This window comes from Helianthus annuus, chromosome 11 (genome assembly GCF_002127325.2).
Source record: "Helianthus annuus cultivar XRQ/B chromosome 11, HanXRQr2.0-SUNRISE, whole genome shotgun sequence".
Taxonomy (NCBI): domain Eukaryota; kingdom Viridiplantae; phylum Streptophyta; class Magnoliopsida; order Asterales; family Asteraceae; genus Helianthus; species Helianthus annuus.
Genome location: NC_035443.2, coordinates 172,758,021 through 172,829,653, shown reverse-complemented (window position 1 = coordinate 172,829,653; position 71,633 = coordinate 172,758,021). Strand labels below are relative to the sequence as shown.

At 37.1% G+C, this 71,633-nt stretch overlaps 2 protein-coding genes and 1 long non-coding RNA gene across 14 annotated transcripts; 1 reads left to right on the top strand and 2 right to left on the bottom strand.

Annotated features, from left to right (window-relative positions):
* Window positions 1-25,689: 25,689 nt before the first annotated feature.
* Window positions 25,690-26,802, bottom strand: LOC110888783. The gene is made up of 2 exons (XM_022136291.1): window positions 26,307-26,802; window positions 25,690-26,213 (listed from the first exon to the last, which is right to left on the bottom strand). The coding sequence occupies exons 1-2, from the start codon at window positions 26,800-26,802 to the stop codon at window positions 25,690-25,692; spliced, it is 1,020 nt and encodes a 339-aa protein (XP_021991983.1).
* A 1,435-nt stretch (window positions 26,803-28,237) lies between these two features.
* On the bottom strand, window positions 28,238-32,676 carry LOC110891092. Of its 6 annotated transcripts, XR_004872960.1 has the most exons (6): window positions 32,581-32,676; window positions 32,079-32,142; window positions 31,891-31,929; window positions 31,506-31,638; window positions 29,624-31,290; window positions 28,261-28,914 (listed from the first exon to the last, which is right to left on the bottom strand). It is a non-coding gene; the product is annotated as an uncharacterized LOC110891092 (long non-coding RNA). The 6 variants fall into 6 exon arrangements; XR_004872962.1 differs by having other exon boundaries at window positions 28,238-28,491; window positions 28,766-28,914; window positions 31,891-32,676; XR_004872959.1 differs by having other exon boundaries at window positions 32,079-32,676.
* Window positions 32,677-34,009: 1,333 nt separating this feature from the next.
* On the top strand, window positions 34,010-35,504 carry LOC110887331. 7 transcript variants are annotated; one of them, XM_022135036.2, is made up of 6 exons: window positions 34,010-34,358; window positions 34,493-34,573; window positions 34,693-34,739; window positions 34,886-34,939; window positions 35,071-35,217; window positions 35,306-35,504. In XM_022135036.2, exons 1-5 carry the CDS (start codon window positions 34,312-34,314, stop codon window positions 35,136-35,138), a joined length of 297 nt encoding a protein of 98 aa, XP_021990728.1. In that variant the 5' UTR covers window positions 34,010-34,311; the 3' UTR covers window positions 35,139-35,217; window positions 35,306-35,504. The 7 variants fall into 7 exon arrangements, with proteins under 7 accessions (XP_021990728.1, XP_021990724.1, XP_021990729.1 ...); XM_022135032.2 differs by having other exon boundaries at window positions 34,840-34,929; XM_022135037.2 differs by having other exon boundaries at window positions 34,657-34,739; window positions 34,886-34,929.
* The last annotated feature ends 36,129 nt before the right edge of the window (window positions 35,505-71,633 follow it).

Sequence of the window (71,633 nt, the reverse complement as noted above, 5' to 3'; positions counted from 1 at the left end):
TCTGGCGAGAAGGCACGTTGGATACATAATGTCGGGTCTTGATGCGGTGAGATACATTAAGGATCCAATCATAGCACGATAAAGTGAAGAGTCCACAGCTTCCCCTTTTTCATCCGGAGTAATCCCGTGATTCTGCGGAAGAGGAGTAGAAATTGGCTTCGAATCGGACATCTGGAACCGGCTCAAGATGTCTCTGACGTACTTGGTTTGATGGATAAAAATTCCAGATTCGGACTGATTAACTTGCAAACTCAAGAAGAACGACATTTCACCCATCGCACTCATCTCGAATCGATCTTGCATCACCTTCTCAAATTCCTTGCATAACGTATCATCGGTAGAACCAAAGATAATGTCATCGACGTATACCTGTACCAACAGAAGATCTTCACCTTTTTCCTTGATGAAGAGGGTACAATCGATCAAACCCCGTCTAAACCCGTTGTTCAGCAGGTAGGTAGACAGTGTCTCATACCAGGCTCGGGGTGCTTGATGAAGACCATATAACACCTTGTTAAGCAGCAAAACTCTGTCAGGATGTAATGGATCTTCAAACCCCGGTGGTTGCTCGACATATACTTCCTCTTCGACTACCCCGTGAAGAAATGCACTTTTAACATCCATCTGGTACACCTTGAATTTCTTGAAGGATGCGTAGGCTAGAAAGATTCTAATAGCCTCCAGACGGGCAACAGGTGCGTACACTTCATTGTAGTCAATACCTTCTATCTGACTGAAGCCTTGAACAACTAACCTTGCTTTGTTTCGGACAACAATCCCACGGTCGTCCTTTTTGCACTTAAACACCCAACGAGTTCCGATCTTCTTGTAGTGGTCGGGCCTATCAACCAATTTCCATACGCCCAACTTCTCGAACTGCTGAAGTTCTTCTTGCATGGCTTCCACCCAGGAATCATCTTTCAACGCCTCCTTCCAAGATCTAGGCTCTTCTTGGCTAACATAGCAGGCGAAAGACCAATCATTTTGTTGTCCCGATTCTCGTATCTCAGCATACAAGCCTGCATTTTCATTATTTCTGATTTGATTCCTTGTCCTTACACCACTGAGAACATCACCTATAATATTCTGCTGAGGATGAATGTTATGAATTCGGGTTTCAGAAACTGGAGGAATTTCAACATTTGTCCTCAAGTTATTGATATTTAAATTCCCGATATCATTCTGAAGCTGTTGAGTTGTAGAAGATGATGCATTTTCTTCTTGGACAATTGGCGCAGACACTGGATCCGTTGCTTCTGAAGTACCTTGAACCGGACGCGGTGCTTCACCATCATTTGCATCAACATACTCCTCATCTTCCGATGACAAATTGTAGTCGACAGCATCATTAAACACCTCATTTGAAACGAGATTGTTGACAGAAGAAGCTGCTTGTGAGTCAACAATGATTGGGCGAGCTAACTGAGAGCCAGTCGCATTCTCGCTTTCAGACAACATTTGAGCAATTGCATTGTCATCATCAAATGTCGGCAGATTAAATGAGTCGAAAAGACCATCATAATCGAACATCCATGGATCTCCAGAAGGCTTCGGTGGATTAGAATATCTTTGAACTCTTACTTCACCCCATTCTTCAATCTTCTTGGTAGTCAGGTTCCATACTCGCAGATTAGGAGTAGCATACCCAAGGAAGTAACCTTCGATAGCTTTGGCACCAAACTTCCCGTCAGGCTCAATCATGGTACATGGTGCACCAAAAGGTTCTAGATATTCCAAGTCAGGAGTCTTCTTGTGTAGGAGTTCGAAGCACGTTTTGCCATGTCTTTTCACTGTGAGAACCCTATTTAACGTGTAGCAAGCCGAGGCAAAAGCTTCAGTCCAGAATCGAACTGGAAGCTGAGACTCAACCAACATGGTTCTTGCAGTCTCAATTAAGGTTCTGTTCTTTCTTTCAGCGACTCCGTTTTGTTGCGGTGTGTACCGAGAGCTGTATTCATGAAGGATTCCTTTTGCAGTGCAAAATTCATCCATAACCCTGTTTTTGAACTCGGTTCCGTTGTCGCTTCGAATTCGCCTCACCTTTAGATTATAAAGATTTTCCAACAAGGTGATCAAATTCTTTAGAATTTCTGGAGTCTCGCTCTTGTGAACCATGAAGTCAACCCATGAAAATCTTGAATAGTCATCAGTGACTACCAAGCAGAAAACCTCCCCGTGCACACTCTTGTGTTTGACTGGGCCGAAAAGGTCCATATGCAGACGTTCGAGTGGCATGTTTACAGTGTTAACCTTCTTCAATGGATGTGATTTCTTGATCTGCTTCCCTTTCTGACACGGCACACAGACATCTTGAAGTTGAAAATTCTTCACATTGACACCTCTCACCAGATTGTTTTTGACAAGGTGATTCATTTTTCTGAGGTGAATATGACCCATCCGTCTGTGCCAAGAGATCGTCTCCTTTTCAGTGGCTTTTGAAATAAAGCAAGTAACTTGTTTGGACTTAGTTATTGCTTGGCTCATATCGAGGACATACAAATCATTAACTCTTGGTGGTGATAAGAGAATCCATTCTTCGGGAATCTTGAATCCTGGCTTCAGCACATAACAACCGGCATCATCAAAATGCACGGTGAACTTCTTGTCGCAGATCTGAGAAACACTCAGGAGATTGTGATCCAGCTGTTGCACATAATTGGTTTTGTCGAAACTCACAACTCCATTTGAGATCATTCCCTCACCGGTGATATACCCTCCTTTGTCTCCAGCAAACGCAACATATCCTCCTCTTATACTTCGCACATCGAAAAGAAGACGATAGTCGTCCGTCATGTACCTGGAAGCCCCACTATCAACAATCCAATGACTATTAATAGTTCCTCCTGGAGCCGCCTGCACATGCAACTAACTTATCAGTTTGAGAGGGGGACCCAAGCCTTTGTGGACTTGGGTCGTCCTTGATCATCAAGGAAGGTGATTTCAATCACTTGATGATTAGGAAAAAGAACCTGTGGTGCTCCCCCTGATTGAATTACCTGCTTTTGCTTCTAAGCTGTTTGTCTTTTACCAGTATTTGAATTTATTGTTTTAGCATTTACTGGTTTTACAGTTTCAGGTTTTGCTTGTACAGGTTTTTCTTCTTTGACCTCTGATTTTAAGGCCTTTTCAATTACCTTTTGATTCTTTTGCTTTAACTTCTTTTCCCTTTCTTTCAAGATACGTGGGTCTTGTTTCGGGGAAACTGGTCGTTTTTGGTAATTGATTTCTTGGGGAGCACTCGTTTTTGACTTCAGCTTTTGCAGGTATGGGCAATATCTTACAATATGCCCAACTGTGCCACATTCAAAACATGTTCTCCGCTCTACAAACTTCGGAGAAACATGTTGATGACCAGACGGAGAACCAGACAATGAACTTTGTGATCTAGACGTGCTTGGACCTAAATCACATCCGTTGGTGTGTTGGGTGTAATTATTCTGATCATTTCGTTTTAAAATTCTAACTTGTTTTACAAAATCAACGTTAGATTTATCCTGAAATGTTTCAAGTTTGTCTGAACCAGTGGATCCAACAAAGTTCATTTTTGGTTCTTGTTTCTTAACAGGAGCTCTTTTGTTTTACACCTTTTGTTGTTGAACCTTAGGTTGCTCAACCCTTGATTGTTGAATTTTAGGTTGTGCAGCCTTAGGTTGAGTAGCCTTAGACTGTTCAACTTTAGGTTGTTTAACCTTTGGTTGTTCAGTCTTAGGCTGCTGAACTTTAGGTGCTTGAACATTCTTGTTCTGAGCCTTCTTTCCCTGTACCTTACCCTTTCCGGAGTTGACTTGTTGTTTTCGCTCAATTGGTAGTTTTTGGTTTCCGTATTGTTTTCTAATCTGTTCACACGGAATTGGATCACATTGAGTGACTGTAACTTTGCCACTTTTGTTCCCCAGAAACTTATCAGTGCATCCTTCAAAAATTTGCTCAATTAAATCTTGATTTACATTTTTAATTGGAAAATCTTTGTTAGAGTAGATTTTGCTATCTCCTTTGAGCGTGTACAACAAATTATTCCCTTCAAGGCTAGATACAATGGACTCCATTGCTTTTGACGTTTCAGTCTTACTCGGTTTCACTGGTGGATCACACAGGATGTGATTCTCGATTGGAATATCTGTTGTAACCGAGTTAGACTGTTGTTTCACAATTTCTTCAGATTCATCGTCCGAAGAATCAGCATCCTCAATAATGGGAGGACTCTGTTCCTTAACACATGATGAATCTGTCACATTCTCAGATTCTGATTGACCCAAGGATGATGTACCAGTTGTGAACCCGAGGCCTGCTGCAAAGTCATCTAGACCGAGTGGCACAGTAGGTTCAAAACGGGGCATATCCTCGTCATCAGGCAATTTGGAGTAATTGTGATTCATTGGGGGAGGGCATGATTTGAATCCAATACATTTTGTATCCCCCTTTTTCTTTTGAACATCAATGATGTGATCCAAAACATAGCGGGAATTGGAATAGCTTTCCAGTTTTTGCTTAATTGTCTCATATTCACAACGAGCTGTTGCTAACTCTACCATTTGCTTTTCAATTGTGTCAATAAGATTATTGTTAGCATGTTGTTTTCGCAAAACAGCCTTTTGTAATTCTGAAACATCATGTCTTAGTGACGCAATTGTTGCTTTAAATTCCTTTTCATTTCTGGTTAAAAACAAGTTAGCTTCGGTTGCTTTAGAAAGATCTACAATCAATTCTTGATTGTGTTTGTGTGTGATTTCAAACTGACTTTCCTTTTCTGCATATTTTAAACACTTTGCACATTCAATAGGAACAGAAATAGAGTCAGAATTAGTATCACATACCTGAGAAGTCTGACCTTCTACGTGAGCCATAAAGGCTGTATGAAAAGAAAAAGATCCATCTTCAGAGAAAAACTGAGCAAGCTTCTCGGAAGTTCCAGCAGATTTCTGGCAGAGAATAGATCTCCTCTTGCATAATGCTTCAGCTTCAGCCAAAAGCTCATCAACTTCCAAATCTAAAGCATCACTTGATAAATCACCAGCATCAAGTGATTCTCCATCCATGCTCCCACTATAACCCGAACTATCTTCATCTTCTGAAGATTCACCAGCAGACACGGGTTCTATTACCTTCTCAATCACTTTAGCATAACATGCTGTTCCACCATTTCCTCCTTCTCCAAGCTGAAGGTTCCAGTTGCAGATTTCATCAGCTTGAACGACCAATCCTCTGTGGGGATTAGTGTTTGTGGATCCAGATGCATTTCCTCCAACAGGAACTATTGATCTGACAGAATTGTTGTTCTATTGCTGTTGTGGCTGTCCTTGATTCCTGAAGGGATTCTGATTTCCTTGCTTAGGTGGCTTCTGACACTCCCGCTTGAAGTGACCCTTTTCACCACAATTTAAGCAAGTGACAGCATTCTTATCAAAACCATACTTGGTGTTGTTGTTGCTTTCCAAGTTGGTTCTCCCTGTCCTTTCCATAAACTCCTTTGCTCTTCGAATTGCACGAGCAAGAGCCCATTTGATATCCATCATTTCAAACTCTTCTTTATCCACTTGCTGATAATCTTCATTGGTTAGATTGATATTCCCAATCTGACCTGCGACTAATCCACAATAAGCACTAACCAAGGTATTCAACATCTCCATATGCTCCTTGGCTATTTCGACAGTAACTTTGGAAAAGTAGGAAGTGTCTAATCTGACTGTGTTCGGATTGGAAGTGGCTTGAAAGTTTGAAGAGCTTCCATAAAACCCTTGCTGTTGCGGTTGTTGCTGCTGAGCTCTGCTTGGGTCTAAGAAAGGCGGTGGTGTGAATTGCTGAGCTGTCGGTTGCGCATACTGTTGTTGAGAAGAAGAATCTGGTCTTGAATACATCATCGTGTATGCTGAAGGATCAAACTGATTTGTTGTGGAAGGTCCGGTGTTTGAGATGAAAGCTGTTTGAAGCTACGCGTGTTGAGAGGCTGGTTTTTCTCCACTGATACCTCCTGCAATCCCATAGTACATCTCTGGATTTTGAGGAGTTAGTGTTCTTTTTGCCTTAAGCTTTTCTTCTACATCCTTGTTCTCCAATTTTTGAATTAACTCATAAACGGTGATTGTGTCTAGAACACCATTTTCTTTGAGAATTTCAAGAAAACTGCTCCACTTTGCTGGTAAGCTATCAGCAAATCTCTTCACCATTTCTTGTGGAGTGGCAGTGACTCTAAAAGCAAACATCTCGCTCAACAAGTGATGGAACCTTGTAGATAACTCTGCCAAAGTCTCATTCTCCATACACGTGAATCCTTCAAACTCTTTCTTCAGTAATTCTTGCTTGATCTTTCTAGATTGAGCATTTCCTTCACATCGTAACGTGAGCATATCCCACAAGCTTTTAGTAGTTGTGCAGTAAACAAACTGGTGGTAAATGTCTCTGTGAAGAGCTTATGTGAGAATCATGAATGCTTTCTTTTCTAACTCAAATTTCTTCTTATCATCATCAGACATAGTGCTGTAAGTTTCTGGATTAGATCCTGCAACTTCCAACTCATTGTCAAATGCGGTGAAAAAGCACATCCATAGATCTTGACCTTGCCCCTGAACATAAGTTCTCAGCCTTTCTTTCCACCATCCCCAATCATTGATGTGATTTAGCTTTGGCGGTTTTGTGCTTGTACCAGTTTCACTGTCGTTTTGCATCATTGCTTGAATGCTGCTGCTTTGATTTGTGACCAATGCCCATTGATTTGCAGTTATCATTGCAGCTTGAGGTGGGGCAATAGCCTGCATCCATGCAGTTTTGTTGAAATCTGACGCAGATTGCGTGGCTGATGATTGCGTAGCTGATGATTGTGGAGTCAAGGTTGTTTGAGTCCACGCGGTTAGATCCCACTGACCATTTGTTCCCATTTTATAACAATTAATATATTAAGTGAAAATTGATTTAAAATTTGAAAAACAAGTTTTTTTTTTTTTTTAAATTTAATTTTCACAAACTATGTTAATATCTTGAATGAGAACAGACAGCCGAAAGATCCTTGATCGAAAGACCTGAAAAACACAAACTTGTTAAACTCAAACAGACTAGGATCGAAAGATCAATACTTGTTCGAAGGATCAACAGTGTTCGAAAGATCACTGTTGAATTTCGAACAATGATTTCGAAAGATTCTCCAAAACGAAGGATCCTTATCTTTCGAATAAGAACTGTAGATCGAACAATATATCCTTCGAAAAGATTCCTTGGATCGAAAGATAAGTCACAGACTTCGAAGGATGTTCGAAGGATGATTATCTGTCGAACCTCCTTTGATCGAAAGATAATCTTTCGACTTCGAAGGATATCCTTCGATCTGTACGAACACAGCAGACAAAAGGTGACAGGTTGGTGAAAAGGTGATTGGTTGGTGAAGAACTTTCGGCAGAAGGTATGTTCAGTCCATACTTTCTACCAACTTAGATTTGACCAATAAAATATTGCCTAAAAAAGAAAGTTCTTATCCAGAAAACCGGTCACCGGAGTCAGCCGGAATTTGGCCGGAAAATTACCAAACTTCTTAAAAACAAGTTTTTAAGTTACCCAACCCGTCCTTGAACACACCCGGTTAGTTTAGAACACGTTTTTACGTCTAGAAATGCAAGAAAAACACTAAAAACGGGTGCTAAACCATGTGAGTTTTATCCAAACACTCCAAAGTCTTGTATAAACTCGGTTTTTAACAAGGAAAAGAGCCACGGCTCTGATACCACTTGTAGGTCCCCCGGAGGTCGAGGTTAAACCTTATCCTTGTTATGTTTAACACCCTAGCAAGTGCGGAATCCAAGCTAGAGTGCAAACCGGTAGTTTATATGAGAACACAAGCTACAAAGAGAAAGATAGACACACGAGATATCAAAGTTTTCTCTTGTATTTCAGTGGACACGGTTACAGCCCTTGACCAAACTGAAAATGCTCTCTACAAGACTTAGTTCACTCACACACACACTTTCTATCTTTCTGTCTAACTGTCTAACTGTGAAGTGAACCCATTACAAGACTATATATACTCATAACAGATTGTCTGGTCGAAGGATCAGAAAGACTGATCGAAGGATCATCTATCGACCAGACACCTACCGAAGGATCCACATATACCTCGAAGGATGGTATATCCTTCGAGGTCCATCTACATCTATCGAAGGTTATCCTTCGAGCTCATCGAAGGATATAAACAATCCTTCGATGACTCATCCTTCGACACAAACAACTTACAAACCATGTGTTAACTGTTTGGCCAAGTCAAACCAGGAGGATGGTTGACTTGGTCAAACTTACATCAAAACACATATACAAACCAACAAAAGACGTAAACAAGACTAACAAAAGACATCGTTTTATATCATTACAAAATACAGACAAAGTACAGACACAAGTGCACCAACAGAATTGTGTTACGGATGTTTAGGAACAAGTTTCAAGTGAAACGGATGCAAAACGAGCAAGTTATGCAAATTTTAGTTTTGAAATGGAAGGCTGATCTGGGCGTCACCGTAGCTTACGGTGCCCACCGTAAGCTACGGTGGGAGCTGGGGCTTTATTTCTGCCGTAAGGCAGTATAAGGCTGCCGTATGACTTTTGGGGGCCACCGTAAGCTACGGTGGTCACCGTAGCTTACGGTGGAGGTCAGGTGCAAATGTAAAGTTTGTGGATTTTTTTGTTTTTCCTTCGAATTCGGACCCCGTGGAACCATTCCAAGCCTTGTTAAGTTTTTATAATGTTCCTTAACCCTACCAACTGGCTTGGTAAGTTACGGATGAGTATGAAACTCATTTTTAAGAACCGAAACATACCCGATAGATATTATGAAAGTGTTTAAGATGTGCAAATGAGATCGGGGTATGTAAGCGAGTTTGCGGGGTAATGAATTAAGTACGTGGGTATGTATGTATGTATGTATGTATGTATGTATGTATGTATGTATGTATGTATGTATGTATGTATGTATGTATGTATGTAAGTATGTATGTATGTATTTATGTATAGATTTCACTAGTGAATGTATGTACGTGTAAAGTTATGTTTCGTTTTAAGTATGGGTGTAAGTATGTAGACATGTACGTAGGTAGGTATGTATGTAGGTAACGGTGTAGGAGCGTATGTGGGTAGACATACATGAGTGTAAGTATTATGTATTTAAGAGTGAAGGTGCATACGCGTGTAGGTGTGAACGTACATATGCGGATGCTAGTATGCATGTATAACCATATGCCAGAAGGTAAGTACGTATGCTCATATGATTTCAATATGATTGTGTATTGATGCAAATAATGGTGTACCTTGAGAATGAAAAATAATGCAGGTACAATGTTGAAGTCTCTCCGGAGAGTGACTACTCAGACATAAATGCCTAAGTATAAAAGAATAACGGAATAGAAAGTAAAAGTGTATGAATCTTGTTACGTTCATATTGTGTACTAATGCTTGAAATTGTATGGTAAGTGTAGGTCCTACAAGTCACCGAGGATCATTGAGGAGAGGAGATCGAAGACGAGTCACAAGTTAGATTGTACGGGAATACTTGATTATGTAAAATGATAGTTATAAGTTATGCTTTTATTTTGTAAATATGTACAAAAGATACTTTTATTGTAAGAAGGTATCTTATAATGAACTTGCAAGTAGGTCAAAAACGTTTTTATTGAAAGAAATTTTATAGTACGAATTTCCGCTGCGTCTTTTCAGTTAAAGCGTGTTAGGGTGTTACAAGTTGGTATCAGAGCCCTGGTTTGAGAGAATCAAGTAGAAGGAGGTAAATACTTGAACTCAAACCGGTGTGCTCTCGTGACTAAGGACCCGTACAATCTAAGACTCGATCAAGATCTAAGGATAGAAGCCAAGGTAAGTATGTGTTTAAGTATGTATTTGAAGATAACTAACAGTATGTTATGTGTAAGGTCAGCATGACTGCTTGGAAGGGATGATTTGTAAATGCGGTCTAGCGCCGGCACCAAGGTATGTAATATGACATATTGAGCGAGGTACGTAGATCTAGCTTATGGGAGCATGAAATGGTATAATTAAGCAAGAGAAAGAAAATTTTAAATGAAATATAATAATAATATGGTAAGGAAGTTTTGGAAATGTTACACGTGCCGAAACTTAATTCTGCGGACATAAGGTGGCGATTACGCGAAGACACGAAATTAGTATGTGGATTGTGTACCTGGCCAGTACACAAGAAACGTATGCCGTTCGTGAGACCGTGGTAATTGTTACAGGTATGTCCGTTAGAATTAGGTTGTAGGTAGACGTGGGGGTGAAGAGAAATGTAAGACTTTCAGAAATGAAAGTATGAATGATGTGTTAGAATCCGCGAGACGGATTCGAAACACGAAAGGAATGAAGTATGAATGACCTGTATGAATCCGCGGGACGGATTCAACACGTGTAAGAAATGAAAGATATGAATGGAATGTGTAAATCCGCAAGACGGATTCAAGGAATGAAATGCAGGAATGATATGCTTGAATCTGCGAGACGGATTCAAATCATAGAAGGAAGAAAGTGTATGAATGGTAGGTTAGAAACCGCTGGACGGATTCAAAATATAGAAGCAGTAAAAGGTATGGATGTTACATTTGAATCCGCAAGACGGATTTAAAACATATAAAATATAAAATTTAACCACATCAGAATTGTGTCAATAATTGACCGTAGTTATGTCAAACGAGTTCTATGAGTAAATGCAAAGTAAACGAACAAAAGAATGATCGTAATGGACACACACAAACTTAAGTTTTAAAATGAAAGAAAGAAGTTTTAAATCTGTTATGTGTTAAATGTGTTAGTAATCGATTCGTAGGAGTCATAATTTAGGGCGGGCTACGACCCGGACAATGATTTAAGTATGAATGAGAAGGGTAAGCTTGGTCATGAGCACCGAAATAACGTAATGAATGATTTTGCAAGTAAACATGAATGGAAAGAAGTACGAACGTGTACCTCGATGCATATACGATAAATAAGAAATGTTAGCTGACCTTAAAAGATCAAATTATGAAGGTTGGCGAAATAAGTAACTAGAATGAAAAAGTTTCTTGTGAGAAATGAAATATACTAACTGTTAAATTTCTTAATGATAATGTTAGAATCTTTGAGGTGATGAAACTAACAGAATTGGTAGAAGGATGCGTACGAGTGGAGGCACATTACATGGATGAATGGAATCTAGCCTGGTACGGCTAGTACTCGTGAAGAATGTGGATAGATCTGAATTACGGATCGTTGAAGTATGGAATGAAATCGAGGTAAGTAAAGTGTTTAATTTATGACGGATAAGTATGAAATAGTAAATTGAAATCGCCCAGCAAATTGAATGGTGAAAGGAGTATGGTATAGTATGGAATGGTTGATTCCTTATAGTTAACATAAGGAGAGAACCATGTCATTGAGAATTACGTTTTATAAGTTATGAGCGAAACTTTTGGGTATGGGTTAAACTCTCGTACGAAGAACCTGTATCATGCGCTTGTGTAGGCAACTTTAGTGATGCATGAATTGAGAAGAATAGTAATATAGGACAAATGAAGTAAGTTGAAGGTAAAGTATGAGAAATATGGACTTATTAGTAAAGAATGGTGTTGAGATTATGTCAAATTTCTAGTTTTTGAACATGATTGTCAACTATAAAATTTTGTATATGTTAGTATGAGTGAATTGACGATACATGTGCATATATGTAATTAGTTGATCATGTACTTATGTACATGTGTGTCTTTCACCATGATTATGAAACAAAAATGGTATCATTAGTATGGCCGACTAGGTTCAGATGAGTATATGATCATATGACGAAAGTATCTAGGTAAGATGGTTGACTTTCTGAAAGTCAACAATGTATGAATAGCACGACTAGGTCTTTGGATTCACTCTCAAGAGTAGAAACGACAAGTATCGTTAAGAAATACTAACCTTGATGCTCGACTTGTTGGCCATGTTCATTTGAACAAGACATTGTAGAAAAGATACGCATGGCATAAATAACAATAGTAACCATGAAAATAATGCTTAGTCTTCGTGTAAGTATGGACAAGCGAGTTTAAGGGGGGTGATTTTGGTTGTAATAATAAGTCTTCGGATGATTATAACACGCGCATAATAATATATCAACCCCTCTTGAAGAGCTAAAAGGTAATCAGCAATAATGATAGCAATGGAAATGTTTAGGATGGCTCATAGTGAACAAAATGAAAGATAACATATGATGTATAAGTAGTATGAAATGAATCGAATTATCCCGGTTAGTAAATGTATGAATGTAATATGGATAAGTAGGAAGCTAGAAACGAGTTGTGACCTTAGGTCTATACGAGTGATAATTGTATACATTTGGAAAAAGGTTCACCGAATGAAATGTTAGTGATAGTATGTACTAGAAACTGGCAATATAAAATGAAAGACACTAATAAGAGCTCTGGATCAGACCCTGACTCTCGTGTGATTATGAAAGTTAATTACTAATCTAAGAAGATCACAATGCGTACGATCATAATTATTCATGGTTAAGACTTTTGCAAGGACCCCGAATGAATTATGTTGTAATGTGCCCATTAAATGAGTACGTTAGAAAGGTAAGAGAAGGAACGAGAAAGGTTTCGGGGACGAAACCTTCTTTAAGGGGGGTAGATTTGTAACATCCCAAAACCCGAATGTTTATAATTGCCATGTGTTCTTATATGACTTAGCACGAAATGAATAACTAGGTTATTTAACCTAGTTAAGTGTGTGTGTGGTTAGAAGTACTAAATGACTAAAGTTGTACCCATTTATGCTTTAGTGGCTAACACAAGGGACTAAAGGTGGGTTAATAAGAAAGTTGAGTTAATATATGTAAAATAAACACACAAATACACACACACGTACGTGTGTTCGAGAAGGAGCCAGGAACTCCTTGAAGGTTCATAAACGCTAATCATGAAGATCACCAAATTGAGGGGTTAATTGTAGCTCAAATTCAAGAAGGAACATGGACTAATGATCACCTAAGTATTTCCTACATCAAGTAAGTCGAATTTTGCAATTTGGTGATGTTTGATTTAGTGGGTTTAGTATAATTCGTGAATGTAATGATGAATCTAGTATGAATGATGGTTGCCATAGTTGTGTAGACATCAAGATACGTTGAATTTTGAGTATGAACATGGATTTAAGCAAAACCCACTTGCATGTCAAGGAATGACTAGAAATTTTGAGGTTTCTACTTGTTAATTGGTTGTTGTTGATGATCTTGTTATGACTAATTGATGTCACAATCATATGTTCCTAGTTAGGACGAAATATTGTTATGAACTTGATTGATTGTGAATAAGTTATGTGAAGAATTAGTAGGAATCACGCTTTAAAAGCTTGTACATAATGTTTTGTTAGTAGTACACCCGCCAAGTGTTCGATGAAATGCCTAAGAGAGCAAAATTGTGAAATTGTATGAAGGTTATGGGTAATTATGTATAGAAGGTGCTTATGGTGTGGCCGTTAGCAAAATAATAAGTTAAGTATGCTTAAGGTGGAGTCATTATGAGAATTCGGATTTGAATGTATGGTTTGGTAAAATTATGCATTAGGAACTTGTACCTTATGTTCCAATGATGTGATGCTCGCCATGTACTTATGCGCTTGATTTATGGTGATTAAGAGCAAATGTGTACGAATGTGAGATGCGTAGTTTATTGATAAGTGATAATGTTGGAATTATGTCGTGTACATATGTAAGATGATAATTTGATTGTGTGAATGTTGAACAATGCGGTTGTCGAATGTAGAGTTATGAAAGCATAAGTATGTGTAAATTGGTTGTGTATATTGTGTATATGACTAGGTGATCATGTAGTTGTATGTGTTATACAAAATTATGTATGAAACTAATATGATGTCATTAATATGATCTAAGTGGTTGACAAATCATGTCGTATGCGTGCTAGTGAAAGTCAATGTAGATAAGAGTTGGAAAAATGTATGTTAATATGAATGAGTATGAATACTAACATTATTATGGCATGACGGCATGAAAGAATAGGAACCACACTAGCATGGACCAAGCATGGAAGGCTAACGGGTCAAGATGAGGCAAGGAAGCGGTTATGAACACGGATGCACAAGGTAAGTGACTTCGACTCACTTCTTAGTATACATAAGGATTTTCTTGTTTGTAAATGAGGAGAAGCTATGTACGGTATGAAATGATTGAAAGTATTAAGATAAGTATTGATATAGATAGTCGAAGGTAGTTTGTGGGACCAAACGGGTCAAGTAAATAAGAATAAGTAAGGTATCGGTAATAATACGGGTAATGATTAAGGACCCGGGGAAGGAGTCTTAGTCTAATATGTAAGGAATTGTATTACGGATGTTTAGGAACAAGTTTCAAGTGAAACGGATGCAAAACGAGCAAGTTATGCAAATTTTAGTTTTGAAATGGAAGGCTGATCTGGGCGTCACCGTAGCTTACGGTGCCCACCGTAAGCTACGGTGGGAGCTGGGGCTTTATTTCTGCCGTAAGGCAGTATAAGGCTGCCGTATGACATTTGGGGGCCACCGTAAGCTACGGTGGTCACCGTAGCTTACGGTGGAGGTCAGGTGCAAATGTAAAGTTTGTGGATTTTTTTGTTTTTCCTTCGAATTCGGACCCCGTGGAACCATTCCAAGCCTTGTTAAGTTTTTATAATGTTCCTTAACCCTACCAACTGGCTTGGTAAGTTACGGATGAGTATGAAACTCATTTTTAAGAACCGAAACATACCCGATAGATATTATGAAAGTGTTTAAGATGTGCAAATGAGATCGGGTATGTAAGCGAGTTTGCGGGGTAATGAATTAAGTACGTGGGTATGTATGTATGTATATAAGTATGTATGTATGTATTTATGTATAGATTTCACTAGTGAATGTATGTACGTGTAAAGTTATGTTTCGTTTTAAGTGTGGGTGTAAGTATGTAGATATGTACGTAGGTAGGTATGTATGTAGGTAACGGTGTAGGAGCGTATGTGGGTAGACATACATGAGTGTAAGTATTATGTATTTAAGAGTGAAGGTGCATACGCGTGTAGGTGTGAACGTACATATGCGGATGCTAGTATGCATGTATAACCATATGCCAGAAGGTAAGTACGTATGCTCATATGATTTCAATATGATTGTGTATTGATGCAAATAATGGTGTACCTTGAGAATGAAAAATAATGCAGGTACATTGTTGAAGTCTCTCCGGAGAGTGAATACTCAGACAGAAATGCCTAAGTATAAAAGAATAACGGAATAGAAAGTAAAAGTGTATGAATCTTGTTACATTCGTATTGTGTACTAATGGTTGAAATTGTATGGTAAGTGTAGGTCGTACAAGTCACCGAGGATCATTGAGGAGAGGAGAGGAGATCGAAGACGAGTCACAAGTTAGATTGTACGGTAATACTTGATTATGTAAAATGATAGTTATAAGTTATGCTTTTATTTTGTAAATATGTACAAAAGATACTTTTATTGTAAGAAGGTATCTTATAATGAACTTGCAAGTAGGTCAAAAACGTTTTTATTGAAAGAAATTTTATAGTACGAATTTCCACTGCGTCTTTTCAGTTAAAGCGTGTTAGGGTGTTACAAAAAATACAATTGATTACTCGGTCGAATAACCGGTCCGTTAAAGTTGAGCTTCCTGATGCAACTTTCACAGTGGTACCAATGTCCTACTACTACAATCCTTCCAACGCCTGATTCCGATACAACTCTCGATGTTGATGAGTGAAAGAGTTAACATTCTGATTCAGATTCAGGAAGCAGATGTTTATGAGTGAAAGAGTTAACATTCTGATTCAGATTCAGGAAACAGATGTTTATTAGTGTTTTGAGAAACTAACAAGGTAAACCTGAATTTTCAAAATTTTAGATAACTCGCCATGGACTCAGACTCATACTACTAGCAGAAGAACCCGACACGTCTTCTGTGATGATTCGAAACATTCACGAACCACAATGGACTCAGACTCATACTACTAGCAGAAGAACCCGGCACGTCTTCTGTGATGATTCGAAACATTCCAAATCACTAGCAGAAGAACCCGGCACGTCTTCTGTGATGATTCGAAACATTCCGAATCACTGCCGTTTTTTCTCTTCCGGTTACCAGGCCTATCATCTCCGTCTACAACACAAGTTGTCATTCATAACAACTAAGCGTCTGGAGAAGAGTATGTTGATATAGGATAGTTGATGTAATTTTACAAGCATTTTATCGTGTGTTGTAATTTTAATGAAGCAACACAAGTTCATCACCGGTTTCTACAACACAAGTTCATCAGCGGTTTCTACAGCACAAGTTCGTCACCGGTTTCTATAGCACAAGTTCATCACCGGTTTCTATAACACAAGTTCATCACCGGTTTCTACAGCACAAGTTCATCACCGGTTTCTACAGCACAAGCACATACACAAGCAGAAGAACCCGATACGCCCGGTGATTGTTGATACATGGAAAAACAAGGACCATTCACCTCTTTCAACCTACCAAAACACCAAAATCCGTACCGGTGATTGTTTATCCATACTATTCTTCATAGCCATATTCCCACTCACAAGTTGTTGATACTGAGCTTCCTGATACATATCGTTCGTAAGAAACTTTTCGTGCACTGAACTTTCAGTTGTGTACTCTTCAATCTTCTTGAGTATTTTTCTAACTTTATGCTTGCATCCACCACAGTGAATATTAACTTTGAGTGAAAGAGTTTGGAAACCGGACGGTAAAAACGAAGTAACTGTTGGAATTTGTGGATTCCGGTTGGTTCAGAAACTTAACAAGAGAAGCAACTAAAAAAATACAATTGATTTATCTTCATGTTACGGAGAATGTTCTAGAAATTGAAGGAAAAGGAAAAGATTTGTTGAAATCAAATTCAACAGAGATAACTTAATACAATCGGTCAAATCACACACTATATAAAGATTACAGAGGTTTTTACCATATGTATACGGGCCGTATACGGTTTATACGGCCGTATACTCTCGGTAAAAATTTTTTTTACCGATCGTATACAATGTATACGAACGATGTATACGGGTCGTATATTGTTATACGGCCCGTATACTATGGGTAAAAAATGGTAAAAATTGGTTTATTCTCTTTAATCTATTAGAACGATCCTTGTTTTGAGAACATGATTCTGATTTAAACAATGGAATTTGTGGATCAACAGAAATAACTGAAAATAACTCGCCATTCTCTTGCACCTGTGTCCGTCACATGATAGAAGACGTGTCGGGTTCTGCTAGAAGAGTATAAGTATTCTTGGTTCAATACAAATTCATCACCGGTTTCTACGGCACAAGCACATACGCAATGAAGTATTAAAAGATGTTAGTTTCTTGACAGTATGGTTTCTCGACAAATGAAGTATTATCTGACATCATCTGTTCATCATTGTGTGAGATTAGCCAAACGAGGATGAAAGATACTCAAACCATCTGATCCCGTTGTTGCAAACTCCTTTAATGTGAGATTCTTCAAGTTTGCACATTTTGAGAAAATACCAATGTGTTTGTCAGCTTCGTCAACACACAAAGTGACATATTGACGTGGAAAAACAAGGACCAGATGTCGATTGTTGAAAGTTTGAACTGATTATTTGTTATCAGGTGAGTTCCAAGCATTTTATCATGTGTTGTAATTTTAATGAAGCAATGAAGATTGAATATGCACTAGGGTTTTTTCTCTTTCGGTTACCAGACCTATCATTTCCGTCTACGTTTGGTTTCCTCAACGAAGAACCATCAGCAATTATCTGCCCTTTTTCCTTTGGTTTCTGGTTGATTTTGAGGGTGAGGGTTTTGCATTGATTCCTGCGCTCCAATCATCTGCTTCCTGAATTGAATCTGAATCTGAAAGTTAACTAGACCCCTCAAGTTGTCATTCGTAACAACTAAGCGTCTGGAGAAGAGTATGTTGATATAGGAGAGCTGAACCCGACACGTCTTCTGTGATGATTTGAAACATTCCGAATAACTAGCAGAACCCGATCCACTTACATTCGAATAACGCTGAGAATCCACAACGCTTATGGCCAGATTCTTTCCTTCAATCTTGGCAAAATCAATGTCTGCTTGTTTTATTATCACGAAAGTACTGAACAACCGAGATAGACACAATAACAACGGTCTATTTGCTTCGTCCACTAGAACTATTTGTGTATGCATTCTTTTGGTAGTTAACAACGCTAATTAGAAAAAAATCTGTAAAATTAATCATATCGAATGCTATAACAGGATGGATGTGACACACACAAATAGATAAGCTGTCACAGTAGTCAAGACTGTTTGTCGGGTTTCCAATGCTCACACAGGGTGATAAACAACGCTGATACGAACATATGTGTTTCGAAATAGGCTTTGTTCTTGGTTTAATGAAGTTAAACGTAACATCTACTTATATTCAGATTTAAACAATGCCCGCCTCAACTGAGATAACGGACATCCATCAAGCTCAAAAAGAAAACTTGTGTTTCCCATAGTCACAAAAGATTGCGGTTTGTATTTCGCATAGCCACCGTTTCCGTAGTAAAAAACGGTTGCGGTTTGTATTTCGCATAGCCACTGTTTCCGTTGTAAAAAACGGTTGGGTTTGCACATTCAATCTTTAATACTTCATTAAAATACCACTAGTAGAAGAACCCGACACGTCTTCATGTTACGGAGAATGTTCTACAAATTGAAGGAAAAGGAAAAGATTTGTTGAAATCGAATTTGACAACTATGACAGCTTATTAAAAGTAGCAATCACCTCCAATCATTTCCTGGTCAAATCACACACTATAAAGTTTAAAGTTATCGTGCGTTGTAGTTTGGAAAGATGACCGAACAGAGATCTGAATAACAAACTGTGGAGAACTTGTTTGTGTCGGGTTCTTCTGCTAGTTACTTGATCAACGGATTGATCGGTAACGTTACTCTACTTGTGCTCCGATTTAAGCGGCGTGTTCCGATCAACGTTGTTTAAAGGTGATGAAGAGTTTAGAAACCCTAGAATGATGGTGCTTTTACGGGAAAAAACGTGATAATTGAAAAACATCAATCTATACGGCCCGTATACAATTATACGGCACGTATACATTTGCTAAACATCAAAAACCTCAGAAGTAAATCCATTGAGCCGTATACTTTTTATAAATCGTATACACTTGTATACGGCTCGTATAACTATATACGGGCCGTATATAATAAAACGAAAAAACATTCTCTGCGCATTTTCCTATTCAAAAACATTCTATACGGGCCGTATATTTTGTATACGGCCCGTATACATTAGGGATGTGAAAATAAGATCTAGGGGGTGTGGGAATAAGGGGAGCCTTATGAATACACAATTGGTATTAAGTTTTACTTACATTTGACTGTTTTTTGCTCACTTTATTTTTGATATATTTCCAAAAATGTATGAACACTGAACATCTAAAAAATATTATTTTTATTCTTTTTTAGATATGGGAGGACACTTGTTGTTGATCTAGCTTGTGAAGCAAAAGAGGGCACACCTAGTGGCCAATACACATGACAACATACCTAACACCAATAATATCAACATACATATGCTTTTTAACAAAATCCACCTTTTTAGTTTTTATTTCTATCATTTTCAAGTCCTTTTATTTTCAATTTTTGAAACAAGTGATTCATATATGATTTGAGTTGTCCACTTTGATTTTAAACCTTTGGGGACCATTTTGATTTTTATATCTCATGTGTTTCAAACTTCCACTTCGCTTATAACTTATTTGTTTTCTTTAAATAACTAGTTTTAAAATTCTAATTGTTTATTATTCAAGGGTTCAACTACATTATTATATCAAAAACTCGATTCCATCGGTGCTATTTTCAACCATGAAGTATAAAAAGTAAGATGTGTTGAAGTGTGTTTAGTTGCATGAAACTTTAAACACTACAACTCTCCATACCCATGGTTCTTCTTTAAGTGACTTTAGACACATGGCAACTTTCTTATTTTTGTTCTCCAAGCAGCCCCGGTCTACTCTAGCCAACTTTTCTATGTATTGTACACTAAAATAGTAAAATCCCTAAAGCAACCACTTAGTGGAAAAGGAAGTTTTCGAGCGATGACAACAAGAGCTTTTCTTTGTAAAAAAAAAAAGACGGGTCAAAAGTTATAAAAAAATGGAAAATCTAATATTACATAATAACTTCAATATTAAAAAAAATCCAACATTGTTTTCCAAATCTTTTCTCTTCGTAAATTTGATTCATGTCCTCAAAGGTTTTAGATTGTTCAAGCATAAACAATATGTTAGAACGAGTGTTACGGGAGAGCCACACAAATTATAAATGTGCCGAGGATTTCCTCCGTACTTCTCTTAATATTCAATTTCGCTTTTATTTTCCAATATTCACCCATCATATAATTTGCTTTTTTCTAATACCTTTTAATATTTAACTTTTTAAATTCCGAATACATAATATTTTTTACTTTTTTTTTTATATTGAGTTGTATTCGAAATAAAACATCTTATTATATTTACAAGACTAAAAAATAGTTTATTTTGAAAATAACCCGCTTTTCAATATATCCTTTAACAAAATTATGTAGTTTGATACAGCGGCAAATGTAAAATAAAATATTAAAAATATAGTAATCGAACATTGAGTTTGCTTCTCCTAGTAAAAAATACTTTTTGCTTCTCCTATTAAAAAAACTTTTTTGTGTATGTAAATTTTTGACAAACTAAATATAGTTAAATTAGTTCTTTTATGTTTGTTTGTTTCTTATAATTATCTTAGTTAAATTAATTCTTTAAATATATACGTGCTTCTAAACAAATTTAACTTAACAAAATAGTTTAAAAAATAGATATCATATATTAGGGTATGCGGAGTGGATGCGGTAAACCTCGGCAAAGTGAGTTTACCGATTGGTAAACACCGCCGCCAACATAGTTTACCACTCTCAAGTTTACCAATTCGGTGGTTGAATGCCGATGCGGTGAAGTGAGTTTGTGTGTGTGGTGGGGTGGGGTCCATCCATCTCTCAACCAATCACAGTTTTTCCTTTTTTTTTTCTAAAAAAGTTTACCACTTTATCAAATGTCCAAACCATTGCCAACACTTTTCACCAAAGTTTAAACACTTTTGCCTGATTGACATGGCGCGCTCTGATTGGTCGGTTTTTTAGTTTACCACTCCAAAGTGTTTAACCACTCCCTACACCCTTATACCCTATCAGTTGGTGATTTGATTTGAAGTTTATCAAGATATATAATGCAAATTTTTATTGTTTGACTTGAACTAGATTGATTACTAATCACAAATTTGAAAATACACAAGTCAAAGTTGCTGATTTTTATTAATTGAAAGTGACAAATGCACATCTCAAGCTATAAAAATGACAAATACCTCGTCGTCTATGTCAAAGTTCCAATCATAGCGAACCATTTTTTCTTTTCAATAAATGTTAAGAGATTCCTTTTCTTCGTGCTTCGTAAACGAATCAAACATTCTGCGAATAGTTTATGAATCGTTTAGTGGAAAGTTTGTTTATGTTCCTTCGATTAGCTTAACGAATGAACACGGACAAAAAATTTCGTCTGATTATCTTAGCGAACGAACACGAACAAAGGTCTCGTTCGTTCGACTGTGTTCGTGAACGTTCGGTAATATGTTCGGTTACGTACGTTCATGTTCGTTCAGTTAATTTTGTTTGATTATATTAAAAAATTTATAATAAATTTTTTATCTAAACATATTGAAGACCTAAACCCCTATTTTATTCTAAGGTAGCTAAAATTTGGAGATTAAAAACAACTTTTGGGATAATTATGTCTAAGTTAGTTAAACTTTGAATAATTATGTCTAAATTAGTTAAATTTGATTCATTGTTTGGTGGTTGTAGTAGACTTCTTTTGTTAAGGTTAAGAATGTTTTTATTTTCTATTTTCAAGTTAAATATTTGTTTACATTCGTTTGCGTCTTAGACCGGTGTTCATGAACTGTTGGCAAACAACTGAATTTTCTTAACGAACGATCACGAACATAAACTTATGTTCAGCATGTCTTTTTGTGAACAGTTCGCAAACATGTTAATTTCCCTAACGAACGAATACGAACATGGCATTGTTCGTGTTCGTTTGGTTCAATTACAACTATATGTATAGATGTTGAAATTTTTACTAAACGAGGTACGTTTTCATATATTATAAAGTTGATCATATGTTTGTCAACTAGAAACTTTCACTAAGTTTGTTTTGGAAGATAGTCACTCTGTACACTTAAACGTCACTTTTTAATAAAATTGGCAATCGTTTATCAGTTTGAAAAGCTTCACTAAGTCGCCATAGATATTTTGTTGAATTAGGGATGGTAAAAAAACTCAAGCATGACAAATATACCTGAAACATTTGGGCTGCGTATTGGGATGAGTATTCGGGTATAGGACCGAAAAAAATCATGGGTATAGAATTAGGTTCTACACGCTCCGATCGCCTGAAACCATATACCCGATTTTTTAAAATTTTACTTTTTTTTTTGTTCGCTTAACCATGTATAATAATACTCTTTCTTTTGAGATGTATATTTGTATGTTATTATATTTATACGAAATAAGGAATTATCATTATGAGCTTTATATCATCATGATATTTTAGATATTTCAAGTATTTTATGGTGACAATATTATGCATGTATCATGTATGTTGTATTTTAATTTATTGTAGATTTTAAAACATAGAATTATATGAAAATTTTAAATGAAAGAGAAAAATATACTTGTAAATCCTAATGAGTATTTAAAAAAAATATACTTGGAAATCCTAATGAGTACTTAAAAACAAATATACTTGGAAATCCTAATGAGTACTTAAAAAAATGGGGTATACGTATACCTGATACCTGCAAACGTGCTAAATACCTGATAGGTAATTACGCGACATATACCAGACGAATAGTACGCCAGATATGGAATATGATTTTACATTCAGGTATAAGACTGAGATTGAACATAGCCAAGTCACCTAGCCCATTGTTAGGGGCGAAGGATAGTTAATACCCGGGGTGCACCCGCCCCCCAATGTTTCGGTTAGAGGTATAAAATTTTCGATTTTTCATCCAAAATTTTTAAAATTATAAAGGATCGTCCCCGCAATTATTTTGTCTAAATATTTATATAATATATAAATTGGGTCACATGACTCTCCCCCCCTCCCCCCCCCCCCCCCCCTCTCACGAAAATTTTGGTCAAGCTCTGCCACTGCTCATTGCCATCGCTACGTAGAATTAAGTCATTAACTATGAGTTGGTCGACTTTGGCAATTTTCATTTAGAAAGGAAAAAAAAAGCCCACTTTCCACAAGTTGATCATCTTCCAACAAGTCGATTATTAAACGGTGATATTATTTCGATCAAGTAAAAACGGAGTTTGAAGAATTGAATTTGAAGGCTTATGTGAGATCATATAGAGAGTGATTTGTGTTTATGAAATTTGAGATTTTTACAATTACACTTGAATGATTTGAAAGGACATTAGTTTAAAAATCATTTTGTCACAACAAAGTTAATAATATCCAAAATACCGCCACAACAAAGTTAATGAAATCCATAAATACCGCTTCTGATTATTGATAATTGACCTTTAATTTTATTTTTTGATAACTGACTATTATTATTATTATTTTTTTTTTTTTTGGGAACGGCTAGCAACAATTATTCCATCAAATCAAGAGACGATGCTTATCCAAAAGAATCAAAGGAGAGACTTAACTCGACACATGCTTACCAACTACTACATATAAGATTAAAAAAAAAAAAAAAAAAAAACCCAAGCTGTTAAAAGAAACATCGAAGAAAGTTAAACATCTACTCCTTATCGTCGTTAGGTAGTCAAAATACTTTATATCAAAATGTTTATATCCAAACGTGGCAACGTCGTATATGATACCAAGAAATATGTCTAGGTTCCTGTAAAAAGATACATATTTTCATGAGAAGTGTAAGAAGACATAGAATTGACATGTAGATATCATGTTTTGGACTTAAACATGATGTTTTAGGTTGTTTTGGCAAGAAAAACACCAAACACAACAATTTAAGACACAATGCTATGAATTCTAAGCTTAAAACTTAAAACATTATGCCAAGAACGTTAAGTAGTGTGTTTCAAGTATTAAGCAATATCTTTTAGTTGTGTTTTGAATTTCATGCCTATAAGGCTAGTGGATGTGGTGTCGGCGGAGGGACATCGAGCCCTGTCCTGGCCCGTCCACACTGCCCCCACCTGCTTTGTCCCCGTCTCTCACATCCTCCCCTTGACGACTTCGACGGCCCTCACTCTTTTTATCTCACATACACACACACATTCATACATACATATGTATATATAAAAGGGCTCATCCCCACACCTTAGGCCCATCCCCCACACCCGCTGACGTGGACGCCTATGTGGCGGATCATCCTCATGAGAATACCCTCCTCCACACCCATTAGCTTAAACAACCCAAAATATCATAACTAAGTTCAAAACATAATGTCTACATGTCAATTCCTATGTCTTCTCACACTTCTCACGAAAAATGTCATTTTTACATGAACCTCACTCTCAAATAATATTTTATTTTGAAACCAAGTTCCTCATCATGGACATCTTCTCCACACCCAAGCTTCATGCCATAGAGGCGACGTGTTCAAAGCCAACGATTTTTGCTACATAGGACCATGTCGTGAGTTTTTATCCCACACCATATACCCTTACTAACAAAACATACTCACTCGAAAGGTCTATCTATATTGAACGTTTTGATACACTTGAGTTGAGAAAGTCAATACATGTATGCAACTATAAAGAATATCCATAAATATATAGAACATCAAATACAACAACAACAACCATACCCAGTAAATCCTACAAATAGCAAAGCTACGTCTAGGGAGGGTGAGGTGTAGACAGACCTTGCCTCTATCCCTAGGGATAAAGAGGCTGCTTCCAGAGAGACCCCCAGCTCCAAAACAAACAGTATACCAAAACATCAAGTCAAAGAATATAGAAAAATAGAACATCAAATGTAATCAACTAAGACTAAAGGGAGTGGGGCATCCTTTTGAGAGGGCGTCTTGCGACACGTGGCGCCACGTCAGATTAGAGGATTTTGAGCAAAAAAGGGGGAGTGGGGCAACTTTGCTGGGTAGGGCGTCTTGCGACACGTGGCACCCATTTAATTTTGATTTTTTTTATGTTAAAAATATAAAGTGTTATATTTTTTATAAAATTATTGATACTCATTAAATAAAATAACCAACATACAACTTATTCATTAAAAAACATACAAGAATACACATCTACTACTCATCGTCACTAACGTACTCGTTTAGGTCGAGGTCGACTACATCGTCATTATCTTCATCCTCGTTAACGAGTTCCGCCTCGTATCCTGGTTGTTTGTTGTCCCATAGGTGATTGATCAAGTCATACATAAGCATGTTGTGTGTTTCTCAATTCTTTATATCCATTATGTTCTCGATTCGTGTCTCCGATGATATTTCTTGTGTCCAATACTCCGGGAACAATGAAGGGTCATTCTCATTGTAATCTTGGCAAATGGCTTTGTATTCGTCTTCCAATATCATGTTATGCAAAATAATGCATGTGTAAATGACGTCATGCATTTTTTCCTTTGTCCAGTATCTTGCTAGATAATTGATGACGTGCCATCACTTTCGAAGAACTCCAAACGCTCGCTCGATATCTTTTCTTGCTGATTCTTGTTTTCTCTTGAAATATTTTCTTTTAAGATCAATAGGATCGGTGAACGTCTTTACGAACGTTGCGTACTCCGGATAGATACCGTCAGTTAAATAATATCCGCGTTTGTAGTAATTATCGCTCGCATAAAACGCTGAACTTGGTGCCAACCCGTTTATAATCTCTTCAAGAACCGGCAAAGACTCAAACACGTTGATGTCGTTGTGAGAACCTTGTTGACCAAAATATGCATTCCATATCCAAAGATCATAAGATGCAACCGCCTGCAATATTAACGACGGTTTGCCAATGTCGCCTCTAGTATGTGTACCACGCCAAGCGGTAGGGCATTGTTCCCACTTCCAGTGCATGCAGTCGATGCTACCGATCATACCGGGGAAACCGTGAACGTGCTCATGCACGTCGTACATCCTTTGGAGATCACTCCAAGTCGGACGTCGTAAATAAGCCGGCCCATACAACTCAATCACACCTATATAAATTTAAATATGTATACGAACATATAAAAAAATTGACGCTAAAGTTAAATATATAAAAAATTGAAAACAAAATTTAGTAAATATACCTTTACAAAAGTGTGTAAGTGAGTCTCGCGCAGTCTTGGCAGACATTCTCAGGTACTCGTCAAACGAATCAACGCTTGTGCCATATGCAAGTTGTCGGATGGCCGCATTACACTTTTGTAATGGAGTAAAGCCAAGATACCCACGAGCGTCGTACTTTTGTTTGAAATAATCATAATCTTCCTCCATGTCGTTTGTAATACGGGTAAATAGACGTTTACTCATGCGAAACCGACATCTAAATATCTTCGCGTCATATACCGGCTCCTCCCCGAAATAGTCTTGCATGAGCCGTTGTTGTCCTGCGGCACGATCCCGCATAATATGAGTTCTTTTTCTAATCGGCTGGTCATCCGTTTCATTGTCCTCGCTAGCAACTTGAACCATTAAATTGATCGTTGTCATTACCGCCTCGTTGATGGCTTCTTCAAATTCAAAAGAACTAGATGAAGTTGTATCGTCGTCGGACGAGGATGACGAAGGGACGTTGAACTCCATTTGTGGTTCCAAAAAAACAAAATGGCTGTGTTGAAAGAATGTATATACATAGGTGATTTGGTTAAAAAAAAACCAATAATTGGTCAAACTAGCCGTTGGAGGGGGGGGGGGATTCTTGAGATTTTGTGCATGCTCAACGGTCAAATATTGATTTGTGTGAGGAACTTGGCGACGAGCAGAGGATGCCCAAAGGGGGGACGCCCCATGGAACGCCGATGGGGTGCGGTGTGCGGGGCGGCCTTAGGCGGCTTGGGTAGGGAGACGCCCCACTCCCCATAGTCTAATAGATCAAGTAATCTGTCTTCAGGATTATTAGGTTATTCATCAAAGTTTGTACTCCAATATTTTTTAGTCAATTGTTTATTTAAATTATGTGAAAGAAACCATAATTCATTCGTAACCAATAAAAGTTATAAACGTCGTAATATTACTTTTTGAGTAAAGTTTCATATTCGAACACACTACAAAACTCATTCAATTTTATTCAAACCTGAAACAACATAAATGTATTGCTTTGTTACATGTCAAATTTTAAACCTCATAACTTACTCACATGAAGTTCATATGTTATATATTCTAGTGTTTTGTAATAATAAACTCTCTCCATACCAACACTACTAGAAAAGTGAGTATCTCGACATACTAGATCCCTGCTCGGTAATTTCTCTGTAAACATGGTATCACTAACGGATATACCTTTCGTTGAGTGATTTACGACGGACATGTCTAACACCGAATGCCATTTGTTTTATAGTGAAATGTTTAAACTAGACCTAAGAAAAATACGAATTTAAATGTTATTTATTTTGGTCTTCTATGTAGGGGTTTTGATATCATTGTTTTATTATCTTGATGTGGACAAATTAATTTAGGGTTTTTTAGTTAGTAATCATATGGTTTTTGACTTGTGTTAGATGCATGTTCTAAGTTTGATTTAGTATTAATTAGGTAGAATTTAGTATGGTTGACTCTATCAGCTTCTATAGATGCGTTTTAGTTTCATTCAGATTTTTCTAATGTTATAACTAGCCTAAGATCCCGCGAGCTTCGCGGGTGGCTTAACACAAACATATAATATGTACTGGCAATGAGATGAACTTTGTAATGAAAGAACTTTTCGATATAAACGTATAAAAATATGATTTTTCTCACTTAGGTAAATATGTTTTGATTCATTTTTTATAGGTATTGAGATGTTATTGTACAAATGATTTTATAGCAATTTTTAGAACCCGGATAGATTTCATTTTTTTAATTATTTTTTTATAACTTTGGTTTTTTGATATATATTTTCTTAAATAATGCATTTTTAACCAGTTTTGACCCTAACGTATATTGTGCAGAACACATATTGACATGGACCTATTTTGAGCAAAACCCGTTTTGACTGACCCGGACCTATTTTGACCTTAACATATATTGAGCAGAACACATATAATCAATAATCAATGAAATAAATCATAGTAAAGCTATTTATGATTAACACATAACTAAATCATACAAAAAGTAATTTATTCGGTACACATGCTAATTGACAAATACTCTTTGCTACAAAGTAATCACTGGTAAGATTGAGTGGTGGAGTTCTTTGCTCCCATACACATATCGGAGCTTGCAGTTTTGGTATCGTCACGCATGCAATTTATACCAAATACATATTCTCGTACCTCATTTAAGCCTTGGATTTATCTACACAAATTAAACAAACGGTTGAGATGCCTTTTATAAGCAACGATGGCACTAAAGTTGGTACTATAGATAATAGTAAAACCTATGTTATATTTCATTCATAATTACAACTTGAGTTGTCATGCATAATGATGATAATGTCATGAATAAGAATCATCACTTCCCGATCTAATAAAAGAAGAAACTAAGTTATATTCACTTTTTTTGCAGTCCACATCTTATCCAAATTGTCAGAATCACAAAAACATACAACAGGTAATCAATCACCACATACTTAGCACTTTCTCCAATCTCCACATTAGATGATGTTAAAACTCAACCGGTGCTTTCATCTTGTTGTTTAATATAAGTTAGTTGGTCTCTAACTCGTGCGTTACAGCGGGGATCCAGTGTACCGATAACAGTGTAGGTTCGGCCGACAACCTAATACAAAAAAAGCGTCAACCATATATTTCAAAACATATATGATTATAAAAATCAAAATCGCCATATGATATCAACCAAATAGAAAATATGATGGCAAAAAAGATCTACGCAACTGCAATGTATTGCACACTTCTTGCTGAAGAGATCTAAGGAGCCAAAAAACACAGATCTTGCGTTATTTCTATCATGCAATATAAATAATAGGAATATCAGACGATTACCTTTACAGAATTCACATCTTACTGACTGATGTAATTAAGCAATATTAGGCGCAGAAAATCGAATATGAAGCATTCTACACCCATTCACATCTATAAACACAAACGATGACATAAGTTGCCTATTTTGATTCCTTACATAACCGTTCGATCAACCCGTTTTTCACATCTAGTTTTTACAGCTAATAATACAAAGTGTATATGTTAACAAAAGCAATTTATACAACAGTGGTAATAGCAACATGATAAGTCTTTTACAAATAAGAAAGCAACTTAGTAAAAGAAAACCTTTTGGCCTAGATGGCAATAATGAACTAAAGTAAATACAATCCTAAACCTTATATGTTACAAACAATGCACCTTATAAAGATAATGGATTAAGAGTCTATCTTAATGTCATGAGTTCACTTAATAAACGTAACAAAACAGTTTATGTTATAAATTGTTCATTAACAAAGACACGTTTTTTGTGAGATTAAAAAAATTACCTTAGCATATAAGATCGATAGTACACTGAGTGGATGTTGACTCGGAATGATCTCCGCTAAACAACCCGCACTTCAAACTGGAAAAACAAATAACAGTCTTCGTATATCAAACCGTGAGAAGAAACTAATTAAATAGCAACCAAAAAAAACGAAGGACAAACTACCTAAACTTCTAAAAAATGTACTTTGTTTTCTTTGGTAAAATCTCATAAAAAATATTAAAACTTCAAACATTACATGGCAATGCCAAAACTTGTAAATCTCTAATCTTTTTGTAGACATTACAATAATAAAGTGTGTAGTAATTAAATGTAGAAAAGCATTACGTAAAAAACACTAAAATGCTTTTGAGATGAAAGTTAGTATATGATAACGACACCCGTACCCTTACTGACCCGAATCCTGTGCTGACCCGAGACATAATAACCCTCTATTGAGTCCACCCGTTATGACACGAACATGTAATGACCCGAAATCATTCTTACCCACCATCAAATCAGACCAAAACCCACCTGAACCTCATCGACACCTAAACCCGAATCAACCCGAAACCACTACCGACCAGAAAAAATAACCCTTTTTTCGATTCGTTATGACACAAACCCGTAATGACCCAACCTCTTTGGACCCAAAGCGAACTCTGATCGGGACCAAATCTGAACCGAATCCATCCCGACCCAAACACGTCCATAGTTATAAATATACATTGTATAACCAGTTAACCACTAAAACTTTGCATAAAAAACGCTTACCTTTGCCCAGCGCGTTGCAACTAACATATATTACCTTTGACTTTAGAAGTAAATTGCGTCACAATCATCAAACTCCAAAAGTGCATATATGTTATCGAAATTGCTCCAATAATCTAAATTCTAATTTATGCCTTATCTACTTCAAAGTTAGCCAAAAGACCCGCAAACATCACCAAAATAAATTACTAAAAGCTCAACCATAAGTACACATGTCCTAAGAATATTATTTGAATAATCTAACTTCCCATTTTCATACACTCAAAGAGTTACCTTATGTGTCAAATAATTCAAGTATTGCAATTAAATGATGAGTGGTTCTTTGCTCACAAAAAAAAAAAAAAAAAAAAAAAATCATGAAACCTTTGTAATATCTATTGCTCTAAAATAACCATACATAAATGAATAAGTTCATACAGGATGCATCTTAGTAACTCAAATCAAATTTCCATTATTTAAAGTTCAATCTCTAATCCATTAACTTTCAGTCGTTTATCAATAATGTAACCTATAAACATAACAACCAATTACTGAAAATTTAAATAATTAAACATGTTACAAATATATAAATATGTATGAGTGTGTGTATATGAGGAGTAGGGATGGGCTTAGTACCAACTTGTGCAGAAAAATCTCAGAACATGGGTACCGGTACCGAAAATACCCGGTACGGTACGGTTCTGTACCCGAAATCGCTAAATTTCAGTATCGAAAATCCAGTCGGTTCGATAAATTCGGTACCTGTTCTGAACCGAACCGAACCAGTTCCCGGTAGCATTTCCTCAGCCCTAATGAGTTATGAAAGAGTGAAATTTACCTTAATAATCTCGACATATATATCATACAATCCACTTTTTGATCTCCGTAACATCCTTATCCATCTCACTCTTCCCTTCAGCCATAATTTCTACGATGCAACTGAAATCAAAGATGATAAAAGAAATCAAGTTATCGAATCTTAAAAACAGAAAAATAAACTAAATGTACTGTTTATATATACCAATACTATTCATATCGATGCCTTGAGTTTCTAGCAAGCTACAAAGCCCATAAGGTTGCCATAACCACCAAGGCATACTCTTTTCCCTATATTTTTGAAGAGTCATGACCCATAAAGTAATGGAAAATCTCACCTAGAAAGTGGAACTCGGTAATATTAGGAACTTTGATCCAATCAGATAAATACTGCGAATACTCATCTCCAAGCTTCTGTTTGATCTTGTCAATCGATGCGTGCTTCTCAATTGCCTTGCGTACCTCGTTGATCTAAAATAAAACCATAGTATATAAGTTTTTATTGTTTTAAACTGTCAAGATAGAGTTATTTGAAATGCTGAATCTTGAATCATAGTATATAAGGTTTTATTGTTTTAAACTGTCAAGAGAGGTATTTACATTTAGAAAAAAAGCTATGTTATCTTTTCCAGCAATATAAACTTTAAACATATACTTGCATATCAAGAAAGTCAATATCATAAGCAAAACGGTTGCACAAAGCCACAAGCTTTTAAAACTTACCGAGATGCATCGTTATAGCAGTTTGAGTAGGCCCCAACACTGATCTCATCATCGAAAAGAAAAAAACCAGAATGATAAACGAAAAAAAATTCAAAAAGTACATATATAAACCATATTGGTAACTAAAAATTCAGAAGAGAAAAACATGCCTTGCCATAATCAGTTCAAAAATTCATGGAACAACGAACCTTGTTTGAAGCCGATTTAAAGACCGATCCGGTAAATGATTGAAAGACTTTATAAGAAAAGAAACTAATAAACAAAACAAAACATTCAAATTCAGTGAAGCATAATCTAAAAAGTGTAAATGTATTCATGTTCAGAATCTTACTTGTTTAAAAACGTTCAATTCAGTTCAAGCTAAGAATACAGGTTACAACGAAAATGGGTTCGAATAGATCGCCAGCACGTTTAATATTATATTTGTCCCAAGTCTCGATTATCATTAACTACCACTCGTTCTTAAATATGTATTTATGAACGGATTCATGTCTTTTAGGCTTATTTTGACCCACATGTGTATGTAATTATCATATACAATCTACAATAATTAATATAAAATAAGTAACTAAACACTAAACAGTTCGAGTGTGCGCGTCTATACACTTTAAACCACCACTCTGAAGCTTGAAAACAACAAAAATGAATACAAAATCTGGTCGGAAAACATAATAAATAAACCAAACTCACCTGAAAGACGGGTCAAGACTTAGAAGTCGCCGGAAAATACCTATGCCATCGGAAAACTCGTTTGTTCTACCAAGACCGAACACAAACATCACCAATCCTATAATTATAGAATAGTTGAGAACAACACAACAACAACAAATTCAGTCAAATTACAAAAAAAAAACAGTAAGCATCTAAATCCACATTATAACTTCAACATTCAAGCAATTGAGCAACACCCAGATAAAAACCAAAACAAAAAACACCAAATTCAATCAGAGAATATAACGTGTAAACTTGCCTGAACTGAAACTGATTCAGATCTTGTGGTAAGAACCCTAGATTGAAAAAAATCAGATATTGGGAAGCAATTGGAGTTAAAAAATGAAAATGAAAAGTGGGTATAATGTATAATAATAATGAAATCAATTACCTGTGACTTAGAATCGCTAAACCCTTCGGTGCCGCCGCCGCCGTCGTCGTTGGCTCCAGCCGAAGGAGAAGAGCCTCCGTCGTGAAAGGTTTCAACATCTTCACCTATCGAGGGTGGCCTGAGAGTCATCGATCAACACAGATCTGAAACATTCCACCTGGAATCACTGTTAAACCCTAGATCGGCAGACAGAAATCCGGTGAGTTACTTTCACGAATGTAGATGATTCTTGACATTTAGGGTTTTTTGATTTGAAATAGAAACGGATTCATAAGTTTGGCAAGACTGAATTGATTGGAGAGAGATGGTGTGAAGGTAGCGTAGCGAGAAAGGAGAATTAGAGAAAAGAAACTGCTGAAGGTGTTTGGCCAAAAGAAGAGATGCGTGAGGGATGAAGGATTTGGCGGTCAATTGAGAAAGAAAGGGTTTTATCAAAGGCCACGTGGCCAGCAATAGTTTAAGTTAATGACAAGTGGCACCAAAATGTTTTGTTTTAATATACATTATAGATGCATAATTATATTTCTATTTATGACTAACAAGTATTTAACCCCCGCGTTGCGGGTGCAGGGGTTGCAAAACCGTGCTTAGTAGTAAGTAAATGATGGCTAAAACTGAGAAAAATCGTAAACTAAAACGCGAATTTATGCTTGCACATGACGTAACACGTAAGCAAAGAGAAACTCGAACATATACCGCGAGCTGGTTAAATCGTAGAAATACTCGGATTTATAGACAGAAAACTTTAACTTAAAGACCCAAAATAAAAGGCAAACTTAAAGGGTTAAAAATGAAATATACAAACTTAAGAGATTTAGAATATAATCCACTTGAAACACAAAAATAACAGAAGTCAAAAAAAAAAAACAAAAAAAAAAACAAAAAATCAATGAACACAAACCATTCCCCTGGCTTCGCAAAATTAGAAGAAAAGTAAACAAATGGCATATTTAAACCATATAAATAAGCAACAACTTTGTGCTTAGGTAGGTTGTAACTTCAGCTTTGGGTGTTTCCCAAAAAAAAAATTACATCTACTAGGTTCTCCACCACAAAACCCTCTTTCTTCAAAAATATCATATACCCTGTGTCTCTGAGCATTCTTTCATCTTCCCTACCATAAAAAACCTTCTTTTAGAAGAAATATCACATCTGTGATGTCTTCTTCGTCTCACCCAGCACAAGTACATGCACAATCGACTTCATCACTCTCACTGAGTACAAATCCAAGATCATCGTCGACAACCCATCTCGGGCTGGCCTCCCTAATCCGACAATTATGACCGGCACCGATTCATACCAACAGTTGACACTAAGTTATGGATCCTTTTTCTCGTCGTGGTCGTCGTCCACTGCTTCCGCCCAGGTGAGTGAATTGAAACCCTAACAATCTTGTCTCATTGATTGAGAGTGAATTGTTTGATTTTTGGTTGTTTATTGTGACTGAAAGTGGTAGTGAATTTTGTGTTTTGGAAATCAAATATGTTTTTTTTTCAATAGGTTTGGTGGGATTGAAAAAGTCCCAACATGCTTGAATCGTGAACTGGCTGAAAGGAAGCATGAAATTATACCTCTTGACAGGTGACATACGGAACTTCACTAATGTGTTGTTGCGATTAAACATTTTGTAACGGGAAACTTACCTTGCTCTATTTTACTTTAAGGGTTATTTTTTTGTCTCTGTGTATCGGCTTTGATAGGCATGGGAGAATTAACATGCCTGATGCATTCTTTATCCGACAATCATGTAAGTTTTGATAAATTAAGGGTTTTTGTTATTCAGTACCAAATGTCCGATGAATTGAGTTTGTTTGAAGCATGTTTTATTGTAATGTTCGTGGTTTTGGATTGGTTGAGTACGGTTTGGGGTGTTGTTTGGATCGTATTTTGTAGGGAAACAATGTACATGCTCTTGGGGATTCAGCCGACCCATGGGGGTAAGGACAGGTTATGTTTTAAATAACTATTTTATGCTCAAAATGTTGATGTTAGTTAAGATGAATCCTTTCGCAAACAAAAAAGAGGTGTTCTAATTGTAAATTGTATTTCTAAAAAGAAAAATGGCATCATAATTGCAGGTGCTTTTTTTAGGGAATCGAAATTAGTGAAAGAAGGAATTGGAATTATTTCCACTAGAAAATTATGAGGTCTTTGGTTTATATATTGTTCAAGGAATTTGGTGAAAGCATTAAGGAGTTTATTAATGAAGAAATTGGTGATGGCATGTAAGATGCCATGGTAATACTTCCTTTACTTACCTTCGTTGTTTATTGAAACTGACTAAAATTTTGTTTTTGTTCTTTAAAATGCCAGCTATACTTTTTTCCCTGCTTTGTGGACAAAGTAAAAGGTCTAGACTGGGGGTCATGTACATGGTGAAAATCTAATCCTAACTAGCAAGAGTTTGCAGAAGTCAAGATCCATGTATAGTTTCGTCGATTGCCTGTGTTGTTCATAGTTTCATAACGGCATTAATACTACACTTGTCTAAGACGCGTTTGTAGATCTCAAACAAATCACTCATTTATGTTTCTTCACATTACCAGATGCTACTGCCCCTCTTTTTTCAACTAAAATTAACACCAAAACTTTGTCAAGAACTCTTTTTCAAGGTACCTTTTCCTTCAATTAATTTGTCACCACTGGAAAACAACATATATCTACTTGATTATTCAAGGGTCATGTTGTGACCACTTACTCTTTGAAGCTTTGTTCATTACTTTGGAGTACAAAGTGATTATATGTGATATATTTGACTAATGTATTTTTAAAAGAAATGGTAGTCCTGATAGTTATAAATTGGATGCTTGATAAATTATTGTTAGTTATGGGCCCTTGAAGTCAATTTTTTTTGGAATTGAAGTCAAGAATTAAGTATTGTAGGATTCATAGCACATTGCAGCGTGTCCTGTTTGCATTTTCAGCCAACCTGCCACCAAAAATGAATGTTAATTACTCTTAAGTAGATCTGGCAAAACAGGTTTGGGTCAAATGGTTCGATTAAATAAAACAGGTTTGGGTCAAATGGTTCGATTAAATGAACATATATTAGTTCAAGTAAAAAAATAAATTTTATGTGTTTCCCACGACGAAGTTAAAATGTTTGTTTGATGTCATACGTTATAACACGTGTTAGCAACGTTTCTGGCTTCGTAGCCCGCGCCGCAACGCGCGCGGGTGTAATTTCTAGTTTGTATAGAATTTTCAAATGAGAGTTTCTCTTAGCCCCATAGTTAAGAAGCTACTTCAATTGTATTTATAATTAATAATAGAGTTAATTGCTCGGGTGGTCCCTGTGGTTTCACGTTTTTTCACATTTAGTCCCCACCTTTTGAAAATAGCATGTATGCTCCCTATGGTTTGTTATTTTGTTACTCGGATAGTCCCCCAACATTTACTCTGGGGACTATCCGAGTAACAAAATGACAAACCATAGGAAGCATACATGTTATTTCCAAACTTACTGACATCTACCCAGGGACTATCCGAGTAACAAAATGACAAACCATAGGGAGCATACCTACTATTTTCAAAAGGTGGGGACTAAACATGAAAAAACTTGAAACCACAGGGACCATCCGAGCAATTAACTCTTAATAATAATAATAATAATAATAATAATAATAATAATAATAATAATAATATATAACACCTTATAGTACTATTAATGTTATAATGTATAATTATATTTCTATTTATAACTAACTAATAATAGTATATAACACCTTGTAGTACTATTATTGTATAGTTATGTTTGAATTTTTATAGGAAAGACTAATTTTAACAATGACAAATATCGTCATGTGCACATCATATGTAACACGTAATAATATTATTAAAAAAAGTTTTGAAAGTGTAAGGCTACTCGGTATGGTAGCGTCCTCCACCCCGGCGCCGCCACGTCACCACCGTCCTCCCACGCCCCCCCCCCCCGCGTCCCCCTCCGTCCCGTCCTCCCCGTTGGAGTTGTGCTGTTTGCGACGGACCAAAACATGTGGGCCCCCCTTCGTGACGCCCGTCCTCCCACGCCGCCCCCCTCGGTCTTGCTCCGACGACGTCTTCTTCTCCGGCAGCATACCGAGCAGCCTAACATTATATAAAGAGTTAAATGCCATTTTAGTTTCTATTGGTTATTTTGTCAGTTTAGTCCATAAGTTTTATTTTTTGCCTGTCGGTCTGAAAGTGTTTCATTGTTGCCATTTTAGTCCACTGAGTTAACTTCATCCATTTTTTCTGTTAACGAGAAGGGCACTTCGGTCATTTTATATGGCCGAATTGCCCATCTACTTATCAGAATTACATATAAAATGACCGAATTGCCATTCTCGTTAACAGAAAAAAATGGATAAAGTTAACTCAGTGGACTAAAATGGCAGTGAAACCTTTTTGGACTCATAGACGAAAAATGAAACCTTTGGACGAAACTGCTAAAATGGACCAAACTGTAAGATTAAATATATTATGTTTAATATTTAATCTATAGCCATCTTAATCATTTACATTATAGAGATCAAAATATATTAGAACCTATTATTTAATTAGTTGGTAATTGTTGATGGACCATATTACCCTTAGTAACTAATTAGGTTTCCTCCTGGGTGCTTATATAAGGAGAGTTATGTGGAGGTTTAGGGGTTACTCAGTTACACAATTCACACACCCCATTAGCCATAACATCATCACGAAACCTCCTCTCCATAACCGATACCCTTTTCGGTTTCTAAGTCCCCATCATCAGTCCGCACCCTAAGGAGGAACCAGATCAAGATGACAGGCATGTCGAACTCTCTCACAGGATTCTCCTCTGCACTATCTGCTGTGACAGGTATGATTTATTTGTTTTCCTTCATGCACAAACAGAACTGAACCAACATGTGGTATCAGAGCATATGTTGATTAGTCAGTTCTGTTTTGTATCCATAAATCTGGAATAAAACTGGAAAACAGGATTTGAAAAACCATAAGAAAAGATTTTCGGTTTTATCATCCTCAACGTTCATCTCGGATCTGTTAAACAAACCACGGATCATATATTGATTCGTTACAAGTGTTCCGAAATCATCAGTTTAAGAAACATGTTTAAATGTGTAATTAAATTCCAGATTTCGGATGAATATTTAAGTATTTTTATGATTAGGGTTCATCATGTTCATGAGAAAATTCGAAGATTTCTATTATGTTTTGGAATGATTTAGGATTAATGGGTGTTTTTTCCATGTTTGATCTAATTTTATCTTTTAATTTTATTCGAAACTGTTATTAGATAAACAGTTATTATTTTTCGAAATATGTTGATAAAATTAGATCACTTTAAAACAGGAAATAATATCCCATAATCCCTTAGATTTCGAATTTTCGGTTATGATATCACAATTAACACCTGTTAACGAGGTTGCTACTCGAGACCATGAGGTTGCTACTCGCAATCATGAGGTTGCTACTCGCAACCATGAGGTTGCTACTCGCAACCATAACGTCATCACTCGCAACCATGAGGTTGCTACTCGCAACCATTACGTCATCACTCGAGACCATGAGGTTGCTACTCGCAACCATAACGTGATTAGTCGAGACCGTAGTTGCGACTCGCAACCATAACGTGATTAGTCGAGACCGTAGTTGCGACTCGCAACCATAACGTGATTAGTCGAGACCGTAGTTGCGACTCGCAACCATAACGTCATTAGTCGAGATCGTGGTTGCGACTTGCAATCTCATTATTTTAAGCTGTTTAAATGTGAACTAAAGAAATGGTTTTGTAATTTACTTAGTTCGATCCGCGCTAACGGGTAGTTTGCTATTAAATAAATGGTTTTGTAATTTACTTAGTTAATTAATCAGAATCAGATAATGTAATGTTTTACAAAACCAGAAATAACTTAACTTGAATGAGCTTTTGATATATCATTTCTGGCCAAAGCTGACTTGATACATCTACTTATCATTCAAGTATTACGAAAGCTATGCTAAGTGTGCATCATAAGCATGAATGTTTTAATATCTGGCCAAAGCTGATTTAATTCTTTCATAGATGGCATACTTAGCAAGTGCATAACTAAAGTGATTGTTTCAATTTCTGGCCAAAGCTGATTTGTTACAACCACTTTGCACATATGCTTAAATGATTACACTTCTGGCCAAAGCTGTTTTGTTTTCGTTTAAGTAGAATTTTTAGTTAAGTCTATTATTTTGATGTTAGTAATAGACATTATCACAGCTTCATTATGTAAAATGGTCATTATTTTGCCTGCCTTAGTTTAACGTGCCCATAGATCACATTAGTTTTTCTTCCTTAGTATCATAACTTGCTCATCTTATTTCCACTATCAGCACCCAACTGCGGGATTCCACCTTTGACTGGTGATAACTTTGCTGCATGGAAGGATGCTCTCATGCTTACTCTCGGATTGCTTGATTTTGATTATGCTCTAAGAGAGAAAAAGCCAGCGGACCTTACCACTCAAAGTACTGCTGCTGAGCAGTTAACTCATGAAAAGTGGACTAGGTGTAACCGCATGTCTCTCATGTTTATGAAGCAATCCATAAGCAATGCAATCAGGGGAGCTATTCCTGATTCTGAAGATGCTAAAACCTACTTGGAACATGTGGAGGCTCAGTTCAAAGGGACGTCTAAGGCGCACGCTAGTACTCTTATTCTCAAGCTGGTGACAACTAAGTATGATGGGAGGAGCGGCATTCGCGAGCACATCATGATGATGAATGACATGGCCAATAAGCTGAAGGGGCTGGAAATGGAAATCAGTGATGGTTTCCTTGTTCATTTCATCATTACTTCGCTTCCTTCTTCTTTTGAAGCATTCAAGATCAACTACAACACTCAGAAGGAAAAATGGACGATGAGTGAGCTGGTCGCTATGTGCGTACAGGAGGAGGAGCGTATGAGGATGGATCGCCATACTGATGTTGCCAATTTCACTACCTCAAATCCTAAGAAAAGGAAGCACAATTATCAGAGGAAGGATGCTTCTAAAGTCCATAAGTCTAATCCTAACCCTAATACAAGTGCACCTTCCAGCTCTAAGAACTCCTTAGGCAGTATCCGCTGCAAGTTCTGTAAAAAGACAGGACACATGCAGAAGGAATGCCCTGACTTTAAGGAGTGGCTGGCTAAGAAAGGTAACGATTATTTTATGATACTTGAGTCCTATAATTTAAGTGTTCCTGCTAATTCTTGGTGGTTTGATTCTGGTTCTATGGTTCATGTTACCAATTCTACTCAGGGATTCCTTTCAATCCGGAAGCTGGAAAGAAACCAAAGAACGCTTAAGGTTGGGGATGATCGAGAATTAGAAGTGAAGGCCATTGGAACATTACAATTAGTTATGAAAACTGGTTTATGTATTAAACTTTATGATACCTTATATGTTCCTGAGGTAACTCGGAACCTTGTATCAGGACCAAAGTTAGACATGGACGGTTTTATTGTTTCCCATGGTCATCGCAAACTCTCTATCCATTATGATTCTGTTCTTTATGGTACTGGTGTTCTGGATGGAGGTCTTTATAGATTAGAACTAGATGATGGCTTTTCCAAATCTTTGTTGTCATATAACATTAATGAATCACTCACAAAGATGGAAGAGAAACGAGACTTAGAGACTTCATCCATGTTGTGGCATCAGCGTTTAGGCCACATTTCAAAAGAGCGATTAAATCGTCTCGTAAAGGATGAAGTCTTACCTCCTCTCGATTTCTATGATTTTGGAACATGTGTCAAATGTCTTAAAGGTAAAATGACATTAGCGAATAAGAAAGGTGCCACTAGGAGTTCTAATTTATTAGAACTCATTCACACTGACATTAGTGGTCCCTACCAAATCGCTGGCATAACAGGACATACTTCATTTATCACTTTTATTGATGATTATTCTCGTTACATGTACTTGTATCTTATTAAGGAGAAATCTGAATCTCTAACAACTTTTAAAGATTATAAGGCTGAAGTTGAAAAGCAATTAGATCGTCAGATTAAAGTTGTGAGATCAGATAGAGGCGGTGAGTATTATGGAAGACATACTGATGTGGGTCAAGCTCCTGGTCCATTTTATGAGTTTTGTAAGGGCCAGGGGATTGTGAACCAATACACCATGCCTGGTACACCTCAGCAGAACGGTGTCGCTGAAAGAAGAAACCGTACCCTTATGAACATGGTGCGCAGTATGTTAGCCAACACTAACTTACCATTATTCCTCTGGACTGAAGCGTTAAAAGCAGCTGTTCATATACTCAATAGAGTTCCTTCTAAGTCTGTCCCTAAAACTCCTTATGAACTTTGGACAGGAAGGAAACCGAGTCTTAAATATATGAAAGTATGGGGCTGCATTGCTGAAGCAAAACTTTACAATCCTTTCCTAAGGAAACTTGACCCTAAGACAGTCACCTGTTTCTTTATCGGGTATCCTGAGAACTCTAAGGGTTATCGTTTCTATTGTCCTTCCCATGTCACCCGTATTGTTGAAACCAAGTGTGCCGCGTTCCTGGAGGATTTCAAGGTCAGTGGGAGCAGTACCAACCCTTACGAAGAATTGCAAGAAGTACAAGACGCGGGGGGGAGAGACTCGTCGCTTACCATTACTCCGATTACTCCTCTTGTACCCAATGCAATTATTACACCTGAAGCTACTGCACCAACTCCAAATTCACCTCTACAATCAGAACCCATTATACCTCATGACGAAGGCACATCAAACGCTCAAAACCAAGACAACGCTGAACCCGATAATCCACTCAGGAGGTCATCCAGGCAAAGAAGGCCTCCTAATTGGGATGATTATGTTACCTACCTGACTGAAATGGATCCCGGAAAGCTCAATGATCCTATCTCTTACAATGAAGCCATTAGCAGTGATCAGTCTTCCGAATGGAATAAAGCAATGATTGATGAGCTTGAATCCATGAAGAAAAATGACGTTTGGGATTTGGTAGAATTACCCAACGGAGTCAAACCCGTAGGATGCAAATGGGTGTTCAAAACAAAACTGGATCCGAATGGAAACGTTGAACGCTACAAAGCAAGATTGGTCGCAAAGGGCTACACTCAGAAAGAGGGAATTGATTATCAAGAGACGTTTTCACCTGTCTCTCGTAAAGATTCATTAAGGATCGTCATGGCCCTAGTAGCTCATTTCGACTTAGAGCTGCATCAGATGGACGTTAAAACTGCTTTCCTTAACGGAGACTTGGACGAAGATGTTTACATGAAGCAACCTGAAGGCTTTGAGCCTGAAGGTCAGGAACATCTAGTCTGTAAGCTGAAGAAATCCATTTACGGGTTAAAACAAGCATCACGTCAGTGGTACCTCAAGTTTGATGAAGTCATGAAGAAGCAAGGTTTTATGAAGAATCAAGTGGATCAATGCACCTACCTCAAGATGAGTGGGAGCAACTTTACTATACTTGTCCTTTACGTTGACGACATTCTATTGGCAAGTAATAGTTTAGACATGTTGCATGAGTCGAAGCGGTTACTCTCGCATAACTTCGACATGAAGGATCTCGGAGATGCATCTTACGTCATTGGCATCGAAATTCACCGAGATAGAAACAAAGGGATCTTAGGATTGTCCCAAAGGGCCTACATAGATCGTGTCCTTACACGATATAACATGCAACAGTGCAAACCCTCCATCGCTCCAGTAGTTAAGGGAGATGTTTTCGGTTCGTTTCAGTGTCCGACAACAGAGGTTGAGAAGGAGCAAATGAGCCAGATACCTTATGCATCAGTAGTCGGGAGCTTGATGTATGCTCAAGTCTGTACTCGTCCAGATATCGCTTATATTGCTGGAATGCTAGGCCGTTATCAGACTAATCCTGGCCTAGATCACTGGAAAGCAGCTAAGAAGGTACTTCGATATCTGCAAGGGACGAAAGACTATAAGCTGACTTATAGAAGAAGTGATCATTTAGAAGTGGTGGGCTATTCTGATTCTGACTTTGCCAAATGCAAAGATGACAAGAAATCCACTTCGGGCTATATCTTTATGTTAGCAGGCGGCCCTATCTCTTGGAAGAGTCATAAACAACAGTTGACCACAACTTCCACAATGATGGCAGAGTACATTGCTGTCTATAACGCAACCTGTCATGGAATGTTGATTAGAAACCTGGTCACTGGACTCAAAATCGTTAATTCCATTTCTAGACCATTGAAGCTTTACTGTGATAATTCAGCTGCCGTTAGTTTCTCGAACAGTAACAGTTCGACTGGAGCTGGTTTATATCTCGATACGAAATATCTATTTGTACGTGAACGTGTTGAGGAAAATAATCTTTGTATCGAGTATATTAGTACTAAGGATATGCTTGCGGATCCGATGACTAAAGGTCTCCCTCCTAAGGTTTACGAAGAACATGTTCGGAATATGGGATTATGTAAAGACCTTATTTGAGCATATTGTACTAGCTTATGTTTTATGTTTAATGAAATTTCCTCAAGTTTGATTTTGTATGTCTGTTAGAATATGTTCAACCGGTATAATGGCATATAGACAAATAAAAGTTACAAATCAAACAAAGGGCTTACGCGTATTTTGATCATGACGATTAGGTTTTAAATTAAGGCTATAGTATGATTAATGGGGGTCCTGAGTCGCATAATGATTCAACGGCTGTATTTTTCTGCTATAGTACTTGTTTAAGGCTAAAATGAGTGTTAACTCCTGATCAGGCTTATCTAATACTCATAGTAAATGATTACTCGGCTAAGTGGGAGAATGTAAGATTAAATATATTATGTTTAATATTTAATCTATAGCCATCTTAATCATTTACATTATAGAGATCAAAATATATTAGAACCTATTATTTAATTAGTTGGTAATTGTTGATGGACCATATTACCCTTAGTAACTAATTAGGTTTCCTCCTGGGTGCTTATATAAGGAGAGTTATGTGGAGGTTTAGGGGTTACTCAGTTACACAATTCACACACCCCATTAGCCATAACATCATCACGAAACCTCCTCTCCATAACCGATACCTTTTTCGGTTTCTAAGTCCCCATCATCAGTCAGCACCCTAAGGAGGAACCAGATCAAGATGACAGGCATGTCGAACTCTCTCACAGGATTCTCCTCTGCACTATCTGCTGTGACAGGTATGATTTATTTGTTTTCCTTCATGCACAAACAGAACTGAACCAACACAAACCACAGAGACTAAAATGACATTTAAAACGACCTATTTGTCGTCATCGAAACCACCGCAACCACCTCCATTGTTGTTGCCACACACCACCACCATCAACGCTTTAATAATCGACAAGGGTCTTTCTCTTAAAATTGTTCTACAAGACTACAACTCTAATGATTGATTAACTAGTGGGTTATCAAACCGCGCTGGTTCAAAACGTAGATAAAAATAAACAAAGTACAAAAACCATGTTGCGACCGTATTTTTGAAAGTCACGAAAAAGTTATGTCGTTGTATTGAAAGCCTTCGAACAAAATTAGACGTTGATATAAAAAAGTTACGTCGTTCTACAAAAACATGGCGATAGGTCATTACAATGGACCTGTTTAAACGTTGATATAAAACATGTTTCTGGTGTTTTTAGAGATAAGCGTTGAACAGTTTAAAAAACCGAATGGCTTAAAAAAACTTTAAAACAACTGGTTGGCCTAAAACAAACTTACGAAAATTCATATTAAAACGTAGGTATATATAACTGGCGTTCAATTATATATTAAGACATTTTTTCTCACATATATTTCAACATACCAACATATTAATATTGATGTACTAATATTATTTTTTCAATGGGTTACTCATATTAGAAAGAGTTAAATGCCATTTTAGTTCATGTGGTTTAGGTCATTTTGTCAGTTTAGTCTAAAGGTTTTATTTTTCGTCTGCGAGTCCAAAAAGCTTTCACCGTTGCCATTTTAGTCCACTGGGTTAACTTTATCATTTTTTTCTGTTAACGAGAAGGGCAATTCGGTCATTTTATATGGCCGAATTGTCCTTCTAATTAACAGATTTACATATATAATGACCGAATTACCCTTCTCGTTAACAAAAAAATGGATGAAGTTAACTCAGTGGACAAAAATGGCAACGGTAAAACCTTTTTAGACCCACATACAAAAAATGAAATTTTTGTACCAAACTAGCAAAATGACCCAAACCACATGAATAACAGCTAACTCTATTATAAATTACATATTTTAACTCTGTTGGTATTTTTTATGAGAGCTACGTTGCATTATATACCATTTTCTCAAAAGGGGAAAAAAATACTATCATGTCAATTAGAATTGTCGGTGCTTTGTGAAAAATTGAAAAAAAAAAAGAGTAAACTTTCGTTTTGCTCTCTGTGGTTTGGTCATTTTAACGGTTTTGCTCCAATAGTTTAAAAATAGCCATTTTCTCCCTGATTTTTCTAACTTATCTTCATTTTGCTCCCAGCCTCTAAGTCTATCAGGGAGGAAACTGACGACAAACTCGAAAGATTAGGGAGCAAATTGGCGACAAACTCGAAAGATCAGGGAGGATGTTAAAAGTGTCTTTAAGATTGTCATTCATGTTGTAACATGATCTTATGTGATCAATGGGTATTGTTTCTTATATAGTGTATGGATGATGGGTTGATAAAGATGTTCAAACATATGAATGAAGGGGGGATGTTGAAAGATGAGAAGTAATTCTCATTCATATGTTCGCGATATATTGGGCCAGTTATCTGGGCTTGTTACGGCTTGTTACATTGTTTCATTGTTTCATAGTGGGCCTCCTGTTATGATAGTGGGCCTATACGGTCTTGTTTGTTATATTTTGTTACAACAGTTTTATGGTGCAGCTGAGAAGTCTAAGGGGTTCCTTGTAAATATTGAAGGGCTTTTATGTAAGTTCATTGGCTGGAGATATAAAAGGGCTGTGATGTGTTCTAGGGTTTCATTATTGTCTTCCCCAAAATTTGATCGTGCTCTCGTGTGCAATATGATCAAATGTATTAGCCAGGCTGCATAAGACAATCTTCTTTAAGATTATTTGAAGCTGTTGGATTATTCATAGTTGCTGTACATCAGTGTTTCTTCACGTCGTTCAGGAGATTAGTTCCTTCTTCCCTGTTCTTTGTTTGTATCCTTTGTTTTTTTGGTTTCTGTTGATAGATCTTTGATAAGTCTGATGATCGGTTGTGATCATCGTTTCTACACATCTGATTGTTTGTATCAGATGAGTATTGTTCTGTATTTTGTTAACAGATCTTACCATTTGTAAGATCTAGGGTTTGGGGGTGTTTTTTGGTTTGGGTTAAATAATAAAGTTTTACGTCACGTTTTTGTCGCTCCTCTTGTGTTTTGTGTTATTTTCACTATTTGTATAGATTGTTCATGCCATTTTGACATGGTATCAGAGCCAAGGCTCCGATCTATGGTTGATACTGGTTCTGGTGTTCTTCCGCTGTAATTGTTGATTGTTTTTTTGTTTGTAGATCTGAATCCCTAACTTGCTTATTCTCGTAATTCTTGACAGTTGATTGTTTTTTTGTTTGTAGATCTGAATCCCTAACTTGCTTATTCTCGTAATTCTTGACATTTTTTTGTGTTCATTGAGAGCTCTCGTGTGAGCTTATTCTTGTTGTGATTACGGCAGTTTATTATGTTGATAGTCTGCAACTAGAGTTGTGAGTGGTTCATGTAAACTACGATTCTGATCTCTCTTGGAGTTATAAGCACTCTCTGTAAGATTTTTCCATTTATTTCCTGTTGTTGAAATAGTTGATGCCGGGGTAATGAGGACCGGTCTATTTGTGGTCTTCTTGTCATTTTTTTGGTTTTTAGGTTTTATAGGAGTAGTCGTGGCTCCTGAGTAAAGGCTTGTCCAGGCACCATAGAGTGACGAACCTGGAATCTGGTCCCTGACTCAGTTTCGCCTTAGGTTTGTTTGGTCTGTCTGTCTGTTAGCTTGTGTTTTCCTGCTTATATTGTGTTCATTTATATGTTTTTTTGTCTTGGTTTTTTTGTCTTAAATTTTTTTATTTTTTGAAAGAGTTTATCACATGTTGAGTCTTGTTCTGTGTGTATTAGTCTTGAGCTTGTTGTTGATGTGTTCTTAGATCCATGTTTGTGTTAATTCAGGCTATATATATGATCCTTGTTGTGTATGTTGTTCAGGCTGTATATGTGATCTTATCTTTGATTACTTTAGAGGGTTAGGTTTTGTAAGTCATTCCAGTTTGAGTATATTCTGAGTTTATTATGTCTCTTGAATCTTGTATGATTATTGAATGGTCATGTTTTCTATTGCATGTTTATCATTCGTTCTCGATGTCATATATGAGGTTAGACTTTGTGTTTGTATTGCCTTGTTTTGTCTATGTGTATGCCATTTTTTTTAACTAATTACCTTAGTGAGTTTTCTAGGATTGCATACGTGATTCTGTTTGAATTCTTCTGTGATATTTGTTTTTTTTTAATGGTGTTCTTTAGCATGGTTTATGTTCCTAAAAAATTGTTAACAAACGCTAGTCTACTCGTGATTGGGATTTATTGTCATACTATGAGCTTCAAACAAGTTTCAAGAAAGATCGGCTAAGCTCAAAATCATCTTATTGAAGTCAATGGTTTTTTTTTAAAAAAACTAGCATGTTGTGTGCGTCGTTGTTGTTTGTTTCGTTCGTTGCTGCTCATTTCTTATCATTGAAATAAAAGTGGAGAAATGTATATTCCGGGTTGGAATTTATTATTTTTTTAAAATGTATCTTTAAATCTTTAAAATTGGGTAAGAAAGGAGTGTTCTATGGTTTTTTTTAGTTTGTCAGTTTAGTCCATTCTTGTTATAGTTTGGGAGAATCAAGTTTCTGTTGTGTGTTCTGATCTAGTAGAAGTGTTTCTGGTGGTTGAAGTGTTTGGGTCTAAGCAAGTATTTGTTAGCTTCTGTGTCTAGTCTTGTTTTGTTATCTTAAAGTGCTATGCTTTGAATTTGTTCACTGGGTTATCTCTTGTACGAATTGATGTTCATGGTTTTTTGTCAATTTATCGCCTTTGTTTATTGTGTTTTGTACATGTCATAGCATTGATGTCATACCTTGGTACTATATATAAGATTGGGAGGTATGTAGAATGTGATACTATCAATATGATCCAATCTTATTCTAATATGATCATGTTTGTTAAGTTTTTTTGTGTAGTAAAAGTAAAGGTTTTGTAACAGTAACTTGGATTTGTCCTGTTCGGCGTGTTTTAAAATCCCCAAATTTGATTAAACTGGAAAACATTCTTTGAGTTTACGAGTTCTGACACATTATGTCTATTCTTTGAGTTTACGAGTTCTGACACATTATGTCTTAATAGTGTTTTTTTTCTTGATTCTTTATACTCGTGTGGGTAGTTGAAGGTTTTTTTTTGTTGTTGGTTTTGTTGATGTTTGTTTTGGCTATAGTTGTGTTTGATCATTTTTTCATGCATTGTTTTTAGTCAAAAATTGTTTTTTGATTGGAAGGTTGTTATCTTGTTCAAGATTGTTTCTTGAATTATGTTCTATCTTGTCTAAGAGTTATTGTCTCTTGTTATATGGTTAGGTGAATCATGTGGTTCGAGTGTTTCTAACCAGTTGTGTTGTTTCAAGATTGTTCTTGGATGTGTTTTACAGCCTTGTTTATCTCTTTGGTAGGTGAGATGTTTCTTTATCTAGTTGAAAAAGTTCTCTGTTTTTTATTCTCCTAGGGGTTTTTTAGCTGTAAAATTGATATGTAACATAGAATTGTGTGATTCTAAGTTTTGTCATAACTGTGTTTTGAATCGTGTGATTCAAAAGTTTCAGACATCGTTTTGAATTGTATAGAGATTTATATCTCTTTGTTTTTTATCAGATATGTTTCTTGAATTATGATAGAATCATGTGGTTCTTCATTCTTTGTACTATTAGTATTGTATCTGAAAGTTGTTTTGTATGGGGATTTGTAATTCCATGTTTGATACTCATGTTTGCGAGTTTTGTATTTGTTGTGAAAGTCATGTGGCTTTATGATTGTCAGATGTGTATCTGATTATGTTATGCATTTGGTATGGCTCTTGTGATTTTGTATTTGTTGTGGAGTTGTAAAAAGTTTTTTGCTTTATTCAAATTATCTTTGAGTTCTTCACACGAATTGTTTTTTGGACTTGGTTCTGAATTCTTAGAATCGTATGATTTGTTATTTTCAGTCTTTGTTCCGAGTTATGTTGTCTCGTGTGAGATATGTTATTCTGATTGCAAAATGTGTATTCTGTGGTTAATCAGAATTTGTTTGGCTGCATCTTATTGTCTTGCGTATGTCTCTTTATTCTTAGCCTTGTGTGTGGACGTTAAATCATGTGATTTTTTTGTTCTTTAGGCTAGAATTGTTGTCTTATATAGAAGTGTATACTTCTCATATATCAGTGTTGTATGAATCTTGTGGTTCGTGCCTGTTGTGGTGTTAGCCTTGTATATTTCTCTTATGTAAGAGATATTGTTTGTTGGTTATTAAAGCATGTGATTGTGTTTTTTGCCAGAGTTTGTGTAGGCTATCATTGTTGTCTAGTGTTCTTAGTTAGAACAGTTTATCTGTCTTGTTGACTGATTTTTATAGAGTGTTCTTTGATTTGTTATTGATATTTGTGTTACTTCAAGGAATCTCTTGTCTCATCTTATTGTATAGTTGAATACTTGTTTGTCCAAGTTAGAATTTTGTTTATAGAAATCTTACATGTTTTATTTGTTTCTCTATATTGTCTATATGGCTCATTTACAGGTGAACTTGTTTGTATTTTGACTTGTTTTTTAAAAAAAAAAAGGAAAAAACTTGGTAGTTTAGACATGTTTGCCTCATGAATGAAGGGGGCGTGTTAAAAGTGTCTTTAAGATTGTCATTCATGTTGTAACATGATCTTATGTGATCAATGGGTATTGTTTCTTATATAGTGTATGGATGATGGGTTGATAAAGATGTTCAAACATATGAATGAAGGGGGGATGTTGAAAGATGAGAAGTAATTCTCATTCATATGTTCGCGATATATTGGGCCAGTTATCTGGGCTTGTTACGGCTTGTTACATTGTTTCATTGTTTCATAGTGGGCCTCCTGTTATGATAGTGGGCCTATACGGTCTTGTTTGTTATATTTTGTTACAACAGTTTTATGGTGCAGCTGAGAAGTCTAAGGGGTTCCTTGTAAATATTGAAGGGCTTTTATGTAAGTTCATTGGCTGGAGATATAAAAGGGCTGTGATGTGTTCTAGGGTTTCATTATTGTCTTCCCCAAAATTTGATCGTGCTCTCGTGTGCAATATGATCAAATGTATTAGCCAGGCTGCATAAGACAATCTTCTTTAAGATTATTTGAAGCTGTTGGATTATTCATAGTTGCTGTACATCAGTGTTTCTTCACGTCGTTCAGGAGATTAGTTCCTTCTTCCCTGTTCTTTGTTTGTATCCTTTGTTTTTTTGGTTTCTGTTGATAGATCTTTGATAAGTCTGATGATCGGTTGTGATCATCGTTTCTACACATCTGATTGTTTGTATCAGATGAGTATTGTTCTGTATTTTGTTAACAGATCTTACCATTTGTAAGATCTAGGGTTTGGGGGTGTTTTTTGGTTTGGGTTAAATAATAAAGTTTTACGTCACGTTTTTGTCGCTCCTCTTGTGTTTTGTGTTATTTTCACTATTTGTATAGATTGTTCATGCCATTTTGACAGAGGAAAACCGTTAAAATGACCAAACCACAGGAAGCAAAACAGAAGTTTACTAAAAAGAAAAAAAGTAAAAGAATGATCGGAAAGACAGTCGCTACAGTTAAAAATAATTTTCTGAATTGTTATTTATATAATTTCATAGAAAATAAAGTTATTTTACTTACTTATTACACACTAAATATTGTTTTCTTACACTAAATATTGTATTGTTTTCAAATTGAAGCATCAAGAATATTGCGTGGGGTCCACAGGGAGGTTCCAACACAGCTGCCACAAGCCGTACACGTGTACATGGTAATGCGGTTTGCATCCTGCCAGTGAGTTGTCTCCAACGTGATCCAGTGTGGGCCGTACATGTGTCCATTTAGGTATAGAGTATAGTTAGTGTCATAGTCACGTGCGCCTATACCTTCCACCGGCCGGCACCGCCCACTCCTTTTACATATCTTTCTACATGTAGAACAAGAGCGATTTCTAGCCATTGTTTGTGTCATATGTTGACATATTATCTTAAGGTTAATTATATGTAATGATGGTTAATTTGGTTTTAAGGTTTGATGGTGTGTGGTTAATATAGACTTTACCCAATGTAGATGGCATATGCCAATGTAGAGAGATATATGTAATGATGGCTCATTTTGTTTTAGACTAGATAACACTGAGTTAGCTCATTGGGTCTCGCACATGTGTCCTAAAAGAAAAATTCTTAGACCATGTGTAGTGGTAATGTCTCTACTCTTGTCATGTGGCAGCCCAGTCAGCAATGGGGCATTATAGGGCGTTTTCTAAAATGAGTGTAGTGGGGATGTGAGGAATTATATTAAAAGAGGTGTTAAACAATCACATAAATAAAAAACCATTAAAAAAATCTTATTGGTCAAAAAAAGGAGATTAACTGTGATTGGCCACTTCATCCCCTTCTTCGGCGTGGAAAAAAGGACGCCTTGGAGCAAATATTCGAACAAACGCCCCCGGGGGGGTGGTTGATTGGGAGTTTAGGGGCATTTTTCAAAGATAAATTGTCCAAAGACCTTACCACTATGCATGATCTTAGTTTCAAACTTAAGCAAATAAGGCAATTTAGAAACATCATTTTATCACTCGTATTCATTGCAACTTAACCTTTGGATAAGTTACAAAATATATGATTTTCAGTGTAACAATTATTATATTACTTGGTCAGAATTTACAAAGTGTTTGCAATATTGAGAGAATGACAACTAGAAAGTTTATATTTTACCTTAAAACAAGAAAAGTGAAAATATCATAGAATGAATTATGTGAACATAATAAATCAAGTCACAAGTATATTTCTTTATCAAAATGTTTTAATAGTTATACATGTCTAATTACATTGTCATTGTAATTTCTCATTTATTTATTCTTCGCCTTTCGTCACTTCTAGACCGCCGCTTCTCATCGTCGCCTCCTCCCCTCCCTTAGCTAATCACCCTCTCTTTCTTATGTTGCGCCCGCTTTAACTCTTCCGCATCCCTTGAAATCCCAACTCTCTCTCATCTGATTCTGATCTAGTTCAATACGTTTTGACCACAATGGTGTCTATTTTTATGTTCCAACCACTAAACATTTTTAAGTCAACGACACTATACACAAATTTGATATTTGATGACGAAGTGAAAGTTGAGTGGCATCTTTTTATGTCGTTTATAGTTGAGTGATCATTTGAAACTTTTTGTAATATTAATATATTATCTGACCTTTTTAATTTGATATTATTTTTTAATTTTTATGACGGCAAGTTTTCATAAACGTGTTTGATTTTATGACCTAAAAGACCGAGTGTCGTTGTTTTCTTTTCATAAAAAAATGAATACTTGATTGACTGATGACTTCACAAATGTAAAACTTGATTAGTTATTGATAAGCTTTTTTTAATATTGAAAAGACGATTTTATGACGTTAAATTACTAAAATGTCTAATTTTATAAACCTGGCAGGTTGAAGGTGGCGTGTGTACAGTGTCGGATGTAGAATTTCTTGTAGGGGTAACGTTTCAAAAAACGAAATCGAAAAAACATCAAAAAATGTCAATTTTTTTCATAATTTACACTGACGGATCGCTAAGGGGTAACGGAGGCTACCCCTTATTCTAAGGTAGGTCCGCCATTACGTGTGTAAGGATTTCAGTCGAGATTTTTAATGATGTAGGTAGAAAAATATCAATTCAATTTCTACGGTGCATGATTATTACAATACCAAAAATTTTGTAATGATTAAAGTGATGCAAAAATTAAAAAGAAAACAGGTAAATATTATCGAGTTGACACTACCATATGATCAAAAGATATTATTACGTGGGTGTAGTTATTCTACAAAGTCTTTTTAAAAACAAAATGTGTACAAAGGCACAATGAATCGCACAAGATGACAGTGTAGAACAAAATATAACACAATGCCGAAAAATATAACACAACGTCGAGGAAAAAAGACACCATGATGCAAATATATAAAAGACACAATGATATGATAACAAACAAAAATTCTAAAATCTACAACCTATATATCCAAAAATGAAAACCTAAAATCTCAGATCGTAGTAATGGTTAATCTATACACAATATCATATTGTTTTGTGTTGAATTTAGGTCAACCCTTTAATTTTTTTTATGAATATGGTAACAACGAATGATTTAGAAATGAATTAAACAACCAATGATTTCACTTCAAATAAGGGGCTGTTTGGCTAAGCTTATTTTTTTGACTTATTTACTTATTTGCTTATTTGAAAAGCAAATAAGTCATAATGGAATGACTTATTTACTTATTCCTCTCACATAATAAGCTAACCCAAACACCTTTTAACTTTTCAAAAAGTAAATAAGTAAATAAGTCACTAAAATAAGCTTAGCCAAACAGCCCCTAAATATATATTTCTTAAAAGGACAAATGTCATAAATAAATATCATACTTTCTAATTTCTTAAAGGATAAATGTGATAGAAAAGAATCATAATTTTTTTTCACATAAAAAACCAACATACTATCTTTTTTGTCTTGTAAAAATCCCTTCACTTTTTTTTTTGCACATAAAACAAGCAACTTACTTTCTACTTTTTTATTATACAAGTCCTTTAAAATTTTAAGTTTTAACAAAAATCTCTTAATCATGGTCAGATGAAATCAAGAAAATATTATTTGACAAATTAAATATACATGCAAAAAAATATTTGATTAAAACCTTTTGATGATTTTCAATTTATACATACCATTTTATACGTTATTTTATTATATTTTATTTTGAGTTATGTCCTCCACACTCGTGTATTTTTATTATATTGTTTTCCGAATAATATTTATTGTTACCGATTTATTGAATTTAAAATGGAAAAGAAAAGACAAACATTAAGAAGACTTTGGTCGCTATATATCCAATCTAAAATATTAATTCATCTCAATTGTTTTCTCATGTGGTATTAGTGAGTAAAAAAATATTTATAATTTTGTTTAAATTTAACATTTGAAGGAACTTTTATATGCAAAAAGTTGTTAAGGGACTTTTATGATAAAAAAAAGAAAGTATGTTTGTTTTTTAGTTGAAAATAAAGTGGAATGACTTTTATGATAAAAAATAGAAAGTATGTTGGTTTTTTACGGTATTTGCTCTTCTTAAAAGTTAGGTTTTTAAATTTTTTTATTCTTTATCTCGCGTTCCCAATTAACAAGTTTGGATTTATATATTTAACACGACATTAGAATTTAAAAAAGCGTATAAGGAAATAGAGAATGAATAAATAAGAATGAGTAGTTTGTAGTAATTTATAAAGTACCTAGAAATGAAGAGTTATAAGATGAAAATATAAACTTCACTTGTGAAAATAAATTTTGATGGAAATTTAATTATCAAAGGGTCAAATTTTAAATGTTAATAGTTTTTATACACGGATGGTCCATGTGGTTTACCAAAATTTCGGATTTGTTCCTAGCTTTCCAAAAGTACATGTATGGTCCCTGTGGTTTGCACTTTGTAACGCGTTTAGTCCCTTGCCAGCAAATCTAAAGGTTTCAGTAGATTCAAGTTAAGGACCATCCATGTACTTTTGGAAAAAGTTAAGAACTAAATGCGTTACAAAATGCAAACCATAGGGACCATCCGTGTACTTTTGAAAAACTAGGGACCAAATCCAAAATTTTAGTAAACTACGAGGATCATTCGTGTAGTTTATTCGTTTTTATAATTAAACTCTTCTAAGACCTTAATAGGAAATAGAAACGTTACATGTTACTATTGAGCTTAAACGGAAGAAAAAGGTTAACCCATTTATTAAATGGGTTGTATTGTAGTTGATGCATTTAACAAAAAGTGTAATTATACTTGTCATTTGTCAACCCAAGACCTAATTGTTTTAGATTGGCATGCCAAACTTTTCCTCTTCAGCTATATTTTTGTTCTTTAAACGGTTATTACCATATTATTAGTTTAATTAGCTTTTTTTTTTCCTATATTTTTTATTCAAGAAAATGATGAGAAAAAAATATCTGACTTACTGAAAATTATTCTCTTAATTTAGGCCAAAAAATTGGAACACAAGATAAGTTCATTAATTAAAGAAGTACACCCAAGAATTTGTCCCTTTTAGGGGCCACTTTGCCTCCATTGGGACACATTGTTTCCATTTTATCATCAACCTCTATATTTGTGACAACACATCCCCCATTATAACATTGTTTCCATTTTATCATCAACCTCTCTATTTGTGACAACACATCCCCCATTATAAAAATCTAATCAATCTTGTGTATTTTATTTAATGAAGTACTTATTGGTCCCTGTTGATGTTAGATTTGTAATTGAAGTCCTACAACTAAAATCAAAAGTACGAAAGAATGTCATTGGAAGATCTATTGGTAGATAGGGGTACATGTAATTTCTAAACATAAGTCTAAAGCATTCACATCTATTATGTATGTGAGTAAGTTTTTCATATTAAAAAAAATAGGTAGTGTTGGAGAAAGATAATATTAGGACTGTAAACGAACCGAACGAACACGAACAAAGTTATGTTCGTGTTCGTTCGTTAAGGAAATTTGGATGTTCGTGAACTGTTCGCGAACACATGACGAACAGAAGTTTGTGTTCGTGTTCGTTCGTTAAGGAATTTTGGTTGTTCGCGAACAGTTCGTGAACACTAACCACGAACGCAAACGAACACAAATGAACTTTAATTTTGAAAATTAAAAAAGGAATCGTTAATCTTAAACATTGTGCCATTTAAAGATTGAAGGGATGGATGATATTGGGTTCAATCGATTGGAGATAGGCTGAATGAAGGAGCGTGATATCAAAGAGGGAGAGGGCCATAGAGAGGGAAATACATATGGGGGAAAGTAAAAAATTAATAAAACATTAAAAACTTTTAGAAAAATAAACATAAAAAACTGAACACGAACAGACATAAACGAAGGAACACGGACGAACATAAACGAACTATTATTGAACGTTCACGAACGCAGTCGAACGAACGAGACCTTTGTTCGTGTTCGTTCGTTAAGCTTATCGAACGAACATAAACGAACTTTCCGCTAAACGTTCTGTTCATTTACAGCCCTAGATAATATTATTATTTATCTGTATATTTAAAGGGGTGTTTTTCACTCCCATTAATTTTGTAGTATTTTGAAAAAAAATCGCTAGTCGGCCTAGTCGGCCCTAATCGGCCTAGTCGGGCCTAGTCGCGACTAGTCGGTCGGGAAAAATCGGAAAAAATCGGGAAAAAACAAAAAAAATCGGAAAAAAATCAGGAAAAATCGAAAAAATCAGAAAAAATCGGAAAAAAACACATATTCCAGCCAAAACCTCCTAGATTCCGGTCAAAACTTGTCCACTTAAAAAAATTGCGTATAAAAATATATGTATATATGTATAAAAACTTAAAATTATATATAAAAAGTCCAATCCGATTAATCCCGATTAATCCCGAGTAATCCCGAGTAGTCGCTAGTCCCTACCTCACCGACCCGCTAGCGACTAGCGAGTTCTCCAACCTTGGTATTTTCTGAAAGGGTTTGTGAGTAGAGGAAGATAAAAGATAATGATAAAAATATAAAAAATATTATTTAATTGAAAAGAAAAGAGAAAAAATAGTGTTTTTTAGTCTAATTATAAAAATGAGAATAGGGAATGGATGTGAATGCTTTAAGTTAGACTCTTAGACTATGGGGTATGGGGCGGGGTTGGCCATAAACGCCAAAGTCACCACCCCGGGTGGGTTGGGTTTGGGCGTGGCCCCTTGGGCGGGACTTTCAGCCCGGGCGTTGGACGGGTCTATCAACATGACATAGCGGTCTCTCAATGGCCAAAACAACTAGCTGTTGGGCTAGCCGTTGGTCAACAACTATGTGTAAAAAAAATATTTTTTCACTATAAAACTCACCGTTCTATTCTTTTTTACCACATCCAACCACAATACACTCCAATCTTCTATAATCATCTCTATTCTCATTCAATCACAATACGAAAAATGAATCCTTATAATCGTGGTTATGATCCGAACAACCCGTGGGCATTACAAGAAAATCCTAGCCCACCACTCAATTGTCCAATTCCTCATCCATTTTTAATACACTCCACTATGCCCGATATGGCGGGTTACGCATCATATCTCTCGAATCGTGTGTATACTAACAGCCCATCGATCACCTATCAGGTGAAGGGTTAGAACTAATGTTGGAGACATGAGAAGAGATAAAGAAAAAAATATTACAAGCACTAGGAATTTTTTTATGTATTTTTCTATTTAAAAAACATTATTCAAAAATTTAAATTATTTGTTTTAAAAATAAATAAATAGCATTTGGGCTGGCCACGCCCCAAACCGTCCCACCATACCGTCTTCAATGTGGGTAACCCAGCAAAACCCACCCAAACCACGTATCAACCCATGCCCTAACCCCCGTCCCACCATACCCCACGTTCTTAGTCATGGTTGAGGTGTTAACTAAGTGTTTAAAGTAGTTTTGCACACAGGACAAGCTTAGACTTTTATGAGGATCTAAAACTTATTACAAAGGTTCACCGGGGTAACCTTTTACCCAAAAAAAAAAAAAAAAACTTATTACAAAATCAAGGCCCTTTTTGTAATCTTTTTCCTTAAAATCTTAAAAGGTAGCAATATGATGACACACATTTTTTTTAAACATGACTTAAAAAAGTACAAATCATAAATATTTTGTTCATTGCGAGTTATAGTGAAAATAAAACACCTTTAGCTTTAAGTATACAAATTTCTTTGTTCTTGTTGTCAAAATACAAAAATTAAAGGAAGTTAAAACCTACATAACCTACTCACATACAATTTGTAAAAACGTAAAGAAACACAAAGATAGATAGCAACTCCAACATAATTTTTTTTTTGAGAGCTTAAGATCGAGCGGAGTGATTTGTAGTCATAAAGAAATAATCAAATGTGAATCGAATGTAGTCAACCCAAAAAAATTAAAAGGTCCCATATAATAAGATAATCTACTATTAATCCTAAAATCGGCTTTATCATCAAGTAATAAATAGTGTTATAATTCAACACCCGTCTGCATCAACTACGTAGGAGCACATACATGAAAGATAATGTTAAGAATAAAGTAGTGGTTTTATTACGATAAAGTAGAGGTTGTATGAAAGAAAGAGTGACGTGCTTTACAATTACAAGAGATGTGTTGTGTTGTGTCAAAAGAATTATTGTGAGACAAAACCATATGGCATTTTACTTTATTATATAAAGAAAAAGATCTGAATAATAGGAATATAATAATAAGAATATTAAATATTATTGTTGTTGTTTCACTAAAAGATATTTTGAGTAGTGAAATTTATGACTTACCATCAACCTTTTATAGCTTACATGTGTAAGATATGTTTTCTTAACGTTTCTATGATGTAAACTACTACAAAAATCTTGTAGTAACAAATTTATATCATGAAATTTATACTTCTATTTTATATATAGCAGAAAAAAAGTTTGGACTTAACACATATTACACATACACACATAAATAAACATACATGTACATATTGTGGGTTCCTAAATTGTTTATATTGTTTTTTACAATATGTTGGCTATGTCCCTAACTTTAATTAATCACATGATTCATCTTTAAAGTTTAACTTGTAACACTCATGCAGCATATACTAGATATATTCCTTTAAAAGGATATTTTAATGTGCCTTATAATTAAGGTTAAAAGGACATTTTATGTTATTAATTTTTTGAAAATATTTTCATTCATTTCTTATAACACTTTTTTTTTTAACTTTTGAATGTTCAATTGAATGTTATTGTGTATCATCATTCCCTACCTATCGATTTATCATATACACACCATCCATAACCAACGTCATCATCCTCAACCGTCACCGCTACAATTATTGTTACAAATCTAACCTGAATCAAACACACATTTGGATCCGTTATCTATCCTAAATTTGAATCAAACACACACTCACATATACAAACACATATCATGAACATCACCCCCGTTATTTTCCACCCAATATCATAACCTAACACAAATTTGAAACACATAAACACAAATTTTGAACCATTATCCCTACTATCATCGACCTAAATTGAAATGCCAAACGAAAATAAAATTACATTCCTAAAAGAGCACACATAGACCCGAACTTCTGATTCCATAGTCGGATCATGCATCAATGGTAGTTGGTATAGCTATTGTTTCTTACAAACTTTTATCGTCGCAATATCAAACTTTATCTCATATATGAGATAGTGAATAAAATTAGTTACATTTGACCATTACTTAAGGTTCAATTTCAAACTTTATCTCATGTATGAGATAGTGAAGAAAATTAGTTACATTTGACCTTTACTTATGATTTGGATGACCTCCTTTCAAAATGCAAGATATGTTTCTTTTGGAAGAATGAAAGTCCTTTTCTTTTCAAAACATACGATCCTTTCTCGTTTCATTAAATCAAAAGTTTTTGCTTTTTAAGTTTGAAATACTTATTCTTGAAGATCTGAGGGTGATAAAAGTTTGCAATAAGTGATTGGTGATAAGAATCTATACTTAGTCGTTGCGAGCCACCTATCAACTCGTCATTGACACTAAAGAAAATTCAACCATCATAGTTGGAGCCTAGTGAAGTTAATTGATGGTGGACATGCTCAACTTTTAAAGAAAAAGTTGAAAATTCGACATACCTTATGTCCTTAAGAACTTTTACTTATCTACATTTATAGTGAAATAAAGAGTATCACATGTTCACACACACACACACACACACACACACACATATATATATATATATATATATATATATATATATATATAGGGGAAGGTTCTATACAGAATACTAAATATTGCGAGAACACGCAGAACAAAATGAATCACTCATTTTTTCAATTCTAAAGACCTAAAAAGTAAATGAAAATGTTATAAATGTAAGATTTATTGTTTCTCACACTAGAATTTAAAACAAAATATGAAAAATGTTCAGTTTTTAAATAACCTACACACATGTAGGTGATGTGTAGGCTAAATTACCTATATGTATGTAGACTATGTGTAGGGAAAAATATATGATTTTTATATGTATATATAATACACATATGAATGTAAGAAACATAAAATTTAAGAAATATAAACCTTAAATCCCAAAATTTAGTGATTTAGAGTTGTTCTTTTTGTTCTCGCAATAATTAGTGTTCTGTAATGATCCTTATCCTATATATATATATATATATATATATAGCTACTCTCATTAAATGATAATAAATTAAAAGTAATTACATACTTTTTTTAAACGGCCAACAAAATTTTATTCCATCAAGTAGCAAGGAGCTAGACACCAAATATACAAGCCAGGTACATCAATACACCAAAAAACCACAATCCAAATACTACACTATAATGCAAAAACTACACCAATCATTCCAAGTCCAACCAAGCGATCTCGACCTGTTCTTTATCCATTGGAAGCTCATCGATTTTGACTCTTCTAAAACCTTAGAGATATTCGGATATGCATTTCCAAAAATTACCTCGTTTCGCATCCACCAAAGACTCCAAACAACAACCTGGAAAATAGCGTTTAAAACCTTCTTCCTCTTTTTGGATCCGCCCACCGAAACATGCGTATGCAGTATGTCTTTGAAACTGAATGCTAGCATAGGCTGAATCTTGCACCATTGCGAAATCGCAAGCCAAACCACATGGGCGAAATGACAAGAAACGAAAATATGATCACTTGTTTCTTCGTACTCACCGCAGAAAGGACAGTTCGTAACACCTGAAACTATATTCCTTGCTGCAAGGGCAGCTCGAGTAGGAAGTCTTTCCAGATTTGCCCACCATGAAACGATTCCGACCTTTTTTGGGACGAAACTATTCCAAAAGAACACATCATTCGGAACGGATCTACCGAACGCCGCTGCCACAGCCTTAATACTTGCCACTGAGAAAGAACCCGAAGGATGAAGCTTCCAGATCCACTTATCCGGACTCGCAGAACCATTGAAACTGAAAAGGAGAGTTGAGATATTTTGCAACTCAGCCTGCTCATCTGTGTTTAGATCTGGCCTACTCCAAGCCCAATTAAAAATGAGCCCATCTTCCCCCCATGACACACGGTCCAAAAAGCCACAGTTTTTATCAATTTCAAGAGCAAAAAGCAGCGGGAAAGCGATGTACAGTGGCTGTACTCCAACCCAAAAATCTAACCAGAAAGCTGCCGAGGACCCGAGACCCACCTTACACCAAATCAAATCATTAATCATGATACCTTTTCGTTCCAAATGCTCCCGAATTCCAATAATTTGTTTCCAAGGACCCGCGATTGATACCTTCGCTGGGAATGAAGACCAGGATCTTGAATTATGATGAATGGACCACACAACTCTTCTCCATAGACTATCTTTGTCCGTCTTGAACCTCCACCACCATTTTGATAACATTGCCAAGTTTGCGTCACGAAGTGAGCCAAATCCTAAACCACCATATTCCATAGGAGCGACGACGTTTTCCCACGCCATCCAACTCATTTTAGATACTTCATCCGATCCGCCCCAAAAGAATGTTCTTCTAAGTCTCTCTAAAAGATCCAAAACTAATGATGGGGCTTTGTATAAGGAGAAAAAATATGTCGGAAGAGAATTTAGAACCGACTTAAGAAGGGTAATTCTTCCACCATACGAGAGAGTCTTTGCCTTCCAAAGGGACAAACGGGTTTTGAAAATATCTATAACCGGCTTCCAATTTCTAGCGATATTCATGTTCGCGCCCACAACCAAACCCAAGTGTTTAAAAAGGAAGGATCCCTTTTTACAACTAAGGACTTCCGCCATATGTTGCACGGCTGCATCACTAACCCCCACTCCAAATATAGTGCACTTAGATAGGTTAACCTTCAAGCCCGAAGCCAAGTAGAAACACCTCAAAATTCTACGAAGGTTAATGGCGTTTTCACAAGACCAATCCCCGACAAACACCACATCATCGGCATAAATGAGATGTGTTAAGGTTGGACCCACATTTGTGCATTTTAAACCTCTAAAAATACCTTCCGTTGCGGCCTTCTTTATTATCCCCGTTAGTGCTTCCATTGCAATCACAAACAAGAAGGGAGACAACGGGTCTCCTTGCTGCAAACCCCGAGTGCATTCGAACTCCCTAGTCGGAGAGCCATTTACCAATACCGAAGCTTTCGCCGATACAAGAGTGGCCATAACCCAACCCCTCCACCGAGTCGGAAAATTCATTTGCTCCAAGACCGAGTCTAGAAAGTTCCAATTCAAAGAGTCATATGCTTTATTGATATCAACCTTGAAAATCATACCTTCTTTCTTTGCCTTCTTCATCCAAGCCAAAACTTCATTCAAAATAAGAGGACCATCTGTAATATTTCTACCCGCCAAAAAAGCCGACTGTTCCTCCGATACTAGTTTCCCAATTACTTTCCTAAGGCGATTAACCAAGACTTTCGAAATGGCTTTGTTTACCACCCAATCAAACTGATGGGCCGGAAATTTGATGGAGATACAGGATCCTTCACTTTTGGAATTAGCGCTAGAAACGAGGAGGAACAACATTTATTAATGGTGCCAAATTCGAAGAACTCCTGGAAAAGTCTAGTAAAATCGTCTTGAAAAAGCTCCTAATTCCTTTTGATAAACTTAAAATTAAACCTGTCCGGACCCGGAGCCCGATCCCCAACACAACTCCAAATCACTTCCTTTATTTCCGCAACCGAGAACGGGATAGTAAGCGAGTCAGCTTCCGCCATCGAGAGGGAAATCAGATTTTGACATATAATCTTCGGCCTAGATATCATCGGTTCCGCAAACTGTTTCGAAAAGAATTCGAAAAAAAATTTCCTTTATCTCTACAGGATTCGTGACCCATACTCCATTCACCATAAGGCCGTTGATGCGATTGTTACTAATGTTTGAGTTAATAACGTTATGGTAAAATGCCGAATTCTCATCACCTTCAAGCGCCCACCTAGCCCGGGATTTTTGGCGAGCATCCAACTGTCTTCTTTGGTCTACCTCCAACACACTATTTATACACTCAACTCTTTCAATTAATTCACTATCATCCAACCCCCGCTCCTCAGCTATTCCTTCTAGCGTACGGATTCTATTTTTCTTCGCCTCATATAATCCATCCGTCCTCACTCTTTCTGTCTTTAGCCATACTTTAATGTTGTTTTTTAGCCACCTTAGTTGTCACACCCCCAAAATCCACACGCGGAGTACCACCGCTTGGAGGCGTGACATGACCAGGATCTAGCCACCAATCATATTGAACATAGCATTAAATACTAAAAGTAATCAATGAAACCCATCGCAATATAATTGATGCTCAACAAAACATAGTTTAAGTAGCGGAAGCATAAGTATGTAAACCCAAAGCAATTCATAAGTTCAAATGTTCAAACGTTAAACATGGCATCCACGATCCATGTCCCACAACGACCTGCTCCTCCCTGTGTAAGCTCCATAAGTACCTAAGGTCCTGCAAGGCATGCAGCAGAGAGTCAACAACTAGTTGAGCAAGTTCACAGTTGATAGTTCAGTAATCGTAATAGTATGAGTAGCTTTATGTTCGCACATTAATTCATGTATCATATTAGTTCGTATCGCGGCCCTCTAGGCATGTATGCGAAGATTAGGGAAGGTTTCCAAGTATTCTAGACTAGGTATATTTGTATCGCGGCCACCCGACATGTGTGCGAAGTTTAGTGTATAGTTCGCAGCCTTCCTAGGCATGTGTGCGAAGATTAGTCATATTATCGCGGCCAACCCCGGCGTGTGTGCGAAGATCAGTTCTATAAGTATCACTAGTCTAGTCGTATCTTATCAATAACTCTTCCTCACCCGAGGACCATGTAACTAAGTTCCATAAGCTAGGTAAGTACAAGTAAATAATCCAAACCCATTCCCACCCTGGGAACCCATGCCTTGGCTGTGTGAACTCACCTTGGTTTTGCTCGGCAGATACACAGAAAAGTCAATCAAGCTATAGGGTGGTCAACCACGTCCTTCCATGGTTACCATACAAGTCAGGTTCATATTCAAGTAGTGCACTCATATTCTACATGTATTGTACACAAGTAACGATCATAGCATGCACGTATAACTAAGGCAGTTTATTAACAGCACAGTCACGTAAACAAGTCCAAGTATGCGGCCCAAATGGTTGGGCTCGTAACAGTGTGCAAAGTCCAAAACAGTGTGCACGTGTTCATGGTCTCGAGTCGAGACTAGAGATCTCGAGTCGAGACAGGGCGGTCTCGAGTTGTGCTGGCCTCAAGGTCTCGAGTCGCAACCGGACCCGCAACCGTGGTCTCGAGATGTGTTGATTGTGTCGGCGCTGTGGTTTCGAGTCGAGACTAGGAGTTCTCGACTCGCAATCTGTGTCGAGATCAGGAATGTAACAAACTTCCTGATTTCCTTAATTTGCAGCTCAATCAATTCCTAAATATCAGCAAACATCTTTGGCAGTTTCACAATTCAGATCAAAACAATCATCAATCAGCATTCAACCGTATTCATATTATTATCAATTCAAGAACACTAATCAATATCCTATGAACATATAATCGGCTCATGTGATTAACGAATTCAAGAACTATCATGCAATCCTAAGCCATGTGTACAATAAACCAATGAATACCACAAATCGTAACAACACATCATAGCCGGTTATCATGCGTACACCCTACCCGATTAGATCATCATATGACAATACACAATCATTTATCAATCAATCAATCATGTACCATTTACAATTCATTACATGAGACATGTTTAGTCACATAACATAACATAACAATTAACAAACACTACCCGATTAAGAGTGTGTAACGAGGATGATCCGAACACAAGGATCTTCGAGAGTTGGGAAATTGCCGTCGGCTTCACGAGAGAGAGAGAAAGAACTCCTAGGGTTTGTGTGAGTGAAAAGGGTTTTGCAACAATGAGGGTTACACCTCCCTAAGGGTTCATGTACGTACATAAGGGGTGGGCCGAACCCATTCACGGGCTGCCCTTGGTCTCGAGTCATGCATAGTGGGCCGAATGGGTTTGTGCAATCGGATCTAGGTTCGAACATTCACAAAAACGTAGTATTCACTTAAACAACAAAATTCACGTAATCACATAGAGTCATACAGGTTAACACGTAATACAAGAGACGGTTCTAAAATACGAGTTGTCACATTATCCCCAACTTAAAAGAAATTTCGTCCCGAAATTTGGTACGTACTCACTGAGGAAGCTAGGTAAGTTGTATCGTTTACTGGTTTTCCTGGGGTGTCACATCCTCCCCCCGTTGATCTGGAATTTCGTCCCGAAATTCCGTGGTAGCTTCAGCCTCAGTAGTGGTTGTACTGTTCGCGAACAATTGGGGGTACTTTTCTTTTATCTGATCTTCTCGTTCCCAGGTGAACTCTGGGCCACGACGGGAGTTCCAACGAACTCGAACAAGAGGGATTCTCTTGTTCTTGAGGACCTTAACATCCCGGTCTGTGATTTCTACTGGTTCCTCGATGAATCGCAACTGCTCGTCGATAGTGAGTTCCTTCAGAGGAACTATGAGGGTCTCATCTGACAGGCACTTCTTCAGATTCGACACGTGAAAAACGTTGTGAACTGCACCGAGTTCAGCTGGTAGGTTTAGTCTGTAGGCTACTTTGCCTATTCTTTCTATGATTTCGAACGGTCCGATATACCGCGGATTGAGCTTGCCCCGTTTGCCAAAACGAACCACACCCTTCCAGGGTGAGACTTTGAGTAAAACCCGGTCCCCGACCTGAAATTCCAATGGCTTCCTACGCTTATCCGCGTAGCTTTTCTGACGGTCGCGAGCTGCCACCATGCGTTGTCGTATTTGTGCAATCTTTTCCGTGGTGTCCACTATAAGTTCTGGACCCGTGATCTGACTATCCCCCACCTCTGCCCAACAGAGAGGTGACCGGCATTTACGCCCGTACAATGCCTCGAATGGAGCGGCTTGTATGCTGGTGTGATAACTGTTATTGTATGAAAACTCCACCAAAGGGAGATGCTTTTCCCAGCTGTTGCCGAAATCGATAACACATGCCCGAAGCATGTCTTCTAGAGTTTGAATCGTGCGCTCAGACTGTCCATCCGTCTGAGGGTGATATGCTGTGCTCATGTCCAGCTGTGAGCCAAAAGCTTTGTGCATTGCTTGCCATAGTTCTGATGTGAATCGTGCATCGCGATCCGAAATGATAGATGTGGGCACCCCGTGCCTTGAGACTACTTCCTTCAAGTATATGTCTGCTAGTGTGGAAAACTTGTCCGTTTCTTTGATTGCCAGGAAATGAGCAGACTTGGTGAGTCGATCCACGATCACCCAAATAGTATCGTTCCCACGCTGGGATCTAGGTAGGCTTGTAACAAAATCCAGAAATTTCCTCCCATTTCCACTGTGGTATCTTTGGTTGTTGGAGTAGGCCCGCTGGTTTCTGATACTCCGCCTTGACTCTTGCACAAGTCAAGCACTTGCTGACATAGGTAGCGATGTGGGCCTTCATGCTAGGCCACCAATAAGTAGTTCTGATGTCGTGGTACATTTTATCCGACCCTGGATGTACCGAGTAGCGAGACTTGTGAGCTTCATCCATTATCAGCTCACGCAGGTTGCCATAAAGTGGGACCCAAATACGCCCTGTTACATAGTAGGCGCCGTCTTCCTTCTGTTCTAATCGTTGCCTTGAGCCGTGTAAGGCTTCAGCCCTTACGTTTTCTGGTTTCAATGCTTCTACCTGAGCATCTCGTATCTGTGTAGGAAGACTGGACTGAATGGTGAGCTGCAATGCTCGTACGCGCTTAGGTGTAGTGTCTTTTCGACTGAGAGCGTCAGCCACAACGTTGGCTTTGTCTGGATGGTACTTGATAGCGCATTCGTAATCGTTCAATAGTTCAACCCATCGTCGTTGACGCATGTTTAATTCCTTTTGCTTAAAGATATGCTCAAGACTCCTGTGATCGGTGTAGATGGTGCACTTGGTACCGTACAGGTAGTGTCGCCATATCTTAAGCGCGAAAACAACAGCTCCCAGCTCCAAATCGTGCGTCGTGTAGTTCCGTTCATGAACCTTGAGTTGCCGCGAAGCGTAAGCAATAACTTTATCCCGTTGCATCAATACACAACCAAGCCCCTGTATCGACGCGTCACAATAAACCACAAAATCCTCCGTGCCCTCTGGCAATGAGAGAATAGGTGCGCTGCATAGCCTATCCTTTAAGTACTGGAAAGCGGTTTCCTGGGAATCTCCCCAACGGTAGGTGACACCCTTCTGTGTCAGAAGTGTAAGCGGTTGTGCGATCTTTGAAAAGTCTTTGATAAACCGTTTGTAGTATCCCGCCAAACCCAAGAATTGGCGTCTTTCCGTTGGTGTACGCGGTGCAGGCCAGTTCCTGATCGAATCTACCTTGGATGGATCGACATGGATCCCATCCTTGTTTACCACATGGCCTAGAAAATGGACTTCACGAAGCCAGAAGTCGCATTTTGAAAACTTGGCGTACAGTTGTTCCTTTCGAAGAAGTTCTAAGATAAGCCGTAAGTGCTGCTCGTGTTCCTCCTGACTCTTGGAGTAGATCAGAATGTCGTCAATGAATACAATCACAAACTTGTCTTCTCTACTTGCTGCTTGGATAACCAATCCATACCAACAACGATGTCGAAACTACCCAAAACTATGGGAATGAGGTCGATAGAGAAAGTCTGACCAGCGAGAATAAGATTACAACCCTGAACTATGTGCGTGGCCTCTAGACTCTTACCATTAGCTAATTCTACGACATGCTTGGTGTTTAGAAGTGTGGGTGTACGTTTTAACATTTGGCTAACTTTCAAAGACATATAACTTGTATCCGCACCCGAATCAAATAAAACAGTAACATAAAAGTCGTCGAGAAGAAACTTACCCATAACCACGTTGGGATCATTCCTGGCATCACCCTGCCCCAGCACAAATGCACGTCCCCTAGCTTCGTTGCCGTTGTTGTTCCCACCATTGTTATTTCCGTTGCCTTGGTTATTATTGTTGTTGTTGCGGTTCTGGTTCTGGTTCAATTGGGGGCAATCACGTTTGAAATGACCTTCAGCCCCACACTGGAAACATCCCCGGTTTCCTCGCTGTGGCTGCTGCTGCTGGTTCTGTGGAGCTGGTGGTGGGAGTTGCTGATTCTGATTCGCAGGTCGCGAACTCCTGCAGTCTTTAGCTTCATGCCCTAACTTGAGACATCTCTAACAACGTTCCTTGCGACACCGTCCACTGTGGTGTCTGTTGCACTTATTACATAGTGGGTGAAATCCCCGATATCCACCCTGCCCCTGACTGCCTGATGATTGCTGGCTATGATTCTGGTAGTCATTTATCTTGTGCTGCTGTGCTTGAGACTGAACTGAGACTGAACCTTTACTGGAATCCCCGTCCCACTTTCTTTTGTTGTCGCTGGGTGTAGCAGACGTAGCAGCTGGAGTGGTAGCACTGATGCGTTTGGGCAGCTTGTTCTGTTCCACCGCCTGATCCGTGAGGCGATGAGCAAGACGCTGGATGTCTTGGATATTGTCGAGGTTAGCCGATGTCACACGGCTCTGAATCTCTGATGCTAGACCCTTGAGGTACAACTCGATGCGCTTGATTGGAGGGTCCACCATGGTTGGACACAAGATGGCCAGTTCGTTCGACCGTTTCGTGTAAGCTTCAATTTCCGACCCCGTCATTTTCAAATGATAAAGCTCCACTTCCAACTTGTGGATGTCATCGCGTGTGCAGTATTCCCTTTTGATCAGTTCCTTGAAATCATTCCAAGGCGTGGCGTTAGCAGCTGCCAGCCCTAGAATCTGAACTTGCGCATTCCACCAGGTTAGCGCAATTCCTTCCAACGTGCCAGTGGCGTACTTGACCCTGCGAGCCTCAGGGCATACACACATCTCGAATACTGACTCGAGCTTCTCAAACCAATGGAGTAGTCCCACTGCTCCTTCCGTGCCACTGAACGTACTTGGACGACAGTCCATGAAGTTCTTGAAAGTGCAAACAGGTTGTGGTGCGTGTTGACCTATTGTGTACGAATAGGACAAAGTTAAACACAATAGTTGGTTCAGGAGTGTAGGACCTAAAGATCCTAGTGTGAGTTATAACTACAGGATATATGTCACAACCCCCGATCCCTATTTCCCGGGAACGGGCGGCCGTGAGCCAGTTTCGGTGGTATCACGTTTATTTATCCAATTTGGCAGCGGAAATTTTCATCAGGACCGTAGTTAGGAAATATTAAATCAGAGTAAACCACCATATTTTATAATATTAAACACATGGGTAAAACCCAAGTTTTTATTACAAACTGAATTACAGGGATAAATCCCACTTTATTGAAATAAACGCTTTCTTTTATTTAGGTAACTTTTATTGCCACTTTTCCAAGCCTCCAGTGCTCTCCAGCTGGCTTCTATTTGGCTTTCACATTTCGTTACCTGAAACGCGTTTTAAAAACATTTTGTCAGTGGGAAATACTGGTGAGTGAATCCCAGTTTAATCAAGTTAAATAGAAAGTCACAGTGAACAGTATTGAGGGCGCATCCGCAATTACATTTGTTTCCAAGTTATATCAATTATCACCCGTGGTACTATCGACACCCGACTTGTGGTAATGTTACTCCATAACCAGGTTGTAACAAATTTTGTATACAAAACCCCAACATACCCACGATAATTGTATTCTTACAAATACTCAATAACTGTCGTTCGCAGGGAAAAGTATTTAAGGTTTTGTAAAAGCATTTAACAAAAAGAGGATTACTCACATTGCTGTTTTAGGTTATCCTTTATGGTTTCCTGGTGAATATCTATAATTTACACAAATGCACGTGTGTTAGTATAATAACCCATTTTAACATTAGTAATACCCTCCCCGAGACGGCATTCCAACGACTACGTCGGGCAGAACCACGACAGCCGTTACGGAACCCTAGATCAATCGGGCAGAGTACCTAATACGTATCCAGGGGTTATAATACTTACAACAGAGCAGAACCTCGCTAATTTAGGGGGTATTGGACTCGGGTATAATGCCCACTATTTAGAATTTAGAGACACAGAAAGATAGTTGAACGAAATGGACTGAAGGCCGTTGGCCTCCATTTATAGGGCTGTAATCGCGATCTCTCGCGGCCCGCGTGGAGTTTGGCCAGGCCTTACGCGGCCCGCATTGACTTAGGTCAATGGCGTAGCTTGGCTGGGTCACCCCCTAGGCTTGACACGCTTCGGACACGTGGCCGCACCGGGCTGTGCCATAATTCTGGGCACTCGCGGCCCGCGTTAACTTAACCAAACATGTACGCGGCCCGCCTGAACTAAAGAAATCAAAGAAATCTGGTTACACACTCGCGCGGCCCGCATAAGCTTGAGGTGAGGCCCTACGCGGCCCGCCTCAGCTTAATAATTATTGTTTTTATTTATTTTATATAGTATAATCTATTTTGGGGCTCAGTTTTCACATACGGGGTGCATATAAAGACATATTGGGTTATTTTAAGATGTATTGGGGTGTCAGATTTATTATGAGAGGTGTCGGTTTTACCGAGGGTTGTTATATCCTCCCCACCTTGTTTTAGAGCTCGTCCTCGAGATCTACTGGAACAAGTGTGGATATTTCTTTTTCATTTCTGATTCAAGCTCCCACGTGTACTCGGGTCCTCTTTTGGAGTCCCACTTTACTTTGACTAGAACTAGTCTTTTGTGCTTGAGATTCTTGATTTTCCTATCTTCAATTTGCAGAGGCTTCTCCACAAACTTGAGTTGTTCATTAACCTCTATATCCTTAAGAGGTACTACGAGTGATTTGTCAGCTAAACACTTTTTGAGATTAGATACATGAAACACATCGTGTATTCCTGCCATTTCTTCTGGCAGTCGAAGCTGATAAGCTACAGGTCCTATTCTTCTGACAATTTCAAAAGGTCCAATATACCTGGGACTTAGCTTTCCTCTTTTGATGAATCTTACCACTCCTTTCCAGGGAGAGACTTTCAATAATACCTTATCTCCTACTTGAAATTCTAATGGTTTGCGTCTGTTATCGGCATAACTCTTTTGTCGATCACGTGCTGCTTTCAGTCGTTCCTTGACTTGAATGATTTTGTCAGTTGTTTCTTGTACTACTTCAGGTCCAGATAATTGTTTTTCTCCACTTTCTGCCCAATAGACTGGGGTTCTGCACTTTCGTCCATAAAGTGCTTCGAATGGTGCAGCATTGATACTTGTGTGATAACTGTTATTATAAGAAAATTCTATTAAAGGTAAGTGTTCGTCCCAATTACCTCCAAAATTAATTACACAAGCTCTAAGCATGTCCTCCATTGTCTGAATTGTCCTTTCACTTTGTCCGTCCGTTTGAGGATGATAAGCTGTGCTTAGATTTAACTTAGTTCCCATTGCTCTTTGA

Coding starts and splice junctions, on each gene's coding strand:
- LOC110888783 (XM_022136291.1), bottom strand. CDS start 26,802: ATGGAGTTCAACGTCCCTTCGTCATCCTCGTCCGACGACGATACAACT. Junction 26,214..26,306: donor ACTTACACACTTTTGTAAAG/GTATATTTACTA, acceptor AAATTTATATAG/GTGTGATTGAGTTGTATGGG.
- LOC110887331 (XM_022135030.2), top strand. CDS start 34,312: ATGGATCCTTTTTCTCGTCGTGGTCGTCGTCCACTGCTTCCGCCCAG. Junction 34,740..34,839: donor ATTCTTTATCCGACAATCAT/GTAAGTTTTGAT, acceptor TCGTGGTTTTGG/ATTGGTTGAGTACGGTTTGG. Junction 34,930..35,070: donor GATTCAGCCGACCCATGGGG/GTAAGGACAGGT, acceptor TCATAATTGCAG/GTGCTTTTTTTAGGGAATCG.